This window comes from Arctopsyche grandis, chromosome 6 (genome assembly GCF_051622035.1).
Source record: "Arctopsyche grandis isolate Sample6627 chromosome 6, ASM5162203v2, whole genome shotgun sequence".
In the NCBI taxonomy this organism is placed as follows: Eukaryota; Metazoa; Arthropoda; class Insecta; order Trichoptera; family Hydropsychidae; genus Arctopsyche; species Arctopsyche grandis.
Genome location: NC_135360.1, coordinates 4,406,602 through 4,467,244, shown reverse-complemented (window position 1 = coordinate 4,467,244; position 60,643 = coordinate 4,406,602). Strand labels below are relative to the sequence as shown.

At 36.8% G+C, this 60,643-nt stretch overlaps 4 protein-coding genes across 4 annotated transcripts; 2 read left to right on the top strand and 2 right to left on the bottom strand.

The window, feature by feature from the left end:
• Window positions 1-909: 909 nt before the first annotated feature.
• Window positions 910-19,181, bottom strand: Vmat (Vesicular monoamine transporter). The gene is made up of 13 exons (XM_077432462.1): window positions 19,106-19,181; window positions 16,935-17,049; window positions 9,344-9,496; window positions 8,643-8,778; window positions 8,344-8,402; window positions 7,487-7,608; window positions 7,277-7,421; window positions 7,102-7,203; window positions 6,896-7,030; window positions 6,725-6,816; window positions 4,721-4,904; window positions 2,785-2,918; window positions 910-986 (listed from the first exon to the last, which is right to left on the bottom strand). Exons 2-13 carry the CDS (start codon window positions 17,038-17,040, stop codon window positions 921-923), a joined length of 1,434 nt encoding a protein of 477 aa, XP_077288588.1. The 5' UTR covers window positions 17,041-17,049; window positions 19,106-19,181; the 3' UTR covers window positions 910-920.
• An 11,372-nt stretch (window positions 19,182-30,553) lies between these two features.
• Window positions 30,554-40,273, top strand: LOC143912528 (uncharacterized). The gene is made up of 12 exons (XM_077431813.1): window positions 30,554-30,581; window positions 32,421-32,582; window positions 34,662-34,666; window positions 35,265-35,396; window positions 35,463-35,520; window positions 35,592-35,746; window positions 36,957-37,211; window positions 37,280-37,414; window positions 38,022-38,126; window positions 38,696-38,772; window positions 39,909-39,984; window positions 40,097-40,273. Exons 1-12 carry the CDS (start codon window positions 30,554-30,556, stop codon window positions 40,271-40,273), a joined length of 1,365 nt encoding a protein of 454 aa, XP_077287939.1.
• A 2,661-nt stretch (window positions 40,274-42,934) lies between these two features.
• Window positions 42,935-44,452, bottom strand: LOC143912527 (uncharacterized). Its single transcript, XM_077431812.1, has 2 exons — window positions 44,385-44,452; window positions 42,935-43,210 (listed from the first exon to the last, which is right to left on the bottom strand). Exons 1-2 carry the CDS (start codon window positions 44,448-44,450, stop codon window positions 42,935-42,937), a joined length of 342 nt encoding a protein of 113 aa, XP_077287938.1. The 5' UTR covers window positions 44,451-44,452.
• A 4,782-nt stretch (window positions 44,453-49,234) lies between these two features.
• On the top strand, window positions 49,235-58,572 carry LOC143913219 (cytochrome P450 4C1-like). Its single transcript, XM_077432886.1, has 10 exons — window positions 49,235-49,427; window positions 50,281-50,390; window positions 50,473-50,563; window positions 53,559-53,756; window positions 53,826-54,022; window positions 55,938-56,162; window positions 57,414-57,482; window positions 57,609-57,780; window positions 57,855-58,034; window positions 58,119-58,572. The coding sequence occupies exons 1-10, from the start codon at window positions 49,268-49,270 to the stop codon at window positions 58,286-58,288; spliced, it is 1,572 nt and encodes a 523-aa protein (XP_077289012.1). The 5' UTR covers window positions 49,235-49,267; the 3' UTR covers window positions 58,289-58,572.
• Window positions 58,573-60,643: the final 2,071 nt, after the last annotated feature.

Below are 60,643 nucleotides of genomic sequence, written 5' to 3'. Positions count from 1 at the left end.
AATAGGTTTACAATCTTCTTGTAAAGTTCTTTTTTATACAATATATGTATGTATGTAGCTTCGAACGATTGAAAAATAGTTTCTATTGAATTATAGGCAATAATCTTACGAAACACCTGTATATAAATATAATATATATATTATGCATATAGAACACATGTTTTTAAAAAATAATATGCATATATAAATATTTGATTACTTTTTCATGTTAATTTAAAGAAAATTAAATAAATTTTAAATTTAAACGCAAAATTAAATCTAAAAAATAAATGAACGCATTCATTTTTTCAAATTTTATAATAATATAAATCTATTTCGTTGAAAATTCACTTGTTTCAATTTTTTGCACAAAATATTTCCACATGTTTCCAAAAATAGAGCAATCAATAATTTTTCAGTTATATATGTATTATAAAAGCATTTAAAAGTGAAACAAATGTAATAAACATCAACTGAATTAACTTAAAACAGAAAACATCTTAAAAATAATGAGCCATATTGATATTTATGACTCTTGCTTCTTCATTATACATACATATATCTAATGTTGAAACAAACCATTTCACATGTTCGATTAAAATTCCATCAAGTATCATTTATTGTTTGAAATGAAACGTAAAATCAAGAATTTAACATCAACAGATCAACGAGGGCAATTTGACATCGATCTGTTGAAATTTAAAAACAATATAAAATCTTATATGAATCGATAAGATGGTGTAAGACTCAACCTGAAACAGACATGCATACATATGTATGTACTTCAAATTCAAATGAACCAAAATTATTCAACAAAATGTACATTTTAAATATTGGGATACTTGATATGTTGAAAATTTCACAATGAATCATTCAATATTACGGGTAAATTGTCGCGAAGCTCAAGAGTTTCAATAGATCAATATGGCCGGTGGTTTTTGTTATTCTTCTTCTTCGTTTTGGTAGCTGACATAGCGGACCGAAGATTTTTCGCCGACGATCAATGACTGAAAAATAATCCATAGCACCCGTTAAATAAATAATACAAATAAATTGTCTTAACTACAAAAACAATATATGTATATAATATCGCTATTCTGTGTGTCTGTGTATCTGCGATAACGCTTGCCGTACTATAATAGTCGTTTCGATTCGACATACATATGTACGTCACTGCCAACAAAATGTACGAATATAATATCGAAAGAAAAAAACTTCTATATATACTGTTTGCTATCAATGTTTCTAGGCAAATAGCATTTAGCGCCATCTATTGAAAATTTATTTAATTAATTAATTAATTTTTCTATTGGTGTTTTATATTGTTCATATATAGGTAGGTGGGGTAGTTTTTATTACATACCTCCTTTACGTTTCACTTACGATTACAATTCAGGAAAAAGTTTGCCTCTTATCCGATCGTTTTCATACTTTGCCATATTGCTCATTTTGGTCATCAATATAAGTAAATGGATCCTCCGCCACTACGATGGTGCAAAAATATCGTGTAAGACGCGTTTGATATCTGCCCGGCGAGATAGTCTTTGACGTTTATCCATCGTTTGTTTATTAGTTTTAAACATAGATGGCGGTAGTAAAATAAAATTATTGTTTTTATTCAAAATAATAATTTTATATACAAATTATAGAAGAGGTATGTTTTTAAAAAACTTTTTTTTTACCATTTTTTTTCATATTAAACAATTAAATATAAATATTAAATTAAATATATTAAAAAGGCATTTGAAAAAAATTCGACCGCGTGCAAATCACATGACCGACACATTTCTTTTAATTTTTTTTTATTTAATAACAATATGCCAACACCCATGTGATAATGTTTTATCGGGTACAACACTAGTATGTTTATAATGACACACATACATATGTAGTATGTGCAACAGAAATAGACACTGAAATTATTGTATAGTTATGTGAATATTTGTAGTGAAAATGAAATTCACACCAGAATTTATTTGAAACCAATAATTGTGTTAACCACACATTTCAAACACTTGAGGTTCAGATTTATCTCCATTGGGATCATTGACTACGATATTGTAATATGTGTGAGGTCACGCGCTGTAGAAGTGAAACTTCCGAACTGAAAATGAGGGAAGAGGTGGGTGATTTGACAGTGTTAGTTGACAAGAACACAGTATGTATGTACATATGCATACGATCTTTTATACACAACGAGAGCGCACATTGTTACGTGGCTGAGAATTTTGAAAAGATGGCCAGTGTAAGCATACGGAAAATTAAATATCCCTCGTTGACCAAACCGCGCAAAATGGCAAAGTTTCAAAACGATTTGAAGACTGTAGGAATTTTAGCTCCATCTTTTACGAAAGCAAACTTATAAGAGGCTTGTAAAAACCTGGAACACTAAGAAGACGTTGGATGAATACACTAAAGGCAAAAACACATTGAGTGGGACGTTTTTTTTTTTAAGATACTTTTAAAGATGCGAAAAAACGCAGACCCATATACATGGTACACAGTTCCAAAAATCACCCCCCTGGAGTGTTTTCGGTGATATTTTATCCGTGCTTGACAGTAATCGATAACGGTGAATCCCATATTTAAAGAAATGTGGGAGAAACTGTGAATACTGTGACAATTCCGAAGTACTGGGTAAAACCATCGACTCGACCAGCGCTTCGTGGGAAGCAATCACTTCCTTCTCAGCCGTCGAAATAAATAGTTGTGCATTACCAACACAGTCGTCTCACTCGCCCTACCGGCTACCCCCATAGTACATAGTGAAAAGAAAGGAGTTGCATATAATGAATGTCTACAAACCTTTTTCTCTTCTTTGGTCGGAGGGGCTCGCAGAAAACACAGTAGAGGCGCATATAAAAAGTTTAGAATCGCAATTCCGAACAGCATCCATTCAAAGCCGATAGTGTTGACGAGAGTTCCAGACATCGCCGGACCTGAAACACCACACCCGAACTTTCAACAAATGGAACAAATCCCAAATTATGCACATAACCAAACGGCGCCCAGAATGCTCACAAAAGCATGCGATATTCATTTCTTAACTTACTGCCAGTGGCGGACTGGGACTGAAATCAGTGCATGCCAGGAGTCAAAGGGGGCCCCCACCCAGGATTAAAAAAATTTGTCCCCCCCCCCCCATATAACAAAATTTTTTTCTTTCCATCACGCTAAAAATCAAGGACAAAAAATAAATAAAATTTTCAAAAATGGGAATAAACAAATTTAGGCACAAGAAAAATGGCAAAAGCAAAATAGATCCATAAATTACATTGTATATTTCTTTTTAACCCTTTAACTAGGTTAATAGAATGCATAATAAAAGAATGAGGCATAAAAGCGGCTTTTACTTTCGGTAGAAAACAATCAGGGACGTCATTTCAGCTTTTTCTTGGGGGGGCAGGCAAAGACTAGTCAAATTGAATTTTTTTTCAAAAAATCTTTTTTATATCGGAATAAAAATGGAAAATATAAAATATGAAAAAATTAATCTTATTTTTGAAAAAATAATTATAAAAAAATATTATGCAAAAAGCCAAAAAAGCGCCGCAGGCGAAAATTTTTTTCCAAAAATCTTCACATGGTTAACAAAAATCGACCATCAAAATGTATCACTATATCAAAAAATATACGAACATTCGGAAAAATAAACAATACACATCTGTTTTTGAGACAAAATAAAGTAAAGGGGACCTTTCTAACGATTCGCTCCATGGGATGAACAATTTCTAAGAATGTTACTAATGGCATACCACTTAAAAACCAAAATATACTTGCTTCAAAATAATAAAATCTTTTTTTTTCAAAGCACATAGCAGCGATTATTTTATTAGTTACCCAAAAGTAGCATATGTACATAAGAAATAAACGCAGTATTCATAGATCCATAGTATCTCATTAATCATTAAATCCATAATATTTTCTAAATTCACACTATTCCTTAATTTAGGGGGGCGAGTGCCCCCCAAATTACGTCCCTGAAAACAAAAAATGCATAATATTTTCAATTAATGTTAATCGAAAATCAGGATTTTGGGGAGGGGGCCCCTATCCTATGTTTCTATATACATGGATTTGTCTAGATTAGGAATAGATTTAATATTCGGAAACTGTTTCAAATTGTGTATTTAAATCTTACTATATCGTCGAAGTATAATCAAATGTTATTTTGAAAGTATGTATGAAGTAAATTTAAATCGCTGGTTGATGATGAATCGTCCTATCAAAATTGTTTTAAGCAATTCAGTTTATATTATTCAGGGAAATTTGTTTATTCCCATTTTTATTTCAGTAGGTAGTTGTTACATAGGTATTGGTATATGCATAATATTGAGGTTGGAAATGGCGAAATAAAAAAAAAAAAAGAAATCGAGCCTAATAAAAAAAGTTAACCGATCCTTGGGCTGTTAAAGCAGGCATTAGTTGTTTGCGTATATCGTAAGAAATTTGTTTTGTTGAAATACCCAAACTCTAGGTCCCAAAGTGCAATATCCTATAAATTTTTACACACGTGAAATAGTTAAATTAAAAAGTTATTTAATTTTACTGAGGGCCCATATTTTCTAACGGATAGTGGGGCCCACATGCCATCGGGCATGTACGCTTGTATGGCCAGTCCGCCACTGCTTACTGCGCAGTGTTACATTGTAAATGTCGGTTTAGAAGCGAGATGCACAGCTAGGGTCAGCGTCAAGCACACACTATCATAACATATATGCCAAACAGTCAAAATACTAACCGACTGCAAATCCCAAGCAAAAAGCAATGTCACCGATGGCGTAAACCGATCCGTAAACGGCACTGTGTCGAATGTCCACCAAATATCCTAGTTCGGGCATCATTGACGAGTCTACCATGCCGATGGCGAAGCCGAGACCGGCGTTCGGCACGATCAAGTGATTAATAGATGTCGCCATTGGGATCTGTGTAAAGTTTGTGGTTTATGTTATGTCTTATAATGTCACACTAATGGAAAAATTAAAGTTCGGAGATTGACTCGTTGTTGTGTAGAAGGTGGAATAACGCAGCATGAGACAATTTGTTATTGGACAGTATAGGCATTGCAATACCGATTTACCGGTAAATGATTAAATTTTCTACATCAGTAAATACCGGTAAATTTTAAAATTTACCGGAAACTATTTATTGTGAATTAAGTAAATATGCGAATCGATGCAAATGGCGTATTGTGGATTGGGTTGTCTGGAATATGTTTATTTTCAGTAATTTTCAAATTTCAAGTTTCAAATTTCAAAAAATTTCAGTAATTTCAGTGGCAATTTTAAATCGATAAATTCAATGGCAACACAGATCAACCAAATCGTAATAAGATTGATCAGATGATTTTTCTTAGTTCGGCATCGATTTTTTCAATAATATGATCGAAACTTTCAAATGTTCCAAACTTTAAATAAATAAATATGATTGGCAAAAATATTATAAAAAAATTATTTACTGCTACGAATTTACATCAATGCATTTATATGACATAATTTAACCGAGACTTATTTTTAATTATTTACTATTCAATTTAATTTGATGTTTTTAGGAAAAGTAACCACATACAGTTATTTAATCCACGAAATTTACCGGTAAATACTGATATATGTACAGGTAGTAGGAAAAATCATTAACCATTTAATGGTTTATGAAATTTGACGGTAAATTGCAATCCCTGCATGCAACTAAGCCATTGTGTCTCATATCCGTGTTTATTTATATAATGAATCTCAGGCACATGAACACCGTTTTGTCTCGTTGTTGCGAGACATTAAGGTCCAGAGCTGTATATATGAACGGCACTCCACTTTACATATGTATAGCCCCGGAACTTAATGTCTCGCGACAATGACAATCACTCGGGTGAAAGTTTTCGGGGTTTGTCAGTTTTTCGAACATGTTATCGAAGCTTTCCTTTTAAAATTCTCTCACAATATAATAAATGTAGTATTTTTTCTGATATGAGCTAAGACAGAAAAGTCTCGCGACAAAATGTCGCGCTAGCAGCCTGTCGGGTGCAGACACACAGAGGCACGTGGCACGTGTTTTTACAAGGTTTATATTAGTTTCATTTTAGATAGTTTTGCACATGTAAAAAAAGCGCTAGCACGCATAATCTATGCTATGACACCCAGACAGAAATCCTTGTATTGACATAGGTTTTAAGGTGATCGATAACGGTTTTAAAGTGATTCCCATATTTGAAGAAATGTAGGAGAAACTTGTCGAAAAAAAAGCCCCTGCGAATTTTCTCACCACGGGAGTCCAAGAACGTTCCCGAGCCTTTCGATTCAGTGTGTTTTCGCCCTAAAGCTTGCGACAGAACTGTTGAACGACAAATTGTCGTCCGTGTTCCCTAGTTCATATTCCGCGTTGTAATCAACTACATATGTATGTACATACATATTTACATATTGTATAGGCAGTCTTCAATCTGTGCTCGATAGAGTACTTGGGTTCTTCTGACTATTTATTAAGTACCTTTATTCTGAAGGGTTTATGTCATTATTTTATTATAAATGATATAATACCTATATTTAAAAAACATATGCTAATTTCAATATAAATAATAATAAAATCCAGATTGATTTTAATGTCTGTGCATGAATTTAGAAATTTTATTTGCCACAGAGACGCTTTGCATGTAATTATGATAAAAATTATAATAAAAAATTGACGCTAGTCCTTCTCGATACGAGTTCAATCCCCAAACCTTTAAAAAATTACACTTTATAGTCCTTACACATATCAAGCAGACTCCTATAATCAAAAGACCTATGCAGGCGGCCAGCCAACGTCCCATTCGATGACCGAGTGGACCGAAAAGATTCGTACCTGTATTTTATCATAACATTTTAAGACAAACAAATTCAAGAACACAATCGACATAAATCATAAAAAAAACTCGTTTGACCTATCAGATAACTTATGCTCGCCGGTAAAAACGTCACCCCTTGTTTCCAACGTCCTGCTCCCATCGTGTCCATCATCCAGATAGGCAGAGATGGCTCGAGCATTGCGATTCCCATGTTTGCAAAAGTTATAGCACCTAAAGTTTAACATTTACTTTATAATACTCGTAATCAAATCGAATACGAGCTTCATTTCAGTATATACTACCGGCGGCGATCAGAATATACGGGTCCATAACCAAGGCTTTCAGTGAAGGCGGGTCACTCTCTTGACGGACGACAGTTGGTTGAAGCATCAACAGTTGGAGTACTGAAAGTATCATCAGTTCAGCTACAGACACTCCAAAAGTAACAGATTTAAATTTGTAACGTGACAGACTCACATCCATCACCCAGAGCAAGAGCTGATAGAATAAGAAATGGAGCAGATTTTCCGACGAATTCATACATGACTCCGCCGAATGGAGGACCGATGAGTACTCCAAGAGCCAAACCACCAAGTGCTATTCCCATGGCGTTTCCTCGTTCCTGAAAAATCCAAAGTTATATTTTTCTGCACATATGTGTGTGCACACAATGTGCTATTCCTATACCTTATCATCTGGATATCTTTCAGCGAGCATTCCCATTCCTGAAACTGAAGAGCAGGAAGAACCTATGCCTTGCAGAGCTCTAGCCATAAACAAAACTCCATAGGATCGACCGAAGGCAAATACTATAAAAAAATTGTATACAAATGATGTACATAGATGTGTTTAAAATATAATTTAAGTACTATTGGCATGCGGTTCATACATGCAGTGGATGGTAGTACTTGCCTTAAATTTTGATAAAGGATCTATTTTTATATTATTTATTTGATAGAAATATATAAAGCAATGATATCTAAGACAGGAAAATTGAACTAAAATCGCTATACAACTATCACAAATTCTCGAACAACTTTGGCCGTTCTAAATGTCCATGCAATTGCAATATTGAATCTCTAAAATGAATTTGTTCAGACAATATTGTGTGGACGTGAAGAATGGTTTCCAGATCGAAGTGAATGACAGTGGTAGAAGAAGATAATTGCTCATATCCCAGACAACCAGCTTCGAATGACCAAGTAGAGCAATCCGCTGGCCTTTCATACTCAACGCAATGAGAGCTATTAGTCAATTATGTAGTCATAAGACCTCGTTGGCTGTTGAGCACTGTTCGCTCATAAGCCGTTGAGTCCTGATCACTGATTGGACGATGAGTGCTGATCACCCACTGGCTGACGAGCGCAGATCATTCAAACTCCACATTACAATACGGTTGGCGATTTATTGGTGGAACCGTACAGAGTGTAAAGACGTGAAAATTACATTATTGATGAATTATCTAAGATAAAGTACGTAATGAAATGTGGTTTTTTATGTTTTCCCTCAAACCACACACCAAATCATAATAAAATAAAGCTTACTTAAAGTTGACAAGAACATGATGATGAATCCGGTAAACATGGGAACGCTATATCCGATCCTGAAAAATAAAAACGTTTTTATTTTATTTTCAAGAACCTTTTCTTTAACATTTGAGGCTCAAGTCTAGCAGTACCGAATTTGAAAATCATTTTTTCAAACGTTGTTTGAGTCGCATTATCTTATGATTGATCCAATGAGACTCAAAAATTGTATGCATTCAAATTAGAAGCTCTACGAGCGGGCCTCCATTGACTGTACCAAAATACATATAATATTTATTTTTAAAAAGATCATTTACTTGTGTGTCAAAGGCCCTACGATGGGATTGGCCAAAAGTTGGACGAAAGCCTTGGACGCGAACATCATTCCTACTTCGACGGTTTCCTCGACCAGCTCCTTGTGCCTCATTTGCTCCAGCGCTGTCACGTTGACTGCTGAGGGAAAATTTTCAAAGAAAAGTCTTTCAAAAGGAAGCCTAATAGTAACCAACACCAACATTTTATATAATATTACATCATTTTTAGCTGGAAGACGAATCGTTTTCTTTTCATAAAACTTTGTCTTTGTGCTTGACATTAAATTCTACGCCCCAAAAATTTTTTGTCTCACAAAGTTCCCGAGCTATCCCGTTAGCTTCCCTCGTTTTATTGCGAAAATAATACAAGACAATTCTAATGAGTTTTAATAATTAAAAACTGAAATAAAATGTGGAAGAATTACACCAATTGTCTGATGTATGGATTGTTTATGGCTTAATATATTAATTTCCGAATAATAGCACAATCGTGGACTCACACGGTAATTTTATTTTTTACTATTGTGTAATTAATGGGTAAAATCCTTTGGATTTAGATGAAGATACAGGACAGCCAATTAATTTATATGTACGTAGATAGAAGATACATACATATATAATACAATTTTAGGAACAAAACATAGGAGGTTAGATCCTTCAATAGGAAAATTATTGATGTCTTCAAAAATCAATATCAAACTTACCAGTATTAGTTTCATTGGTGTTGGTAGTTATGTTAAGCGTTCCAGGACATACGCATGGTGGTGTAAGGGTCGTGGTGACTTCTTGCATCACCGGTCCACTGAGAGGAGCATCAGGATGACGGATGTCGTACAGAAACTCAGGAATTATGGGTACTGCGACAGAAAACAGAAATATATCTCGTTATTTATTTATTTATGATCAGTCGTAGCATCTCTCGCTACAACTAATTTCGTAACCAGAGATTATTTTTGTTAAATCTTGGGTCCAGACTTATCTCTGCGATTGAAAAATTGTTTCGACTCACGGAGTCCATCTAAGACTAGACTTTGGATGGTCATTATGGCAATAGCAAATAACAATACACTGTTCCCACAATGTCCAAAGGAAGTGTTCGAAGTTAACAATAGCAAAACCCTCTTGCCTTCATTAATGAAAGCACATTCAAAAGTATAAAATTTTGCTTAATTTCTGGTACTTCTATTAATTAATTATATAAGAATTTCAATATATATGTATATCTGAACGAATTTCTAATTAAATATATAATTGCTATATCTTTGAGAATCCCCAACGAATTAGAACTGGCAACCGTGTTTGAACTGGCAATCGTGATACGGGTCGCCATTCAATTTCCTACCGCTTTCACCATATTTTCAGCTCATCTCTTGCACACATCGAATATAATTATTAAACACAAATAAACACCCAAACCATACTAAGGATCGGGCTTTGAAGACCCCTGCACCATACTTTCCTCTCGAGCGCCATGTATTTTACCCGTTGCATCGCGAGATATAAATATGAATAGTATGCACATTGGCCAGAAAAAGATAAAAGACTCTTTCCCCGTCAGATGAAACGTATAATATTTTGCACCGCAGTTCACGCTGACCTAGATTCCCGCCAAAAAAGCCGAGCGGGGCGGGGAACAGGGGGAAGAAGACTTTCATCTCATTAGGGAGATCGTTACCGCGAAAGGGACGCTACCAGAGGTGTGGCGACTCGAATAAAGTTAGAAATGTGACCGATAAATGTAAATGCGGACACACGGTCGGCTAATTAGAGACGGGAATGGGAAATCGGGGTGGTTCCTAGTTTTCCAACCAGCACTCCATGTCCCTCTGAACCTCCATACCCAACCCCATGGGTTGGTTTGCGAGTGACAGGCCCCCTTGAAGAGGGTAACGCGGACTCAACGAAGCGTAGGCACTCTGATATCATCGTGTGTGCGAGCGATATGGAAATCTACATATGTATGTATGTACATACATATATGCATATGTATATCTCTTCACATGAACAGTAAAAATGCTAAAAAGTCATATTTAAACGCAAAATGGCTAAAATTTTGTCATGTACGCAAGCATTGAGATGATAATTATTTTCTCTTTTCTTTGGTGCTATCTTATCAATTTCCGATAAATCATTACCAATGACTCTGCTGGTGAGTTGTGCCCAGCAACTGCAAAGCTACTAGGTGACGGTGTAGTCTCACCTCGTGCCTCCCGGCGCATCCTCGGATAATCTCTCCTACAATTTGGATTTTGAAGTCCTAGTGGATTTTTTCGTTTGTAAAAAAGCGATATGCATCAGTGATGATCCTCAGAAACTGATTTTGACATCTTTGCACATATTGGATATTGAATGGACTGCAGCATCCTCACAGTTGTATGCCATACGGCCATATTGGCTTCAAAATGTCCTGGTATATTCTTATTTTCTCTAATTTAGAGTGTCTTTTTATTAACCAGTACATCTATCTCTGTTTGATTCGAATATGGTCTATTTTTTTCTTGATATGATGCCTCCGTGTAGCGTGTAGCATTGAGTCGAGATGCAGTCCTAAATATTTTTCTGAATTAGCCTTTGGAATTTGTACCCCGCTGATGAAAGTCTGAAAGTTCATATCATTTCGTCGCAGTGTAAATGTGACTTGGATTGATTTAAGCTCGTATAGTTCTATCTCCCAATCCTTGGTCAATTTGTTGATTTTGTTTAATGCATGCTGCAAGCGTTCAACTGCCTCCACTTGAGACTCGCTCGATGACATAATGACCATGTCATCGGCAAATGTTTCAATGAATGTCTCGTTGCTTGTTGGGATGTCAGCAGTGTATATCAGGTACAGGATAGGTTCTATCACGTTTCCCTGCGGTACTCCTGCAGTGGCTGTGTATGCCTCCTCATGAGTGACTCTGAATTTGCGTCCACATAAGTATTACTCAAGTAATAAGCAATAATTTCCAGGTTGGTTATAATAATTGATATTGCCGATAAATAAAATAACTCTATGACAAAAGGGTATCTTAGACTGTGTTCGTTGGGGGGGGGGGGGGGTGGCCTCATGTTGAGGGCTTTAAGGGTCAAGTTTTTTAGGGCGTGTAAAACAATAAAGTACAGCTGCGATTTAAATTTCAGTGAAGCTTGCAGGCGTAAGATATGAATGTGTTTGTCGTGTCTATGCCATAGTGCCATGACAAGTCACATTATGGCCAACTAAATTCGGTTTATGAACCCATTCCCGAATAATATTTGTCAACGACAACAAATACTCACGGTTTTTACTTTTTAGGTTTGGTGCTTGCGTATTTATCTACTAAAATTTGCACGGTATATAACGAGCTCGTTATGTAGCTGAAAACGCTTCCAAATCGGAAACATAAAAAACACAATCACCGAATACGCACATTCACCAACGGGCAACATGAAATCGTCAAACGAACTTTATTTTAGATAAATCCAGATAGCAGAATTGCTTTCGAATTGTATTGGATTTTCGAGAGCTGTTTTATATTCCGACCTGCCCATAAAAGATATTGTTTCGGCCCGATCTCTTGCGCCGTATAAATTCAGTAGCGTTCGCGCACTACTTTTTATTTACTCTATTTTAAATAATTTTGCATTTTTATTTTCACGATACGTACTAACTTTACCCTCCTATCTTTCCACATGGGCAGGGATGCTCAATCAATACACCCGTATAATACATCTATGTATGTATGTGTTTAAATAGCATACGAGCGAATTGATTTTTATTGATGCGGCTGAAGGACTTCTGTCATCGTCCTCCATTGAAACAGGGGCGGCTCGCGATTTAATTAATCTCGGCAGCCGCTCGCCTAATTACTCACGCCACTGACAGCTTACAATTTAAAAGCTTCTCGATTAATTCCGAATCTCCACTGCTATTCGTACACACACATATATATTGTATAATACATATATCAATTAAAAATGGATTCAACTCAGGATTAGATATAGTCTAAAATATAAAAATTTAATTTATTCCTTAATCTCGGTAAAGAAAGAATGGAAATAACTAGACAAACAGATGCTCCAATAATATGGAGAATTCCAAAGAAGTCGTAAAACTATTAGGTATTGGAAACAGTCACATATATAGTTTGGCAAAAAGGACAAATAATCAAAGATCGGTGCGCGAAAAGAATCTAAATGATACCAGTATTTTTTAGGAGGGGGGGGGGCTGAAACGCAGATTAACCCCCCCCCCCATCCAAGCGTTTTTTTTTTCAAAAGAAAAAAATAAACTTGCTATGAGCTGTTTTTTGTTCCTAGAATTTGGGAAGAACTAGAGTAGAACATTATTACATACATACATATTAGTTGCATGATCTTCGGCACATTTAAAATGAATATAAATACAGTAAATTCTCAAATTATCAAATTTATTAATCATGTTATTTTTTCCAAAAAAAAAAAATACTACTGCGGTTCTTTTATACGGATTTATACAAAGCGTTTATGATTTATATTGCGAATTATCAAAAACAAGTTTACGTTTTCATACTTCTTTAAGTGTCTATTTATTGAAAAGAATTTCACCCGAGGTAAATTTGATTTTATGTTATATTTCTAAATATGCAATATTTTTTAATATAGTCCCCATAGCCCCCCTGCCTACACCCGTGATTTATATTGTTTGGTTTTATTTATCTAGAAAAAATACATACAAATATGTGACAGTCCAAGTTCATTTTGATTCGTTTGTAAACATAGTTCATATACGAATCAACCTGGCCAGTCATAGTGTACAAAAAATAATAAAATTGACAAGCGAACTAGCTTTTGTTTATGATGAACTATTATTAGTTTAAGTATCAATCGTTTTTTCCATCCTCAATGTATGTATGGGCTGCAGTATTTTTAATATTAGTGGAAATGGGAATTATAGCAACGTTATAATGCGGTTTCCGTAAGATTTCCCATTAAAAACTCAAAGGTTTTGACAGCGAAAAGTTATATGTGACGCCAGGTCAGATAGCTTTTGACTGTTAGCACCTGCAATAAAACCAATAGTTCATGTATGAACAAACTAGTATGCTCATGGACGAACAGAAGTAAGCACTTTGATTAAACATATACATTTAATTAACATACAAACTATATAAATTTAAATTTAAGTGTCCATCTTCGAGATCATAATCGTTTAATTTTTTCGATCCCAGCTTATATTAGATCTACTGTAATGATAATTTTAATTGAGAATTTAATGCAATTATGAAATGATTTTATTATTTTACGAAATGCACAGGAGAGCTACACGGGCGACGAAAACTCGCCATTTTGTGCGATATTGAATTTAACTTAATTTGCCTCCGCCAAATTCGATTAGTTGCCGTCGCCAATTATGATTTCCAATCAAAAGTTTCCATCTACGAGAAGATTACACCAAGTCCATCAAGAAATTGCAATTTATTACAACGTTTAATGAATTCAGAGTAGCTCGATGGCTTTAAACTTTTACACGGTGACTTTTTTTCATGAAGGAATGTTCGAAAAACATATATATGTATTTCCTTTTAAATAATCGAAACATGTTTTTTGCGGTAGAAATATCTAACGAATTGGTTTATTTCCACCTAATGTATTAATTTACGGCAAATACACACAGAGTGGCACGTGTTTTTATTTTCATATAGTTTTGCACGTGTAAAAAAAACGCTAACACGCTAACACCCCTGCGGTGTGAGATGATTTTTCACCACAGGAGGTCAACAATGCGGCCATGCCGTTCAATTCAGTGTGTTTGCAGCCGTAAGGGCGCAGACACACAGATTGGTACGCGGCACGTGTTTTTTTTTTAGATAATTTTGCACATACGCGGCAAATAACAAATCCTGGAATGTTTTCGGTGATATATTTTCCTTTTATTGACATAGATTTGACAGTGATTCCCATATTTGAAGTGTACTTTTAAAGTAATTCACACTTTATTGAAACTTGAATAACAAGAATAGATATAAAAATAATTATATGTCCTAAGTTTAAAGTAATATCGAAAGATCAGCAAAAATTGTGTTCATTGCTGTGTTCAATTGGATTTTTCTTATACATTTAGACCTATTTTTAATATTTCTATTACTTGTTTTTGTATTTATTTACTTGCTTATATTGGTTTAAATATGCGTTGCGCGATTTTGTCGATGCACTTTTTTGTCCAAGCAATTTTGTCTCGACAATTTTGTCCCGGGCGGTTTTGTCGAGACACCCGGCATTGGTACCTTTCAATTTTTTTAATTTTATTAAAAGCTTTTATTTGGTTTGGCATATACTCTGCTGTGTATCTTTTTACAAGCCTTTTCTGTTAGTTCAGTGACATTCCCGCCCGTCAAAAAATCGTTATGTGATTTTTTTTCAATTAACTCATTGTCAAATAATAAGACAGCCGGTGTTTTTGCTATTATATTTAGCGATTGCATACATACCATTATTTCTAAGATTCTGCACCTGAAAAAATAAACTTTTCGTGGTTTATAGTCGAGCATCTTAAGATAATACTTTTACTAATTGTCTCTCAGAGTTATCCTCCTCTGTTGATTATGTAGAAAGTGGTTCCTTTCCCTTGTAGAAAGAATGGGTCAAAGTGTAATGGCCGTGAGTAAAACTTTTGCCACTATATAGTTGGTTGGCTTCTGGAGTGGATTTTTTCCGTCGAAACCTTTTGTACAACTCTGAACGAGACCGTACAATTGGTTCACTACTTTACTTCCACATCGCTCGTTCATTCTTACAGAGAAAATCGCATTGGCGTCCCGTTGGGATGCTTCTTTAGTGGTTTTCCATCGTCCGTTTTACGACCAGCCATAATAATGTAGGGTGGTAATGTTCCCTGGTGTACATATAAAGACCATTTCAAACGATTAACAGAATGCATGGAACAATCTAGAACACAGTTGCTCGGCTTAATCAATTCAGTAAGTGTGAGTGTTTCAGAGCAGACCTTTTTTTAACTATGTATGATAAAAAAACCCAATCGTTTCATTTCCAGAGTTTGCCAATTTATCTGATTTCATTGTTGAAGCGGTTCCAAAATCAAAATTACAAAAACCACTATGTCACCACTATTTGAATATGATTTCAAAATGTATTATCTATAACATACATAGACGTCTCGCTTATTTTCTTATATATAGTATTTGTATTATGCTTATATGTCTGGTCACAGTGACGCGTATATGACAAATATACCAGGATGGCCTAACAGGTAAATCCCAATGCGCCTTCCTTCAAGTACAAACAATGCAGAATTTTTATTACATAAGTCGCTGACTTACCAGACACTGACAACTCGATATTAACGAGACATCTATGAATTTCTACATATTTTTTTATTGTACATTAATCATAGTGTATATAATCATATAGTGGTGACCAGTCTCCCTCACGGGACCGAAAGTGAAACACCCGAAAACGCAAATATCGGAAGGCAAAGATCGAAAATCGAAAGATCTTAAGTCGAAAGATAAAAAAAAGGGTGGATGGTAAACGGTACTATGTATATATAATATGCGGTGAAATTATCTCTCTTTTTGTCAAACAGCCTTGTTTAATGTGCGCGCGCAGAATACGGGAGGAAAAGCCTGTTCCTCTTGTTCCTGTTGTATCCTACTCGCGCAAATTAAGTGAGTATGTACGACGGGGGGAGAGACCCTTTTTTATCTTTTGACTTAAGATCTTTTGATTTTCGATCTTTGCCTTCCGATATTTGCGTTTTCGGGCGTTTCACTTTCAGTCCCGTGAGGTAGACCCAGTGGTGACATAGTAGGTAGGAAGGTTTTTAGCCAATGTAATCCGGAACCGTTTCAACAATGAAATCAGATAAATTCGAAAACTCTAATAGGAAACGGTCGACCTGGAGTCACAAATATCCAAGTCTGACCAGCAGCATTATAGAAAATACTCGGAATAAATTATTTTCAATCGTTAGCCGGTTTTTGAGGAACGGTTTCAAAAGTTGAATCGGATAAATTGACAAACTCTGATAGGAGACAATCGACTTGGTGTCACGATTATTCAAATCTGACCAGCAGCATCGCCGAAGTACTTCAAATCATACAATGAATGATTTTTTTCAATCGAGGCTCCACCGGGACTCCAATCCGGGACCTCTCAGTCGTTAGTTTAAATTGCGATTGGAATATTATATTCATGTCAAATCTTTGCAATTAGTTGGACAATTTATCGTCGTGGTAAAGTAGTAGGTAGTAGGTATTTCAAGAACTTGAATTCAAGACTGATTGGCAGCTATTTTTGTTAGTCTTGTTTATGTGAGAAGTGTACAAAACTTACCGACGGTGGTGAGCAGCATGTTGTCGAGCAGCAGGGCCACGGCGACGATGGCCAGCACCAGGCGGCGGCTTTCGCGCCAGGCCTGCAGCCTGCCGCCCCCGGCCATGACGCCCGCCTATAAATATATAAAATTTAATAATTTCAACATAAAAAAAATACAGTAATATTTGTATTTAGTGTTTTTTTTTTAATTGTCTGTCGTATCTACAGTGTAGAGAATACACCATGAACATTTTCACTATGAATCATGTACATACACATAGGTACATAGTTAGGATGGGAATGACTTTTCTTCGTTGGTGGTTTCCCGCTACCTTCAAAACTTTTAGATATAATCATTGTTATAATTAGAGATAGGCGCGGAATCATGTTTTTTGAACAAAAATTCGGAGTTTTGGGGCTTTTATCCAGGAAATAGGTCAAACTACAAAACTAAAGAGCAAAAAAAAAGGTTTACCATAAAAATGAACAATGGTGCGGAGGGATTTTGCCGAAGCTTAGTTATAATTATAATCAGTGAGCGGCCCTAGGATGTGCCAGCTCGAAATAAATGGGTTTCATTTGTCAATTTATATTTTTAATATAAATTTGCTCTCTAGAGAGCAAAAAAAGGTTAACAATAGAAATTAGCAATAGGATCCCGTTTCAGCGCATTTCGCGCCTATCTCTGGTTATAAATTAAAAAAAGTTTTTTTTTAATTTCTCAACTCTCAAATTTTCAGCCCAGTCAAAATGGCGGCAATTGATCTAAATATCGATGATATGCACGTTTAATGAAGAATAATTTTTAAATATCGAATTTTTAAAATTCATTTTAGAATCTTTTTTTTAAATCTAAAATATCGAATAATATTTTGGCATGCCAACAATCAAAACTGTAGCTTTTTTAATTAGTAGTAAATTATTTAATTTACTAGAAGTTCTCATTTTTCAACGAAAATTACATTTTTTGAATTTAATTCAGGCCATTCTCCTCCAGATATAGCAATAAATATATTGAATAGATAGTAAGACGGAACCGATTTATATCCGTATTATTATGTGATACGAGAGGACGATTTTTGAATATTGATAAAATCTATCATTCTTTAGAATGAACAACGTTTGAAGTTAACATTAATTTCATGCATGAGTTTTAATGGATTGCGTAACTATTAACAATTAATTTTAGCAATCGAAATATGTTAAATAGATTAAGTTCAAAAAATCATTGAATCGTGAATAAACGGTTGATTTCACCATTGATTTCAAATCATACAATTTTCGGAACAATAAAATTCGGAACCAAAGCTACATAATACAACAATTCTGTAAAAAGGCTCTACCATGTTTTAAAAGGCTCAAGTATAAAAAAATTGTGAAATTATCATAATTCGTGTACTACTTATTTTGAAATATATATGAATTTGAATAGATTGAAACGCGAAAATTGCGCTAATAAACACGTGTTGTATTAAATATACCGATATATGGTTACAGCGCATTTGAACAATAAGGGCGACGGCTAGATATCATAAAATGATCCTAAATAATACTGTACAAATGTATAATATTGGCAATTGATAGTACATATGCTAACATGCATTGCGAAATCGTATCAAATCGCAAAAATTACATTATAAAACAATACTTAAGTATGTGTGTATGTAGATCAGAACAATTTTCATGTGTAACAAAATATCAGTGTAAAAAAAACAATTAAATTTAATTATTATTTAATCTGACCAATCAGTGAAGGCCTCACGCGTTAAGACCAATCAGCGCGTTGCTTGCGATTTTTCAATTTAGCGTATAAGTTTCTCCTACGCGCTTCATACGTTTCATTCGCCTAGTCGACGCGCAAAATTTATAATACGGACCGATAAAACATTGCAGGCGTGCAACAGGTATTTCGCGGCAACTCATGGCGCCTTTTCAAAACGTTCCCGTTACGACTCTGCGTAACTGCGTAATATTCACATGCAACAGAAACCACGCAAACTGCGTAAGATACGATGGCGAGTAAGACGATGGTCGAGAATCATTTTTGAAAACGGAACGTGCAAAGCGGCCACATTCGAAACGGCCGCCATTTGTAAACACAAATTTGTACGTGGGCATTGTCTGAGTTGGAGCAGGTCGTAAGTGGCGCTTGTGCGAGCATATCCTCGTATGGTGTTGGGTGATGTTACCTTGGCGCGACGGCGAGCTGGATGTGGCCGTCGTCCTGGCCGTGTCGCTCTCCACCGTGGACTGAAGACCGGGATCGCTCTCGCCCAGCTTCTGGACCTGCGCGCCTATCTAGGGGGCGACACGCACTACCCCCGACCCTCGATCCCTACCCATCCTCCGATCCCTCCCCTCGAAATCCACCCTCATATTCTCAACCCTCGAAAATCATCAGTCAACTGGGATATATATTACCCGGACTGATAAGCGTAATTAAATCCCTAACGAGCTTTCTTTCTACCTTCCTCCCCTTTTATCAGATATTTTCATAAATGAAAATCATATTTACATTGGTTCATTTATCAAGTATACCCTTTAAAAATAATCGAAAGACGTCTTTTAGAGTGCACAAATCAAAAAATTTAACAACGATTCTGTAATTTATGTGAAGTTTTGAAGAATCTTAACCAAACAATATAAAACACTATAGACATGTTTTTGGATTGAAAAGATTAAAAAATAATAAAAACAGTAGAAATATATCTAAAACTGAATATTTCACTATTTTATGTAATTGATGATATTGAAATGTAGAAATAAAATTTGCTGCATTTACACAAAGTAAATTGTTAAAACATTCCACTAAGCCAAGCCAATCATTGTTTCGTGTAAATAGGCGTTCCGAGACATTACTCGGAACCAATATTGGCTTGGCTTAGTGGAATGTCTTAACAATTGGCTCCGTACAAATGCAACATAAGCGCTTTTAAAATAAAAAAATACTAGCATTCATTTGAGATGAAATTTGGAAATTGTAGATTGTAAAACTGACAAAATAAATGGCTGTCGTTTAACCTAATAAAACTTGGCCAGATAATTTTTTTTTGACATCCTCTACTTTATCAATCATTTTTGTACAATATAAATGCTGAACTCTACGAAAACGTTGTAATTAATCCTTCTAATAACGCGCTAGATCAAAAAAGAAAAAAAAATGAAAAACATGAAATTGTAAAAAACACATATTTTGATTTTGATTTTTAAATGCTTTTATTATTACGAAATTATGTTCACAATACATCTTATATCTATTTTAATAGCTACTGATCTACTGGTCATTTTCTCTTTTACAATTTAATTTAATTTGGTTAGTAATCATAGTATTATATTATTCTAATGTTAATCTACAGCATAATAGGAAAAAGAGCTCAAAAACCTATTTAAAATCACATATGTATATTACAACACTCTTATAGTATCAGTTTTGGATTTTTTATTTTCTTTCCTTCTTTTACACTTTTTACGCTTTTTCCCGAACCAATCCTCCGCGCTATAAAAGGGTGGACAGTAATTGAACGTATGTACATACATGTATTGCATGTACAAATACATATATTCGCATTTCAATCTACACATGATATTATATGTAGTAGATCGGTCTCCATCACGGGCCCGAATGTGAAACGCCTGAAAACGCAAATATCGGAAGGCAAAAAAAAAAAAAAAAGGTGCATGGTAAACGGTACATACTCACTTAATTTGCGCGAGCAAGATACAACAGGAACAAGAGGAACAGGCTATTCCTCCCGTATTAATGTGCGCGCGCAGAATACGGGAGGAAAAGCCTGTTCCTCTTGTTCCTGTTGTATCCTGCTCGCGCAAATTAAGTGAGTATATTATTATCGAAAAAGAGTAAAAAGCATTTCTTCGTTTTCTATATAAGAAATAGTATGGGAACTACCCATATATCTATCCTACTGCTTTCCCTTTGGGCATGCTTGGGTATAATTCCCTTGAACTTCGGAGAAACTTCTCATTAATTCGTTTCGTTCTCCAGATACTACGTGGTAATACGTCATGCCCGTTGTTGCTGGAACAGTTGGGACTTTATGTCCCTAATAACCATGTGCGTGGTAGACATCATCATTTGATGGTAGTACCTCCTGCTCGCACAGTTCTTTTTCGAATGGCTCCAATACCAAGAGCTATTCGACTTCTCAGTGAAATCGTTGCTGCTGTGCCTGAATGCGATATTTTCCACCTAGGTGAGTAAGTAAAAGTCTGGTAAGCTGCGCTCATCATTATTTTCAATTTGAATGTGATGTATGAGTGGAATCTTAATCTACTCTCTTCCATTCGGGCCTCGCTGTGATTTATTTTTTATTTATATTTTGTTTTATTTTATTTTAATTTCTCCTTTTATTTTGTTCAATGTGAAACTTAGAATGGGATTTATGGATTTTATTTTTGATTTTTACACTTTTGTTAATTTTTTTTTCTGATGGATTACTTTTCTTTTGTTACTTTTTTATTTTATATTATCATATTTTTCTGCTTTTGCTTTTTTCTTTTTATTTTATTTTTTTACTTGTTTTATTTTATTTAATCTTTGTTTATTCATCAAATGAAGGCCATTGTGGCGTATTAGGTTCTTCCTGAAATGCCACAAAGGTCCAAAACTATAAATAAAAAATAAAAAATAAAATAATAGGGATATTTTCCCATTCGCACAAGTTTCCAGAATAGTCCTCCTGGAATGACAAAAAATATACACATACATTTGAGAAACTGGCGAATCATTTATTCCATTACCATTGTTCCACACGATGACGTAAAAAGTGTACTAATTCGTGGGTGGCAGTTGTAACGGTATTACCGTTGCCGTAAAATTAAATTCTCCGCAATTTGTATGTGCATACGCGAGACACTTGTTGAATCCACTTTTTATATAGATACGAGCCAAGGTTGAAATGTAGAACCCACCATCACCACCACCCTTGCCACCACCACCCTTAACCGACTCCACCCTCCTACACCTCCTGTCGCCTCCCCACTTGTGGATAGCTGAGATGGAGGGGTAAAACACCCAGACCTAAGCCTCCCGCCCACATCTCCATTTTCAAACTCTCACCACCCTCTCACATTTCAGTTTCATTCTTCTTGCGCCACCCAATACGTTACACACACATTCACAAATATCCTTAGATACGTTAAAAAATATAGATGATGAGTTGAAAACTCGAGCACATATGAGAGATATATACAGTCACAAACGGCTCTGTAATTTTTTTTCATTGATTGTCTACTAGTAACGGGGTGAACGCATTCGTGCGCTTAATAAAAAATGAGCACCGTCTAAAAATCTGCCCACTATCGCTGACTCTACATAGGATATACATACATACATTACGACAATCTCAAATAACAATACAAGCAAAAAAATGTTTTTATACTATGTAAGTTAACAATAACAAAATCCAGCAGCGTGGCTCGATGGTTACGTTGATACTAAGCACCGACTAGTCACCGGGTTCGGTACCATAAGCTGACCTCGATTGAAAATAATTTATTCCCCGTATAATCTTTAATGCTGCTGGTCAGACTTGGATATTTGTGACTCCAAGTCGATCGTTTCCTATCGGAGTTTGCCAATTTATATGATTTCATTGTTGAAGCGGTTTCTTCATCAATTTGGCAAAAACCATCCTATCCGCTATGTCACAACTATTTGAATATGATTTCAAAATTTATTATATATAACATACATACGTATGAGCTACGTGACGAGCCAGAATGTTAAATTACAGAAAACACAAATATCGGAAGGCAAAGATTGAAAATCGAAAGATCTTAAGTCGAAAGATCAAAAAAAAGGGTGCATGGTAAACGGTACATACTCATTTAATTTGCGCGAGCAGGGTACAACAGGAACAAGAGGAACAGGCTTTTCCTCCCGTATTCTGCGCGCGCACATTAATTCGTGTTTTTTAAATCGCGAGATTTTTCTATATCTTGGTGTTGTTCGGTTGATCTATCAAAATCTATTTCAATTTCCTGTTCAAAATGAATATTGAAATCTATAATCGGGTATTTTATCTTTCATTTGTAGAACTTTTCAGCTTTCAAATCTCTCTAAGTAGTCGTCCAGTTTAAATCAAAAATCAAAAGTACGTATTTTCACTTGGGATTTTTTCCCACTGTTAATACTCTTTTTTTCCCACTGTTAAGAGTATTTTCTATTGAAACATGTTTATTGGGATAGTGTTCTGGACACACTATTTTTTGTTTTCGTTTAAAAGGGTTAATTAGAAGTGTGCTAAATTTTAAATCGGTAAAATTGCGAGCTAAAATCTCGTACTATTATTTACTCGTATTTACACGAATCTGAATTGAATTAATAGGCATAATATATTAAATTGTCTTTATATGAGAATTAAATAAAATTCCAATTAGAAAAATCATATTTCGACTATTCTTCAAAAATTCTATGGATAACTGGCTTACCTCGATAAAATAAACGAATTTTTGTTATTAATCCACAAAAAAAAAATCATTGTCAAATTCGAATCCAGTGGATTAATTTCCGCCCCGGTATTTTTTTTTTGCTGCTCAGTGTTATCTACTTTGCTTTCTTTTGCTTCTGACCATCAAAACGCGTTGATAAAAAGCATTTTTTTTTTAATTTGAAATTTGGACTTGGAATATTCATTATTCCATCCACACAAGACACAAGTAAGCAAATACCAAAAATGGAATAAAGACATTCGACACTTCTAAGTAAGAAGCGATAAATAAATATGTACATAAACAACCTCTAATAGAGGGGAGGGTGTGACTATAGACACCTTTGCTGGCTTGTACTATGGTTGAATGGGGGGTTCCACTACCTCTACTACTCACCATAGCTGCTACGAAGGGTAGGGGAGGTGTAGGGGAGGTCGAGTGTTGCCACGTTAACCCTTAAAAATAAGACTTTCGCAAAGAGTGCTTCAGATGCTCGAGTGCTACAAAAGTAGTACCATAATAGGCCAAAAATCCCTTAGCCCATTATTAACCTTTTATCGTCCTATAAACGAAACCATTATATTTGCGCAATATTTTTCAATATTGACACTTATTGGACCCGAATTATGTAGACGCTCGTCCATTACCGAAACTGGGATTAAAATGAGCCGACCACAATTTACGAGTCATACCTATGTACATAAGTACAATGAACAACACATGCAGCATCCCTCATATAACATGTTTCCTACAACAAGGGTATTAAGGTATTACTTGATCTCATTCGTATCATTTTTATTCGATTTTTTTTTAAATAATATATTGAATGAAATTCATAGTTTATTATTCCGGGTGGAAGGAAGGCTATGGTTAGTGGGAGGTAAGGAAGGAAAAATGGTATTTAAGAATTTGGTGAAGGGAAAATCTCAGATACTAAAAAAATAATGGAATTGATTTAGTAATACTTGTTGAAATAAATCGATAGATTGGAGGCACAGTACATTCTTTAAAATCGATGAAACTTTCTATTGAAACTTCCCTTGATATTAAGTTCATCGTAGGAAATCGAAAATTTTGCATTTTTCCCTCAGCCTAATGTAAATACATACCCCTTTACACACTACACGATTTATTAATATATGCCGTGTTATATGACATGGAAATATATGCCGTGTTATAGAGAGGGGAATTGCTTATATTAGTACTAGCTGTATTACCCGGCTTCGCTCAGTGTTTATAATATAAACCGCTTAAACATGACTAAGCTAATTTAATTAAAAAAAAAAAAAAATTAAAAAAAAATTTAAAAATTAAAAAAAAAAATAAAAAAAAAATAAAAAAAAAATCAAAAAAAAAAATTAAAAAAAAAATTAAAAAAAATAATAAAAAAATTAAAAAAAAATTTTTTAAAAAATCAAAAAAAAAAAATCAAAATTTTTTTTTGCCTTCTAGGGCTTCGCCCTCGGCGCCCCCCTGAGCCTTTGCCTTCTAGGGCTTCGCCCCTCCACGCCCCATGAGCAATTGCCGTTTAGGGCTTCGCCCCCCTTAGTTAATGCCTTTTAGGGCTTCGCCCCTCCGCACCCCCATGATTAAATGCCGTCTAGGGCTTCGCCCCCCTTAGTTAATGCCTTTTAGGGCTTCGCCCCCCGCGCCCCCAAGATTAATTGCCGTTTAGGGCTTCGCCCCCCTTAGTTAATGCCTTTTAGGGCTTCGCCCCTCCGCGCCCCCATGATTAAATGCCGTCTAAGGCTTCGCCCCCATGATCAGTTGCCTTTTAGGGCTTCGCCCCCCGCGCCCCCAAGATTAATTGCCGTTTAGGGCTTCGCCCCCCTTAGTTAATGCCTTTTAGGGCTTCGCCCCTCCGCGCCCCCATGATTAAATGCCGTCTAAGGCTTCGCCCCCATGATCAGTTGCCTTTTAGGGCTTCGCCCCCCGCGCCCCCAAGATTAATTGCCGTTTAGGGCTTCGCCCCCCTTAGTTAATGCCTTTTAGGGCTTCGCCCCTCCGCGCCCCCATGATTAAATGCCGTCTAAGGCTTCGCCCCCATGATCAGTTGCCTTTTAGGGCTTCGCCCCCCGCGCCCCCAAGATTAATTGCCGTTTAGGGCTTCGCCCCCCTTAGTTAATGCCTTTTAGGGCTTCGCCCCTCCGCGCCCCCATGATTAAATGCCGTCTAAGGCTTCGCCCCCATGATCAGTTGCCTTTTAGGGCTTCGCCCCTCCGCGCCCCCATGATTAATTGCCGTCTAGGGCTTCGCCCCCCTTAGTTAATGCCTATTAGGGCTTGCGCCCCATGAGGCTGGGCCCCACGGGGCTGCGCCCCTTGTGGCGCCCCCTTTTGAGCCCCATGGGGCTGCGCCCCATGAGGCTGGGCCCCCCGGGCCCCCTTCGGGGCTCCACGGGGCTGCGCCCCTTGTGGCGCCCCCTTTTGAGCCCCATGGGGCTGCGCCCCATGAGGCTGGGCCCCCCGGGCCCCCTTCGGGGCCCCACGGGGCTGGGCCCCTTGTGGCGCCCCCTTTTGAGCCCCATGGGGCTGCGCCCCATGAGGCTGGGCCCCCCGGGCCCCCTTCGGGGCCCCACGGGGCTGCACCCCCTTTTGAGCCCCATGGGGCTGCGCCCCATGAGGCTGAGCCCCCCGGGCCCCCTTCGGGGCCCCACGGGGCTGCGCCCCTTGTGGCGCCCCTTTTTGAGCCCCATGGGGCTGCGCCCCATGAGGCTGGGCCCCCCGCGCCCCCTTCGGGGCCTCACGGGGCTGCGCCCCTTGTGGCACCCCCTTTTGAGCCCCATGGGGCTGCGCCCCATGAGGCTGAGCCCCCCGGGCCCCCTTCGGGGCCCCACGGGGCTGCGCCCCTTGTGGCGCCCCCTTTTGAGCCCCATGGGGCTGCGCCCCATGAGGCTGGGCCCCCCGGGCCCCCTTCGGGGCCCCACGGGGCTGCGCCCCTTGTGGCGCCCCCTTTTGAGCCTCATGGGGCTGCGCCCCATGAGGCTGGGCCCCCCGGGCCCCCTTCGGGGCCCCACGGGGCCCCACGGGGCTGCGCCCCTTGTGGCGCCCCCTTTTGAGCCCCATGGGGCTGCGCCCCATGAGGCTGGGCCCCCCGCGCCCCCTTCGGGGCTTCACGGGGCTGCGCCCCTTGTGGCACCCCCTTTTGAGCCCCATGGGGCTGCGCCCCATGAGGCTGGGCCCCACGGGGCTGCGCCCCTTGTGGCGCCCCCTTTTGATCCCCATGGGGCTGCGCCCCATGAGGCTGGGGCCCCACGGGGCTGCGCCCCTTGTGGCGCCCCTGGCGGGGCCCCATGAAGCTACTCGCCTTGCGCCCCCGCGGGGGTGAATCCATTGAAACGAAAAAAAAAATCGGCGCCCATGGATCGAAAAAAAAAAAAAATCGAATCACGTGTTCGATGACGTCACCGATCTACGGACGAAGACGACGAAGACGACGAAGACGACGACGACGACGACCAAGGATATTTACATACAAAGTCTCTTTCCAAATTATAGATTAGATAGCGATATTATTATTACTTTGGTCCTTTACATTGCAGCGAAGGTGTGATGTTCTTTGACGAGGTCACCAATTTAGGACGCGAGAAAGTATATAACCAGTATCCCGGTCTTTGGAAATTCGATTGGGTTTTTTAAAAGGATCATATATTTATATTCAGTATACAAGTTTATAACAAGTATAGTATATACTAGCTGTATTACCCGGCTTCGCTCAGTGTTTATAATATAAACCGCTTAAACATGACTAAGCTAATTTAATTAAAAAAAAAAAAAAATTAAAAAAAAATTAAAAAATTTAAAAAAAAAAATAAAAAAAAAATAAAAAAAAATCAAAAAAAAAAATAAAAAAAAAATAAAAAAAAAATCAAAAAAAAAAAAATAAAAAAAAAAATAAAAAAAAAAATCAAAAAAAATTTTTTAAAAAATCAAAAAAAAAAAATCAAAATTTTTTTTTGCCTTCTAGGGCTTCGCCCTCGGCGCCCCCCTGAGCCTTTGCCTTCTAGGGCTTCGCCCCTCCACGCCCCATGAGCAATTGCCGTTTAGGGCTTCGCCCCCCTTAGTTAATGCCTTTTAGGGCTTCGCCCCTCCGCACCCCCATGATTAAATGCCGTCTAGGGCTTCGCCCCCCCTAGTTAATGCCTTTTAGGGCTTCGCCCCCCGCGCCCCCAAGATTAATTGCCGTTTAGGGCTTCGCCCCCCTTAGTTAATGCCTTTTAGGGCTTCGCCCCTCCGCGCCCCCATGATTAAATGCCGTCTAAGGCTTCGCTCCCATGATCAGTTGCCTTTTAGGGCTTCGCCCCCCACGCCCCCAAGATTAATTGCCGTTTAGGGCTTCGCCCCCCTTAGTTAATGCCTTTTAGGGCTTCGCCCCTCCGCGCCCCCATGATTAAATGCCGTCTAAGGCTTCGCCCCCATGATCAGTTGCCTTTTAGGGCTTCGCCCCCCGCGCCCCCAAGATTAATTGCCGTTTAGGGCTTCGCCCCCCTTAGTTAATGCCTTTTAGGGCTTCGCCCCTCCGCGCCCCCATGATTAAATGCCGTCTAAGGCTTCGCCCCCATGATCAGTTGCCTTTTAGGGCTTCGCCCCCCGCGCCCCCAAGATTAATTGCCGTTTAGGGCTTCGCCCCCCTTAGTTAATGCCTTTTAGGGCTTCGCCCCTCCGCGCCCCCATGATTAAATGCCGTCTAAGGCTTCGCCCCCATGATCAGTTGCCTTTTAGGGCTTCGCCCCTCCGCGCCCCCATGATTAATTGCCGTCTAGGGCTTCGCCCCCCTTAGTTAATGCCTATTAGGGCTTGCGCCCCATGAGGCTGGGCCCCCCGGGCCCCCTACGGGGCCCCACGGGGCTGCGCCCCTTGTGGCGCCCCCTTTTGAGCCCCATGGGGCTACGCCCCATGAGGCTGGGCCCCCCGCGCCCCCTTCGGGGCTTCACGGGGCTGCGCCCCTTGTGGCACCCCCTTTTGAGCCCCATGGGGCTGCGCCCCATGAGGCTAGGCCCCCCGGGCCCCCACGGGGCTGCGCCCCTTGTGGCGCCCCCTTTTGAGCCCCATGGGGCTGCGCCCCATGAGGCTGGGCCCCCCGGGCCCCCTTCGGGGCCCCACGGGGCTGCGCCCCTTGTGGCGCCCCCTTTTGAGCCCCATGGGGCTGCGCCCCATGAGGCTGGGCCCCCCCGGGGCCCCACGGGGCTGCGCCCCTCGTGGCGCCCCCTTTTGAGCCCCATGGGGCTGCGCCCCATGAGGCTGGGCCCCCCGGGCCCCCTTCGGGGCCCCACGGGGCTGCGCCCCTTGTGGCGCCCCCTTTTGAGCCCCATGGGGCTGCGCCCCATGAGGCTGGGCCCCCCGGGCCCCCTTCGGGGCCCCACGGGGCTGCGCCCCTTGTGGCGCCCCCTTTTGAGCCTCATGAGGCTGCGCCCCATGAGGCTGGGCCCCCCGGGCCCCCTTCGGGGCCCCACGGGGCTGTGCCCCTTGTGGCGCCCCCTTTTGAGCCCCATGGGGCTGCGCCCCATGAGGCTGGGCCCCACGGGGCTGCGCCCCTTGTGGCGCCCCCTTTTGAGCCCCATGGGGCTGCGCCCCATGAGGCTGGGCCCCCCGGGCCCCCTTCGGGGCCCCACTGGGCTGCGCCCCTTGTGGCGCCCCCTTTTGAGCCCCACGGGGCTGCGCCCCTTGTGGCGCCCCTGGCGGGGCCCCATGAAACTACTCGCTTTGCGCCCCCGCGGGGGTGAATCCATTGAATCGAAAAAAACAAATCGGCGCCCATGGATCGAAAAAAAAAAAAAATCGAATCACGTGTTCGATGACGTCACCGATCTACGGACGACGACGACGACGACGAAGACGACGACGACGACGACCAAGGATATTTACATACAAAGTCTCTTTCCAAATTATAGATTAGATATTCGCGGGGAAGTGAGCTAGTTGCCCACTTCAGCGGAAGGGTGGGATGAACTGGCATCTGAGTCTGCTACTCTGGATTATACCTATATACTGGTTGAGTGATGTCATCCTGATTTCGGCGCTCGAGGTAATCCCTTGTCTCCGGGTGACGAGCAGGGTTGTAGAATAGCCGGTACGCACCGGTACGGCATCCCGCCACCTTTTATCGGCACCGGTACGCAACCCGCCATAAAAATTTCAAAAATCAAAATAGTATAAAATTTTTATTTTTTCGAAAAGTTTTACCACTTTTGCAATATTTTTCACCCAAACTCGATGACAAAATGCTGTCAGGATCAAGGATACCACCAGGCTTTATGTGAGGCACCAGATGTGTCTTTAGCACATTTAAATATTGGCAAAATCGAGCGTACTGGCACCTCAAAATTTAGCACTACACCACTGGTGACGAGATCATATGAAGTATCCACGGCCATGGAGGTCAGGTCAGTGTGCAGGTGTGCCTCAAGGTTGATCGGTGTACGATCGAGTGATGAAATCATCTTCTGGAAGAGTTGAATTGAGTCGAGGTTATATGGCTTTGCATGTTGTACAGGAGCGTGATGATGCCATCGTACGACTTGTGTATTATTGTGAAATAGAAGAGATCACTAATCTTGATTCGGGATAGCACAAGTTGAGCTATAATCCTACAGTCCTCACAATATTTCAAGTAATAATAATCCCTAAAAATTTGAGAGTACGCCACTAAGATTTCAATTAATTTGTTTTTTTTATGCTTAAATTCAAAATAAGTTCAATAAACTAAAAAAGGTTAAGAATATCTGTAAGATTCATAATCTTTTATAAGCTCTAATTAACTTCGGAGTACATTTTGATCCCCAGTCCATGGAACAAATCAAGATTTGATGTAAAAAATGTAATATATGTACCTAATTAATTTTCAAATGATATTATTTTTTTGTTGAACCAATCGGCGAAATGCGTCTACAGTTTCCATGCTTATGATTGGTGCATTTATTTATTGAATAATCGAATTGAACGTATCGCAAAATTTTCAATCGCGTGTAGTTCATTCAAACGATAGCGGACGGAAATAAAAAAAATGAATATATTTTAAAAGATCCCTTATGAATCGAAGTGATGAATTGGGCGTCCATTTTAAGAGTGAAGCAAATTAAGCGGCAATAAAATTTGATTAGACGTGGCAATACCACTCAAATTATCGTCTCTTCGCGAATGGGGTGAGGACAATGGATGCTCAAAGAGGGGTGGGGGAGGGATGTGAACATGGGATGGGGCAGCAAGAAGGCAGACTGTCAGCGCATGCTTACAGCAAGACAGATGGCAATCTCTGCGCAGAACCTCTTCTGAAAATTCGTAATAGTTATTTACGGTTCATCACGCCGTTTGATTTACAGCATTTGAGGCTTCGTAACCAAGCAATTAAACATGTTTGGCAAATGAAACTATGTTGAAAAACCAGTTAGTCCTATATGGTATTTCAAATATTAATAATAATCCTAACTGATTTTTTTTTATTTTTTTTTTATTTTACATACATATATACCAGGAAGGCTTGACAGGAAGACTTGCCTTGTGGACCATTAATTACATACAATGCAGCTGTGTTTCGAGAAGCTGAAGAACATGAAAATTAACAATTAATTAATTAATTAATTAAAGAATTAATCCATTGAGACATCTATGGATTTTACAAATTGTACATACATAATACAGAAGATTTGTGATGCAGCAGGTAGGATGATTTTTTTTTGCCAATTTTAAGGAACCGTTTCAACAATGATCAGATAAAATTGGCAAAATCTGATATTTGTGACTCCAAGTCGATCGTTTTTTATCAGAGTTTGCCAATTTATCTGATATCATTGTTAAAACGGTTCCTCCATTAAATTAGCAAAATTCATCCCACCCACTATGTCACAAATATCTGAATCTGGTTTATGTACAATATGTAAAAAACTGTGTATAAATCCATAGATGTCTCTATGGATTAATTAATTGTTAATTTCGTGTTCTTCAGGCTCTCGAAATACAGCGATTTATGTAATAAAAATGCTGCAATGTTTTTAATAAATTGTCTAGGAAGGTGCATTGGAGTTATCTATATATATAAAATTGAATGTCTGTGTGTGTGTGTCTCGTATAGGCTCCTAAACAACTGAACCGATTACGATGGAACTTTCAGGATTTGTTGTATGCATGTCCGGGAAGATTACTGTGAAAAAAAAAACGGGAAAAAATCTCTTAATAATAATATTCGTAATTACGATTTTACTGGCGCGAAAGTAAAGCTATCCCGCCTTCAACGCATCACGCCGTGAGTGTGACAATAATCGCGCCACGCCTACCTTGCACTCGAATGTACTGACAATTCAGGGCTGTACCACAAGCACACAGCGGATGGCCCACGTCAACAAATATATCTCTACCTATATATAAAATTGAATGGAATGAGGAACGGGAACGAGAACGGGAACGGGAAAGGGAACGAGAACAGGAACGGGAATTGTACGCGTTATTGTGGCATTGCATTGCATGCCGGGTTCAGCTAGTTTAAAATAAAATATGTACATATTTTGACGTACCTATATTTTGGATTCGAAATTAAATTACGTATAAGTGATTCAAGTTGGCACGCTTGGTTGAGTTGGCATGTTTAAGTTGGTGTGCTGCGTAGCGTCGCGACCAAGCGATATTTCGTTACGGCACATCGAGTAATAAACATATGTACATATGTAGTTTAAAGCGTCAAACGAATCTCATTGATTTGTACCACGTGTCCCTTCATACATCATTTTAGTCATTTTTGTACGTTCATACTATATGAAAAGATATTTTTATGGCTTAGAGAGTAAATAAAGAAAAATAAAAAAGCGGCGCACAAGTCAATTCTATTTCCTTCGCATACTTAACTCCATTTATCTCGTATAAAGGGAGAAAGTAGGATAGACGTATCTCGACGATAGCGAGTGCGAGCGAAAAAGAAATTCGCAGGCACGTACATAGAGAAAGGCCATATAAAATTCAATCATCGTCCACAAGTGTGATTCTCAAATTTTGAATTATATCTCAAAAACGTAAAAAAACCCTACCGAAAATTATGTTGACTTAATGCCTTGAGCAACCCATTTAGCTGTTCCAGAAACTTCATACAAGAACAGAAACGAGAACATTCGATTGCGGAAATTGACCAATAGGAAAACGCCCAGAACACACTTAGCACTCAAGCCAACTTATAATACTGCAACTCCGATATTATATAAAACGAACACTTATACGAAATTTAAGCCTTTTAGTATCTAATTCACCTTTTACAATATCATATGTATGTGTACTCACATATGCACGCGGTATACACCGCCATAAAAATATTTTTGTGGTCTGAGGATCGGAGTTTGGGGTACCCATTTAGGCGTCTTCCGATCTTCATCGTCACGTTCAGAGTCCTATCGGAATGCGGCCGCATTCCTCGCCACTTCAATATAATGGACTGCCATAGAATGTGGAATGTAGAACGAAGCATGGGAAAATTCCGTGGAATTCATAAATTTGCTGGCTCCGCTGTGTGTTTGAATGAATAAGAGGGGCTTGGGGGAGGGATTCGCACGATTTTACATCGGCAAATATTATATACGAATTTTTTTTTATTAAAAAGCAAAAAACTCAAAATGAAAGGCATTCATTACATTATATAATAAATAATATAAATATATGTATTATAATATTATTATAAATTTTAATGAGTCTACAAAACGGCAAGTTTGCTTTTTGGCAGTTCAAATTGTTTTGTAATTTTATGGCGATAAGTAAGGAAAGGCGGTCAGGATGTTTTTGCCCTAAATAAAGGGTGTACTATTGTCAATTTCTATTGTCAACCTTTTTTTTGCTCTCTAGCTTTGTAGGATAATAGTAATTGAAAAAAGTTAACACTTTTTCTTGGGAAATGGGAACGTTGCAAACAATGCAGCATTTTTATTACATAAGTCACTAAAAACTCGAAATTAACGAGGCATCTATGAATTTTGTACATAAATCATACCCAAATAGTGGTGACATAGTGGATAGGATGAGGTTTTAACCAATTTTGAATGGAGGAACCGTTTCAACAAAGAAATCAGAAAAATTGACAATCTCTGATAGGTAACGATCGACTTGGAGTCACAAATATCCAAGTCTGACCAGCAGCATTATAGATAACTCAGAATAAATTCTTTTCAATCGAGGGTCAACTCACGGGATCGAACCCGGCGACCTCTCCACGCTAGACTAAAGTCCAACCACATAATACATCTACTATACCCGTTCATAGGTGATTTGGTACATTTCAGCTACCAAATTTGTAGCGCATTCAGCAATGGTAGAAAACATATAATACATAATATATGTATATATAAAGCAAGGGCTTTAGATCATAGACTTTAGAGAGTCTTTAATTAATATTATGTATTGCATGTATTATGAGCATTTATAAGAATTGTAAATAGGTTTTTGAGTTATTTTTCCTATTATGCTGTACATTAAAATTATAATAATATAATAATGTGATTAATAAAAAAAATAAATTAAAATTGTAAAATAGAAAATGATCAGTAGATCAGTAGCTATTAAAATAGATATAAGATGTATTGTGAATATAATTTAGTAATAATAAAAAGCACTTAAAAATCAAAAAAATATATATGTATCTCCATATTGTATGTAGACTCGGGACAAGAGTATGAAGAGCGCAGTGATTTTTCTACTGTGTGACAAAAATTTTATATCTTACGAAGACTATTTTACTCAATCTATTGGGCAGATTATATGTAAAATGAATAGAAAAAAGTAGTTGTATGTATGTACATTGAATCTACATATATAAGCGACCAATTATTGCAAAAACTTTATATTTTTAAATCATTGGAAAAGACTTTTTAATCAACAACTGTAAAATAGTTGTATGTATGTTCATTGAATCTACATAAATAAGCAACCAATAATTGTAAAAACTTTATATTTTGAAATCATTGAAAAATACTATTTAATAAACCCCCTTTAACAACTGTATATTGAGATAAAATAAACCATCGCGAAATAAAAATAAAAAAAACATCTTCCTGTCCCTTTTTGGGAACTTTTAATACATCGATTTTTTCACATGTCAACTTTTTAAATAGTATTTTTAAAAAATTCCTTTATTTATTTTTTTAAATTTTCTTTTCATTGTAATTTATTTTTAGCCATTTTATGCTAGAAGACATTGAAAATTTTAACTGAAGTTTGGACTTCGACTTTTATTATATGTACATAGTATATTTATTGAATCCTTCCATCCTATGTATGTATATACATATTATATTAGCTTAGATCAATAATTGTAATATTGTATTTATAGTCAAAGTAATTTTAAAAAATCCCATAAAACTGTACTATTTCAACCATTTTTTTGTGCAATTCTCTAGGGAACTCAATTCAATGTATAATAAAAAGTCAAGCAAGTCGTGTTGTTCACGTCCTATCATTTTCATACACAATGAATGATATAATAAGCGGGCATAGACGACGATTATAAAAAGTCACTCGGTCTTGACTAGACTATGCAAGACCGAAAAGTCGTGTCATAACGACCATATATCGTTCAATGGTGTGTTAAGTTTGGCAGACATGTTAAACTATTAAATTAAGAATATTCCATTTAATTATTAATCATAAATTATCGAGGCAATTTACAATTCCGCAATAAAATCCGAATGACTTGATTAATCACACAAAAATGATTTTTTTGTCAATTGATTATTTATTGAGGCCCGATGATGAATATCCCTGAATTACGCAATTACACCTAACGAACCGTTGCCACCGAGCAATACTTGGTGGGGTTCACTAGTTTACACATATAAAAGTTTTATATAAAAGCATTCTACCCACACTTTCCTCAATTTCACATCTGACAACGGTTCAAATTTGACAATATTGTATTATAGTATTTGATTTAAAGAAAATGCTGCCAACACTTTTCATTCTGAGCATAGTTTCGGGAGCGCTCTGCGTCAGAGATGATGGATATTACGGACCACAGACATTTCAAAATCAAAACGATAATAGACAATCAACACAATACAGCGAGCCTGTAAGTCAAGATTTTGTACACTATTTAACACTTTTGGATAGGTATGACCTTTGTAATATTTTATAGGATGCACCTAGGGCTCCTCCTTCGGCTATATTGACCCACAAACAAGGCCTGAGCAATGGTAAATGAGAAAACATAAATAATCATTGTTTTTGATATTGCAAATTTAATACTTGTTTTCATTTGTGATAGATGGAGTTTTCAACTATATATTCGCAGCGGATAACGGTCTGAAACAAGGCGAATCAATAGCTCCTGATGGTACTAGGACAGGAGCTTACCAATACATAGATCCCAACGGAAAAACTATATTCGTCAAGTACATGGCAGGGAAAGACGGATTCAAGGTATGTACAATGCGGATTAGGGTTCGGTAACCTTCGCGAAAATATCAAAGGCACTTCAAATGTAAAATATACTCAATATACAATTCAATATCAATTATAAATGAAAAAGGGTCAATTTGAAATGAAAAGGGTTTAATTTGAAATGAAAAAAGCTCAATTTGAAATGAATAATGGTCAATTTTAAATGAAAAAGGGTCAATTTGGAATGAAAAACCTATATCATTGAGTGATAGAAATGGATAATCTTGAATAATTCAAATTAATAAACAAGAATCGTCGAGAGTTAATCTAAAAGTGGACGAATTAAAACAAATTCAAAAACAATAAGAACTTATTTAAATTAAGTTTTAATTGTTGTAAAAAATGTATGTTTTTATTGTAATGACTGTACGTAAAAAATAATATGTGCGTATTAGAACTCATCGCTTCCTTGATGCAATGCTAATACAACTTAAAAAATTAAATAAGTAAATATTTCTTAATAGTATTGCAAATTTTGTATGTTTAATTTATCAAAATTTATATTTGCATTAAAATGTTTGAAAAATCTTAAATACGTACCTTATTATCATTTTAAATGTACGTTTATCAATTATTATATTCAGTTGTGACGGTACTATATCCGTAATGCGATCTAATATAAGTGAATCTTTTTGCATCTCTCTCTTTCGTATTTAATATAACGTGTTAGACAAAGACAAAGCATTTAGCTCGTACTCTGGGAGAATTTAATATATTGAATTTCTTCTTTAAAAATTGAAGTCACACGCGTCCCGTGCTAGTGGAAAATCTTACTTTCCTATTGTTACTTTTTTTCTGCATAATGCTATTTTTAACTATTGATAATTAAAACTGTCACGACTTGACGTAATAATAAATAAATAGAACGCATAACGTAATATCGAATAAAAAACAAAGCAATTAAATAGTATGATACGTTCGTGTGAGAATATCGGCGTTATATCATAATAAATTTGTAAAAACGTTTATTGGTTTCTCAACGCTTCGATGATCAGTCGGAATGTGAAACATTTTCACTTGAACCGAATCCAAGCACGCTTTTCTCGCTCGTTCCGACTGTTAGCAATATTGAAATTTCACCGAACTACAACATATTTCACTTTTGCGGAAATTCGCTCTTTTTTTATGCAATTTCGTTGCATACAAATATGAATTTCACAACCTTATCAACTGGGTCGTACACTTTCAGATTTTAGAAGGTGATCACATCCCGCGTCAACCGGAACCGGTAGAACCAATTCCAGAATACCAACCCCCAGAATACAGGAAAGATTACAAACAACCAGAGCCGAATCAAAAGAAAGGAATCTACAAAACCGACAGTGAAAACTATCAACAAGAAGACAATCGCAATCAACGTTATCAACAACCGTCTCCAAAGTATCAACAGCAGCAAGAAAATCAACGTTACACCACCCCCATCAAACAACAACCTAAGCAACAAGTAAACTATACATTTCAATATAGAATACACACATTACAACACATTTTAATGTTGCTATTTGATTTTAGAGTCAATATTTCCAACAGCAGGGAGGACAAGGAGGACAGGGAGGTCAAGGAAAACAAGGAGGACGACCCATGTTATATAATGTAGAACAGAGGCATAATGTCAACTACAGAAAATACCAAGAAGACGGAAGACCGGTTAGTATTTGTGTCTAAATTCTAAAAATCAAAATAAGAAGTGGAAATTCAAATTATACATTGATTGGAGGATGGTTTTTGACAATAAATCATGAGAGGTTATATTTAATATTCGTCCCTAGTATTCTGATAACGCATTTATAAATATCAGCCAAATCTATTTAATAACAATTCATAATATTAATTTTCTGATGGCGTTTCGTATAATCAAAAAGTTTTTTCTGGTAAAATCATACATTATAAAACCTAAATCTACATATGTTAGGTAGACTTAAAATTTGACACAAAAATGGACTCAATCAAGACTAAAATCTAAATTGATGTGTAATCTACATATATGGATTCCGATTGACGGACTATTGGCTGAATGGACACTAGACCTACTAGGACATTCGGCCAAATGAAATTTTTTATTGTTTAAATTTATCAAAAATTTAAATTTTTAATGGGGTTGAGGTGATTTCTGAATAATGTATCTGTTTTCAGTGAGTAATTTCAATACACAATTGACCAAGTATTAGTTTGGCCAAAAGTCCGTCAGCTTAATATCCGTTCGGCCAAGTGTCCATTCGGTCAAAATTTTCCTTCAGTTCTTCAAAAACACTAGGTATCCAAATTTCCAAATACTCAAATATTTTGGCGTACTGTTAAAGGTCTATTCATACCAGACCGGCACGAACCGGCAACTGCACCGAACCTCCAAGTACGGACAGTATTCTTTGGTTCATTCTATATGGACACATTCATACTCAATTCGCGCATGCGCATTCATATACATAGTCCGTACTTGTAGGTTTCGTGCAGTTGCCGGTTCGTGCTGGCCAGATATGAATAGACCTTTATGCGATTCGGTGACAGTTTCGCACATGGTGATCTCGCACACGTCACAAAAATTTCAAACACGGAATGTGTGGTACTTGAAAATTCCACCCACAGAGAGTCATCCACGCGAACTTTCACGCCAATGAGTAGAGGTTGGACCGGAAGCGTGCCGTTCATTGTTAATTGTTGGCTGTTCTTTGTTCAATTTTATGAAAAACCTTTTTTTTGCACTCTAGCTTTGTAAATAGACCCAAAACGCCCTGATTCCTGGAAAAAGCACGTTTCCGGTCCGCCCTTTAGTAATGAGTGTCAGATTCTCGATTGTCGTGTACGATTGCAAAATTGGCCGTTTACCGCTAAATGTAGTAGTATTTATGTAAATGCAACAAAGTAGATTCGAACCTTGAAGTTTTATTATGTACATTGTCATTGTGCATAATAGTTGATGTACGTGTTTAGGAAGTGCATTCGAGTCCACACAATAATTGCACGGTCGACTTCTCAGAATTTGAAAAAAGGTTGGAAATAGCTGTCACGTAATGCTACCGTTTTCCATTGAAATACAAAGAATGTAACATTTTGTACAAAGTGCACTAGAAAATTACCCTTTGAAGGAGAACCACTTGGGACATTTTACCTCATACATACGTAATATAATAAGTGGGCGATATAGGATTAAACCCATGGACCGAAGATGCATGCTTTGGTTGTTGGAGAGGCTAAGAGATTTAATATTTTAATCGATTCATTCGAGTTACGTTATATTATAATATATATAATATAGCAATTTGGCGTGTCTGTGTGTGTATCTGCGATAACGCTCGACGTATAGTCGTTGCGATTCGACATACAACACTAGTTATATATATATTTATATAATATCGCTATTCTGTGTGTCTGTCTGTCTGTCTATCTGTCCGTGTATCTGAGATAACGCTCGCCGTACTATAATAGTCGTTTCGATTCGACATACATATGTTTGAGCGTCACAGTTACAACACTGCCAACAAAATGTACGAATGTAATAACGAAAGAAAAAAACTTATATATATATATATTGTTTGCTACCAATGTTCCTCCTAGGCAAGTGAGCATTTAGCGCCATCTATTGAAAATTTATTTAATTAATTAATTTTTCTATTGGTCTTTTATATTGTTTATATGTAGGTAGATAGGTAGTTTTTACCATTTTTTTCATATTAAACAATTAAATACAAATATTAAATTAAATATATTTAAAAGGTATGTGAAAAAAATTCGACCACGTGCGGATCGAACACAGAGCCGACACATTTCTTTTATTTTTTATTTATTTATTAACTTAATATGCCAACACCCATGCGATGATATTTCATCGGGCGCAACACTAGTAATTAATAATACATATAAACAACGGGTAGGATTAGCGTTTCAGTTGTTGGCCGTCACAGAGCTATTGGCCACTAAAACACTGTAATAGTATCAATTAGTAGTAAACAGGAACATCACTATGGGCATAAAAGGTCTTCAGTATTATCGCAGAGTTCTTATTTTTCAACTTTCAAATCCAAGTGGCTTATAAATGTATGTTCACTGGCCAACAACTGCAACGTTTCGAATGCACTGCATGTCCAAAGCTCATTTGATTGTATTGTATACATATATTTACTTATTTAATAATATGAATTGACAGATCGGAGCAGAACCCAATGACGATCAAGGAAGTGCACCTCACAGTTTCGGGGGTGGATACAACTTTGAATTCAAAGGTTAAATATACTCATTATTGTATGTAAATCGTTATTCTTATTTTGTATGATATTGTATGTATGATGTGTTCAATAAAAATGAAAATGATTAAAAATAGAATAATCGCATTAGAATTCTTCCCCCTGTTATGAACACATTTATCCTACGCTGTTGGAAAATCTTCAATTCCAACCCTCTCCCGACGAGAAGAAGTTCGTCGATGGCGAAGCCCCACTGATGGGAAACCACTTCATATTTAATTTAATGGTGAATGAGGATGGAATGGTGCACCATTCAACAGCAAATTAGCTGTCAACCACCAGGCCGCCAACGCAAATAAATATATCGACTATATACAGGGTCATTACAAAAAGACCAAGTATTTTTGAACACAAATATCTTTTTCCCCACTGCGCCTGTGACAATATCACATATTAATAGTTGAACATTAAAAACAGAACTATTAATAACATATGTAGACTGTAACAGTGGCGTGCCGTCCATTGATGCTGTGGATGCGGCGCATCCCTTAAAATCTATGTCAAAAATATTTTCATACCGTTTATTTTCTGAATTCCTTTTATTGTAGTTTTGTTTCTCTTTCATATATTATTAATTACGTGAATATGATATATACGATCTTTTGTCTGATCCAAAATTGACATAAACGAGCATCCCCGTTGAAGAGCACGTAACTTTGGATGCGGACCTTTGCTCTGGATCTTTTGCGCATGCGCAATAGATTTGCGTATGCGCATGAGTGAGACGACTCTACAGTCGTCTCGCTCGCGCAACACTTGCTGAAGCTGTGCGCTAGAAGCAAAATCTCCTTTTGCTTATGTATGAACATTTCGCTTGATTCGTTGTTTGATATTTCGTGCGTTACGTCCTAAGATATTTACTTCTATTATTTTATTGTAATTTATTACGTCATAAATTATAATTTATTATCGCTCTAAATATGGCTAGCCAAAGTAACAATGCAAGTGGATTTGTCGTCGTTATTAATAATAATTGCAACTGTTTAATTAAAAATGTACTAAAAAGGACATTTGCTTCTCTACCATACATACATACATACAATGAAAAAGAGATTATTGTTAAGAGCCCAATACTCACACCAATTCATTCAAAAACGAAAACATATCATTTTAATATATATGACATCGGTTTTTTTGATCGTTTTTTGGACAGCATCCCCCGGTTGAAAAGTCACCGTACGCCACTGGTAGATACATATGTGATATTATGTGGAAACTCATACATTTTTGATTTTTAATAAAACAGAAGTTCTAATTTTTTAATCTTAATATCACTAAAATGATTATAATAATAATAAATTATGTCTTCATAACAACATTTTAAAAAAAGTCAAAAATATATATTACGAGATTGTAAGTGAGAAAACTACCACAAGGGTTTTGCAATTTTCCGTCAAATCTCATAAACCGGTAAACGGTACATGACTTTTCCTACTATCGGTATACTGGTAATTACCGGTAAATTAAAAAAAAGTTCGTTACTTCTTCTAAAATATTTAACCTACATATGTAGATTGAATAGTTATAATCTATATATTATATGTATGTATATAAAATTGAATATCTGTTTGTTTGTCTGTCTTCATATAGGCTACTAAACCACTCAACCGATTACGATGAAACTTTCAGGATTTGTTGTATGCATGTCCGGGAAGCTTACTGTGAAAAAAAACGGGAAAAAACCTCTTAATAAGTACATATATTCGTAATTACGATTTTACCGACGCGAAAGTTTGGAACGCCATTGTGTAGTCAAGGAAATGTGTTTGTTGGTAACCACGATACTAGTTGGTTTGAAGAGACTTTCACCCTTGAAGAGACGTTATTTGAGCTCCAACCATCACTTGAAACGGGAATTACATGCCTTATTCTGACATTGCAACGCATGCCGAGTTCAGCTAGTTCATATACTGCCAGTTGTATATTATATTATAAGCCACCCACCATTCAGCAGTGGATGAAGATGATGATGATACACACATACTACATATGTATATAAAGAATAATAATATTTTCATTTTAAAACGCCGCAACTTTTTGTTATGACCTGTATACAAAGAGAAAAATATATTATAAAAATTATATTCGAAAAAATATTAATAATCTTAACACCGATCGGTATTAAGATTATTAATATCTGGCTTTTGATATTTATTTTTTCCAGTGGACTTTGTTCACTCTTGGTCTAAACCGGTACAGACGAGCTATATTGGTTTTATTATAGGAAAACACGTCGTTCCAATATTCTTGGCAATGCGCATTACATATACATATAATATAATATACAACTGGCAGATACCAAGCGTCGCCCAGGCCGAAGTGACTGGATATTGTATGTTATTATAAGGAACTAATTTTGGTTAAGGCGATACCGAACCTACTTGCTAGTTGCTAAAACTGAGCTTTTTCTATTTAAATTAATATATAATTTTTTGCAAAAGGGAAAATATGATTTAAGATGATTTATATATGAACTAGCTGAACCCGGCATGCGTTTCAATGCCAGAATAAGGCATGCAATTCCCGTTCCCGTTTCAAGGGATGGTTGGATCTCAAATAACGTCTCTTCAAAGCTGTGTCGTCATAAACCAACTGGTAACGTGGTTACCAACGAACACATTTCCTTGACTACACAATGGCGATTCAAACTTTCACATCGGTAAAATTGTAATTATGAATATTATTATTAAGAGGTTTCTTTTTATCACAGTACGCTTCCCGGACATGCATAAAACAAATCCTAAAAGTTCCATCGTAATCGGTTCAGTGGTCTAGGAGCCTAAACTAGACAGACAGACATTCAATTTTATATATATATATATATATATATATACATATATATGTATATTGTAATTAAAATAAATTTCAAAATTTAAAATAATTTAATGAAGAGAAACATTTATTCGTATTATAATATTATTACGCAACATTAGGAAGGCGTGCCATTAACATAATCAACATTAGGACCGCTAACATTATCTCCAAGTCCAACAATATCAACTATCCTCCTAATAGCATCCACCAAATCATCCAAAAGATTCCATTGCTTCCTCTGACCAATGTTGGCATCCCTTTTGAATCTTCGAACTTCCTCGAAATTACCTCTTTCAATTAAATTCTGGATATGTTTTCTGTTTAACTTTGCTTCTGGGCTATTGTTCTTCAATAAATCAGATGACTTTGTACCATTGTTTGTACCATTCACCTGTTCAAATAGATACATATAATTAGTAAATAAAAGTGTAAAAACTTTTGAGTTACACAGTTTTACAAAGTTTCATATAGAGTCTTTGATTAATATTATGGATTAGATGTATTATGAGCATTTATAAGAATTGTAAACACAGGTTTTTAAGCTCTTCTTCCTATTATGCTGTACATTAAGAGGGCTGTACACCCGAAACCTTAATTATGTTGCCGTTCCTTTCTTCGATATATATGTATATTGAGTGAATGTATATATTGAGTGAATACGATAGTTGCGCTTCGACCAGCTAATACGTATTTTAAATCGACAAAATCGAGGTTTCGTATTCTCCAATTTTCTCCTCCGAAACTGGACCAATTTAAAAAAAAATTTCATCATCGATATGAGAAAGATATTTTCTATGCACCTGTGCGCGTATTTTTTTTTAAATCGACCGTTAAATAAGCACGCTGGATTATTTTCGTGGGTGTAAAAAAGAGGCGATTTTATAGATGTTTGGCGGCTTCTAGCTCCTATAAAAAATAACTAATCAAAAAAATAAAAGCACAGATGCATGCCAATGGTAGATATCCATAGCATAGTAAAAAATAATTTCTCTAGTGCCATAATTGAGGAAGGGAGAAGTGTAATACGTTTGTATGGACAAGGCGCTGGTGTCCAGCCCTCTTAACATTAGAATAATATAATATGTACTATGATTACTAACAAAATTAAATTAAAATTGAAAAATAGAATATGATCAGTAGATCAGTAGCTATTAAAATAAATATAATATGTATTGTGAACATAATTTAATAGTAATAAAAAACATTTAAAAATCAAAATCAATACAGTTTCATTTTCGTTCCTTTGAACAGTGGAAAACAAGTAAAAAATGTGAGTACTGTATTTTGATCAATTGAATTGGTAGCCAAGTAAACAGATATGTGCTATTTATCCAACATGGCTTTCGTTGAATGTCTTTAATGATTCGAAGACTATGTAAATAACTTAATAGGCAAGAAAAGGAGTGAAGTGGACTCAAATTTCGATAAAATATTATATTGTCATCGGAAGCTGTGCATAAAATCAATCCAATAAAAGTGGGTCAAAGATTTGTGCCGTTCGAACAGAAATGTTAATGTCAATGTATGTATCGAATAAAATGTATCGAATAAAATATTAACCAAACCGTTAAATAATCGAAAGCAATCGCAAGATGAATGCAAACGAAGCATATTAGAAGTATGCGGGACATTTTTAAACTTCGCTAGACTAACCTTTCATTGTTCCATAATCGCTTTATATACCCATTCAAAATATTGGACAGGTGCAAAGGTGACATGTGTCATGTGTCACTTTTTACGATCGACGATAACGCGACACAATTGTGTCTTGCGAAGACGATAGCAAATTCTACGTTGATTTTCCACTTGCTATTTGTAAAGTGCATTCATTCGTTGGGGAAATCTTCAATGGAACAAACTGGTTTCCTATACGAGATCAAGGTAATTCCGTCAACTCAACCTGACAAGGAGAACGTGGTATCGATAATAATTATACTAAGATTAAAAATAGATGATTCTAATGATGATGCTTTTTTCCAGATCTCAAGGAATATGGGGGTAAATGTACAAATTAATGACAAATAGGCAATAGACATTGTAGATTAACAGTATTTTTTATTAGCCTCTTCTTACTTCACTTTTTAAACAGAAAAACAATATTGTTATTATTAACCCTTTCAATGCCGATCGGCGTTTTGCCGACATGTCCATGGACCTGAAGAGCGCCGATGTGCGTTAAACATTGAATATATATAATAGCGATATTCTGTGTGTGTATGTGTGTCTGCGATAACGCACACCGTACTATAATAGTCGTTTCGATTAGACATACATATGTACGTCACAGCTAAACCACTGCCAACAATACGCACGAATATAATAACAAAATAAAAAAACTTATATATATATATATACTGTTTGCTACTGTTGCGTAGGGGTGGGTGGAGGGTCTAAGTAAAAGGCCAACAGTCGTTTCACAGCATTTATTGATGATTAAGGAGATACACGCACTGTCACTGCTCAGTCCAGAATGACATGATATCGCCTACGTACCGCCTTATAAGGGGTAGATCTCTCAGGACGTCTAATCTGTTTACCTACTGTATAGTCACGTATTCGGATATGTATTCCCACGGTATGAGAAGTGCAATCATTGTTTAACTTTCATGCACTTAGCTTGTCGCTAATCTTTAAAACCACTTACACCGGTCTTACGGTCTCTCAGGACGCTACCCGGCCTAATCCGATCGCAATTACTCGGGGGCTCTTTTTAGTATACGTAACACTACCAATGTTTCCTCTAGGCAAATAGACGCCGCTAAGTATCTGTGCATTTACGGCCATCTATTGAAAATTTATTTAATTAATTAATTTAACTATTTGTATTTTATGTATATTGCTTATATGTAGGTAGGTAGATTTTTTTACCATTTTTTAAAGGTATTTGAAAAAAAATCGACCGCGTGCGGATCAAACACGGGACCGACACATTTCTTTTAATTTTTTTTTTATTTAATAACTTAATATGCCAACACCAATGCTATTCTATTTAATCGGGCACAACACTAGTAATTGATAATACATATAGAAAACGGGTAGGATTAGCGTTACAGTTGTTGGCCGTCACACAGCTATTGGCCACTAAAACACTGTAATAGTATCAATTAGTAGTAAACAGGAACATCACTAAGGGCATATATAATTTCGAAAAAGACTTTGTATTTATATTTATGCATATATGTATGTAAAATTGGTTGGTTGGTTCGTAAACAACACATTCGATTTTTTTTCGATTCATCGGTGCCGATTCGATGTTTTTTCGGTTCAAACGATTCGAAAGCCCCGGGGGTGAAGTCCCTGGAGGCGAAGTCCCCGGGGGAGAAGGTAATGGGGGGGGGGGGGCGGATTCTGATATACATATAATTTCGAGTATATATGTTTGTTTGTTCGTGATAGTCAATTTAATAAAAAAAACATCATTCAAATTAATTTATATAAAATAAAACTATTCAAATAAATTTAATAAAATGTTTACTATAAGATTAAGCGGTTTATATTACAAATACTGAGTAAAGCCGGGTAAAACCACTAGTTTGTTATATATTTTTTTATACATATATAACAAACAGGAATACTACCTGCTAAGCCTTTTCAGCTAGCATTGAAAAAAAATTCACTGAACATGAGTAGTGTAATCCGTGCAATTGCTTAAGTCTCGTTTACACCGGAATTTCTAACCATAGCAGAACCATAGTCGAGTATTTTAGATTGTGGCTTGTTCTTCGTGGTCTTCTTGCACATGGGAACTGAATAGGTGATTATTAGAAGAAGCATCACTTATTATAATGCACCAGTATTTTCCCAATACATGTCACGCGATCGATTTTTATTAATTTTAAGAGCATTACATTTGAACAACAATGAAGATGTAAGATGAATAGTTTTGGGAAAATACATTATTACATTATACAGATATATTAGATAGTCTACACACCTTTACAAAACTCGAAATCCCTGGTGGTAGTTATCTTGGGTAGTAATTTATGTATAGTTTGTTTGGATTAATTATAATTTTTATACCTGATATTGGATGTCAAAATAATTCTAATTGAAAATGTGAGCGAATTTTTTTACATATGCACAGCTTGTTACTTATGTAAATACATACATACATATGTATGTACATGCCCTTAATATATTCAATTCAATATGTATTTGTATATTTGTCCCCGATATAATTTTTCATACCTCATTCTACAACAATGGTTTTCAGGTACGGCCATGGGACATTTTGATTAGTCCACTGATGTCAATTATGTGACCACATTAAAATTTCAAATGAGAACCACTGTTATACATACAATACATATGTAAACAGGGCCGCCGAGTGGAATCTCATGTATATGAAAATACATCTATTTTTATGTAGAATAATATAAAATATCAAAATCGGTCAGTCGGGTCCCGAAACGGGGGCCCCTTGAGTGGTATGGGTCCTGTATGGATGTATCCTGCCCCTTATTATTATTTTTAAATACATATGTATATTGCTGTCGGTTCCCTCATCACTGAGGATCGTGACTATGATGTCCGGTCAACCAGCTGCCTCCATTCAGTTCTAAATTCGGCCAGGCGAAGACTTGCTACCGTGGAAGCGCCCGTCGCTGCAGATACTTGGTCAGTCCAGCGTGCGGGGGATCTGCCTCTGGCTCTTCTGCCTTCGACGCTACCAATCACAACCAACCGCTCCAGGCTCTCCTCACCTCTTCGTGCAATGTGGCCGAAGAACTGCAATATATGTTTCAGGCATATTGTTGACAGTCTATCCTTGATTTTTAATTCTTCAAGAATAGACACATTCGTGCGTTTGTCGGTCCAAGGCACGCGCAATAGCCGTCTCCAGGACCACATCTCGAAGGCATCGATTCTCCGTCTATCCGCCGCCTTCATGGTCCACGTCTCGACACCATAAAGGCAGACAGAAAAAACGAGACTCTTCACGAGATGGATTTTGACAGCAGTTGTAATGGCTCTATTCTTCCAAATCTTCGTTAGTTGTGACATTGCCGATTTTGCTAATGTAATCCGGCGCCGTATTTCCAATTCGCTGCCGCCGTTGTTAGATATGAGTGACCCCAGATAGACAAAATTATCGACCACCTCTATACCGTTTAAAGCTGAGTTGTTGTTTTGCAGCTGTTGGTGACGGTCAATTATCATAATTTTTGTTTTGGGGCGGTTTATCTGGAGGCCAAGCACATTACTCTCTGTCTCAACACGACACCGAGCTCGCTCAACCAGCGAAGTATGTATATGGACATACAATTAAAATTATTTTGAATATAATGTATGAAATTAAAAAAAGGTAAAAATACTTTTTAATTTAAAAATATATATAAAATACTTATTTTGATTACATTTAGCCAGTAGTATGGCTCGGTGGCTGTGTTTATGTTTAGCGCAGAGATGTTACCGGGTTTGATCCCGTGCTTATCTTTAATACTGCTGGTCAGACTTGGATATTTGTGACTCCAAGTCGATCGTTTCTTATCAGAGTTTGCTAATTTATGTGATTTCATTGTTGAAACGGTTCCTCAATTAAATTGGTAAAAATCATCCTATCCGCTGTCACAAATATCTGGATTTGGTTTATGTACAATATGTAAAAATGTATGTACAAGTCTTAAACCCTTTGAATGCTGACTAACGCCGATCGGCGTTTTGCCAACAAGTCCATTAGCCTGAAATACGCCGATAGGCGTTGTTTTTTGAGTAGGTAAAAATATACTAATCGCTGAGCCTTTCCAGGTAGCATTGAAAAAATATACATTGAACATGGGTCGTGTAATCCGTGTCAATGTTTATAAATACTGGTTTACATCAGAATTGCTGAATTTATAACCATAGCAGAATTTCTCGATGGAAATCCCCAACTGCTGAGTATTTAAGATTGTGGCTTGGCATTTAGATTGTGAGCGTTACATTTTAACAACAATGAAGAAGATGGAACTAGTTTTGGAAAAATACATTCATTAATAGACTTTGATTTTATTTATTTTATATTTTTGCAAGATATATTAGAGAGTCTAAACACCCCTTTACAAAACTCTAAATCCTCGGCGGTAGTTATCTAAGGTTTGTTTGGATTAGCTACAATATTTATACCTGCTCTCTATTGGATTTCTAAATAATTCTAGTTGGAAATGTTGGCGAAATTTTCAGCTTGACAGACTTTCAACAGAAAAGACGTCAGCACTCGATGGGTTAAAACAATAAAAATTCAACTTGCTTCGTTCTTAATGCACCCAAATCAATAACATCACACAATGTAATTAATAAGTAAAATAAGCAATTGAACAATAATCCATGGTATTTTAAGTGTTGAAGGTTGTAGATGTCGAGGCGAAGCATATTATAATAGTTAATTCAGTTAATTGCATTGCGATTGACTGTGTGCAGTCTTGAGCTAGATTTAGTGTCACTTTGACGCTACTTTTGCACTTTCAATATGATACTGCAAATACTGGCAATTTGCGCAGTTCTGGGATATCTACTTGTAAAATATGGCGCTCAAACTGTGAAACTAAATTTGTGGGCATCCCAGTTGCCCGGACCTTTCAACGTTTTTCCCCTGGGATGCACCTATCGATTCATATGTCGTAGAGAAGGTCAGTCAGCATTTCATTTAATTGCAAAAGTTCAATATTTATATGAAACTAGTGATTTTACCCGGCTCCACCCGGTATTTGTAATATAAACAGCTTAAACATGGCGAAATCTAATAGTAAACAGTCATTTGTTTTTTTATTAAATTTATTTGAATCGAATAAAAAATAATATTCAACGATGTCGATATCGTCGTCATAGAAAATTTGGTACCACTGTAGTATGCGGTCTACTTTCACATATGTACATACATATATACTTTAGTATGCGATCTACCTTCACGTTTTTACTTTAATATGCGGTCTCACTGTCTCAGTTCTCACGTGTGACAGCGAGACTGAATAATACCGTCCCTAACAACGTAATCTTAAATGAATAGGGCCAACCCTTACCTAACCTAACCTAACCTGACCCTTAAATAAATAGGTGTTGGCTGCTAAGATGTTTTTTTTTTTGTGAAAATGTTGATGAAATAAAACTTAAAAAAAAAGATATCTTAGCAGCCAACACCTATTTATTAAAGGGTCAGGTTAGGTAAGGTTAAGTTAGGGTTGTTGATGAAATAAAACTTAAAAAAAAAAGATATCTTAACAGCCTATTTATTTAAGGTTCAGGTTAGGTTAGTTTAAATTGGGGTTGGCCCTATAAAAAACATAAAATATAATAAACAGGTCGTTGCTAAGATACAAATAAAAAAAAATAGTCGACTGCGATTCAAATGTAGATCGCATGCTAAGGTAGACCGCTTACTAAAGTGGCACCGAAAATTTGATATGTTTTCGATGCTCCCAACCAAACCTTATATATTAAGTCTCTTTCGTAAATATATATTAGATGTATTTAACGATATTACAGAAATATTCAGCAGGCTGAGGAAGATGCTGAAAGATTTTCCACAGCCGGTGATAAAAATGTGGTTGGGACCAAAGTTGATCGTCCTCATCAGGGAGCCTCAGCATCTTGAAGTATAAATCAATGAATATTATCTTTACAAATCATACAAATTTACTTATCCATATCATACAGGATACGTAACTCTTTTCGCAGAGAATTTTACAATCGACGAAGATGATCGAAAAAGACTCGCTTATGGATTTTGCTAAGCCATTCATTGGTGAGGGTTTAATAACAGGATCAGGTATGTTATGTTTATTTAAATACTAGTGTGTTTTAACCGGCTTCACTCAGTATTTTTAATATAAAACGCTTAAACATGGCCAATATAATAGTAAACATTCTATTACATTTATTTGAATAGTTTTATTTTATTTAAATTTATTTGAATATTTATTTGTTCGATGACGTCACGGATTTTACGAAACATACAAAGTCTCTTTCGAAATTATTTATTAGACTAGTTGTTTTACCCGGCTTCACTCAGTATTTGTAATATAAACAGCTTAAACATGGCGAATCTAATAGTAAATATTCATTTGTTTTTTTTATTAAATTTATTTGAATCGAAAAAAAAAGTCGGGTGTGACCAACCCATGACTTTATCTGTGTATTTGAGGAATATAAGAAAGTCACAAAAAAAATTCGATATTGAACCGTACAGACACATTCACACATACCGGCAGCATTATGAAATACTAATAGCTATGACTTTTTGATACAAATTGAGCGCAAATGTATGGAAACTTGCACAAGACAAAAGTTCCACTTCCGGTTGTCGGATTTTAAGCAATTTTTTTTTATTACTTAAAAACACTATCAGTATTATAAATAATGAACATCAAGAAGTCATAGAAACTGATTTGTTTTCGATTTCCAACCAACAAACTTACAAAGTCTCTTTCGAAATTATATACTAGATTTATTTATTTTTTTACATATATACCAGGAAGGCCTTACAGGTAACCCCAATGAACCTTCCTGGCCAGTTACAAACATTGCAGCATTTTTTTTATTATACAAGTCGCTGAATTACGAGACACTGAAAAACTCGCAAATTAACGAGACATCTATGAATTGTACAGAAATATTATTGTACATTAATCAATCTCAAATAGTGGTGACATAGTAGATGGGAAGGATATTTAGCCAATTTTACTGGGAACCGTTTCAACAATTAAATCAGAGAAAATTGGCAAACTCTGATAGGAAACGATCGACCTGGAGTCACAAATATCCAGGTCTGACCAGCAGCACTACAGATATACTCAGAAAATTTATTTTCAATCGAGGTCAGCTCATGGGATTGAACCCGGATTGAATAGATGTATTATGTATATATTATACCAGAATCCGGCGGCTCCCCCGGTGCCCTTCGCCCCCAGCGCCCCTCGTCCCCCGTCCCCAGTGCCGGCCTTATACCCGATGGCGCCCTCGGGCAATTTTTTCTAAACACCCTTAGAAAGAACTTTCGCCTTTGGCGCTCTAATCTAAAATTTTGAATGGCTTTTGGTTCTCTAATTTTTAATTTTAAAGCGCCTTTGGCACATCGTTCGGCGCCCTAACTTATTTGGCGCCCTCGGGTGCCGCCCGACCCAGCCGCCCCCCCTAAAACCGGCATTGCCCGTCCCCATGTCGTCATGGAAATTTTGCCTTGTTTTTGAAGTTCCCAAACACTTTCCAACCAACAATATTTACTTACATACAAAGTCCCTTTCGAAATTACATATACATATGTATATTAGACTAGATGTCAAATATATAATTTCAGTTTTGAAGTTATGTACATATGTATCATCGGCAAGAATATTTAATACTAGTGTTATGGTTAAATATCATCGCATGTGTTATGGTTAATGTGACCATACGTCCCGTTTTAAACGGGACCGTCCCATTTTTAGGTAACGTATCCCGGACGTCGAAATGACCCGTTTTCCAAAAGAAAGCAACCCACGGTAACAATTCAATGCTAGTTACCAAAGTAAATTTTAAGAAATCCTGCCAATGGGTTTGGTGCAAACGATCGACAAGCGCCAGACAGACTGAACCACAGATTAACTGGATGGCTGCTTTAAACGCAATTCTCGACTTCACGAATGATAGATTGCACATCAGATGACGAGTAACCTTTCGATCGGTGCACAGATGCAATTATTAAAATGGTAATTATTAAAATTGAGTAGGATCTTTCTGGCGAGTTTAATAAGGCAAAATTCGGAACTAAAGTATCAGAAGCACAGAACGTATACAGGGTAGGTGTGTCGGGACTTCGGGTAGATTTCGCTTAGTGTAAGTGCGAGCAGTGCGCACGCATAAGGTACACGTGTCGTTAATCTGTGCTTCAGTCTGTCTGGCGCTTGTCGATCGTTTGCACCCCATCGGTAAATAATTACATATATCTGATTTACTAGTAGGTATATGCAAACTAAACGTACGAATTCTTTCCAAATATAATGCAACGAGTGCTTTCAATGTAAGATGACTATGTTTTAATGATATTATACTTTCACTAATGTGTTACAGTCCGAGTGTTCACTCCGGTTCGTTCACGAACTTACTAGTTTGTTCATACACAAATTATTTCATGCGACAACAGGTGTTGTATGAAACTTTTAGCTGTCAAAAAGTATTTAAAAAAGGAAATCCTATGGAAGCCTCATTACAACATTGCTATAATTCCTGTTTATTAACACATTCAACCCGGCGTGTACCACCAGTGGCTACGCGGATAGTGCTATAGCAGACTACAATTTTACGTTACGATCGTTTGCACCGCATCCCTCAACGATGACATGAATTTCGATCCATTTATGTTCTGGGAAACAGTACTCCATATTGTTTTCAGCTATTTTTGAACAAAATTATTTACATAACAATAAAGAAGTCAACATATCGAATGTGCTATTCCATCTAGTAATACGGTCTATTACAGGTCTTTTAGTATCATTTTCGTTAAATTTCACAATAAGAAAAGGGATTCTTAAATTTTTAACCAACTCGCGAGCTTCACATATAATTACATTTAAATCGGAATCGTTAATCTTTGATTGCTAATTGTAAAGTGTGTACAATTAGCAATCGAAGTTCGTTTAGTTGGCAGTGTTTTTAAATATGTCGAATTGAAACGACTATTATAGTACGACGAGCGTTATCTCACACTGAAACACACACAGAATAGCGCTATTATATTTAATATACTCGTATATTCCGGGTTTAATTCTGGATTTTTAATTGATTAGGACCAACATGGAAGGCGCATCGTAAGCTCATCATGCCGACGTTAGCCACCAAAGCCGTGGAAAGCTATTGTAATATTTTTCATCAACAAGCGAACATATTGGTAGAAAAAATGATGGCTTCTATGAAAGTCAGTGAAGTATGCAATGAAATTATACTGGAAGAATATTTACATCCCTGCTGTATTGATATAGTGTGTGGTGAGTAATTTTGAATTAGATAAATATATAAAAAAAAATCATTTCCTTTATTGTGTAATAACTTCTTAGAAACTGTCATGGATATTAAGTTGAACGCTCAAGCATCTCTAAATCATGAATTTATGGAGGCGGCGTACATGATGTACTTCATTATCATTGAAAGAATGGCTAAACCATGGCTGCAAATAGATTTTCTGTTTCGTTTCTCCAATTTGTCAAAAGTTCAAACTAAAACTCTGAAAATTCTACGATCCTTCATATCTGACGTAAGCATATATTTACCTGTTCAACACATTTACGTATGTACAGTGGCGGCTCGCCCCACACACATTTCTCCTAACTTAGCTGAATTTTTTAATATTGTTCGTCAAAAGTCAACAAGTTTTTGTTTATCCCGGTCCCCACGCGGTGAGTGGAACATGTTCGTAATTCATTTCGGTGCAGTCGATTGTCTGCGTGGTCCCGTGGTTGCAAGCTTCAGTTTGCCTGCTACTCTGGTACTGTGTGACAGTTGAAGCAGAGAAAAACGATCCGTATTGCCGTATATAGACGGTCGCTTTTAGTTGGCTGTGTAAAGGTCTCTTTCGGACAGAATACGACGACAGACCCGGGCGTCTACATATGTATATTCTCTACACCAGGGTTTACCAAACTATTTCTGCAATGCAACACTTGGCAAACCCGGAAATTTTAACGGAACACTTAGCTTATTTTTTAGGTTGGGTAATTCCCAGAGCTGCCGAGAGGAAACTCGGGCCCTGGAAAATAGCTTTGGGCCCTATGATAAACTAAAAATAGATACAGGTATTTTTAATATGCGAAAAATATATCAAAACTATTATAAAAATACTTATAAATAACAATAATATAAAATAAACGTAAAAATGTGAAAAAATAAAGCACTTAATGACTTTGATGATTTAAGTCCTTGAATTGCATATCTTCTTGATGGGTGACCGTAAAAAAGTCGACAGTGAAAAAGTCGAAAATATTCGTTTATCATGCATACATATGAAAAACGGTTAGTATATATGTATATCAGTGGCGTGCGGTAAAAGTCTTTCTCCCCCTGTCGTACATCCTCACTTAATTTGCGGGAGCAGGATACAACAGGAACATGAGAAACAGGATTTCCCGTCCGTATCCTGCGCGCGCACATTAAACAAGGCTGTATGACAAAAAGAGAGATAATTTCACCGCATGCCGCAGATATATATTATACCGTTTACCATGCACCCTTTTTTTTTTTTTGATTTTTCGACTTAAGATCTTTCGATTTTCGATCTTTGCCTTTCGACTTTTTCACTTTACTTTCGGTGCCGTGAGTTAGACCCACTTCCGTTTAAGCCTACTGGTTTAGCTGTCACAGAAAATGGATTTCGAACCCAGGAATCGTCCCAACTAGTTTTCGGAAAATATTGCAGGACTTGTTTTCAAGTTATATAGGTGTTCTAAAAATACTATGGAAACTTATTGATTTATTTTAAAATTTAATTCATTCAAGCATTCATGTCAGGCAGGAAAACTTACAAAATTTTTAGATTCAACTACATAGATGAAATCCAATATTATATTTTGTTATCAAGAAATTTTATCTCTTGTATTAAAAATTGTAATACTTTTGCCTTGTAATCATTATAAGTTAACTTCATTGCACTTTTATCAACCATGAAAGATGTTAAAACTTCAACAAAATTTTGCCTGAATTACTTTGTTTTGTTGAATTATCCAATAAGAAGTGTTGCTGTGTATAAAATCTTTCCAAATTGTCGCGGAACACCTATTCAGGTTCAACGGAACACTGGTGTTCCTCGGAACATAGGGACATTTGGGAAACCCTGCTGTACACGATTCGAAAAATACATGATACCGTCAACTTTTTTCGCCATTTCAACTATATTTTATAAGGTATGCTTAAATTTTCAATCACGATAAGACAATTTAATCATTAAATACTTTTCATTTATCACATTTTTGCTTTTTAAGAACAGTCATCTTCCTTGCATAAAATATAACTAAAAATATATTAAGTAAATTTTTTTTGGAAATAAATAAATATATAGAGGGGGGGGGGGGCTTTAGCCTCCTCGTGCCCCACCTGTTTCTAAAATCAAGAGCCGCCCCTGTGTATGCATTTATATATGGAATTTCAATAAAATCTATCAGTTTTATTTGTTTTAGGTTATACACAAGAAAAAGGATGAAAAGCAAGTTGAAATAATGAACAGGATAATAGATTCGAATTACAGCGATAAAAATGGCGGTAAGGCAGACGTTGAATACGAAGACGGACATGATAAAAAAATTGGCACTGCAATTGAACAATTAGTAAATGCCCAATATGATAACACCTTAAAAATCACTGATGAAGAAATGGTAGATGAAATGTTAACTATGTTCATGGCTGTAAGTTTTTGCCTTTTATTCAAATTAGTGATAGTAAAGCCATCTTAACCACTTAAGAGGGCTGGACACCAGCGCCTTGTCCATACAAACGTATTACACTTCTCCCTTCCTCAATTATGGCACTAGATAAATTATTTTTTGATATGCTATGGATATCCACCATTGGCATGTTTCTGTGGTTTTATTTTTTTTTATTAGTTATTTTTTGTAGGAGCTAGGAGCCGCCAAACATCTATAAAATCGCCTCTTTATTACACACACGAATAGTCTATTTAACGGTTGATTTTTAAAAAAATACAACCTCACAAACAAAAAATATCTTTCTCATAACGATGATGAATTTTTTTTTTAAATTGGTCCAGTTTCGGAGGAGAAAACTGGAGAATACGAAACCTCGATTTTGTCGATTTAAAATAGGTATTATCTGGTCGAGGCGCAACTGTCGCATTCACTCAATAAATATATTGATGATATATATTGTCGCATTCACTCAATATATATATATATATATATATATATATATATATATATATATATATATATCTAAGAAAGGAACGGCAACAAAATTAAGATTTCGGGTATACATACAGCCCTATTAATCGCCACGCGTTTGTAGAAAGCGCGCGCCCCAACGCCACGTATTTTCAATTTATAAAAAAACGTTATTTGACTAATCAATAAATTATTTTAATATTTTTAACTGACATAATTGGTGAGCCGCAATCGATCCAACGAAAAATTTCACTAGGGTTGCCATACTTTTTTTTTCACTAGGGCTGCCACACAATAGATCAATAAAAAATGTATACAACAAGTCACGAAGAAAGCTCGAGACAAACTATTAGATATTCCCGGAATTAACGTCGTTTTTGTAATATGCAATCTTTCGGTTCGTTGACAAGTGAAGACGTGTCTTGTGTGTTTACATATTACATACCTCCTTTACGTTTCACTTACGATTACAATTCAGGAAAAAGTTTGCCTCTTATCCGATCGTTTTCATACTTTGCCATACTGCTCATTTTGGTCATCAATATAAGTAAATGGATCCTCCGCCATTACGATTGAGATAAAATATCGTTTAAGAAGCTTTTCAAGTCCGAACATTTTTAATCTCGGTGACAGTTGGTAGTCATTAATTTTATACATAGATGGCGGTAGTAAAAAAAAAATTTGTGTTTTTATTCAAAATAATAACTAAAACTTAATTTGAACATTACTATTTACATCATACCTTTAATGTACTTACAGAGTTCCGACACCATAGCTTCGATAACGTGCTTTTGTCTGAAAATGCTGGCGATGCACCCACACTACCAGGTAACGTTGGCCAAAATCAGCACTCAATAAAAGGCATCGATCAAATCAAACACGACCTTTATTCTCAACCGATAACATTACAGAACAATACATTCAACATAAACAATAATACAATAAGTGTTTCAGGAACAAGTGGTGAAGGAATTCAACGAGACACTCGGACCAAATGGCGGACCCTTAGATTCGTCCGCGTGCTCCGAACTAACATTTTTGGAACGGTGCATAAAAGAAACCATCAGACTCTTCCCGATAGCTCCGTTCATCGTCAGAATCAACAAAGAAGAATTCAAACTAGACGGTGAGTATTCAAACTACACATACTAGAAGCCGTCCGACGACGAACCAAAAAGTCACAAAGGGATTCATTTTCAGACGATTTGAAGATACCGGAAGGTGTGTCTGTGATGATGGCACTGTTTGACGTGCACAGAAATCCTAAATATTGGAAGCGACCCGAAGAATTCTATCCGGATCACTTCCTGGCCGAGGAGGTCGCGTCCAGGCCGCAATACGCCTACGTGCCGTTCAGCTCGGGCCTCCGAGTTTGCATCGGTGAGTGTATTTTGTAACTATTACTTTATAAACTTTTATATATACATATATATTAATATACAATATTACTTTTATATATAATAGGTAAGCTGTACGCGATGATCTCCGTGAAGATAATGACCGTTGCAGTGCTGCAAAAGTTCAAATTGAGCTGCAGAGCCGATCAGCCGTCGGTCAGAGACCTACGCTTGTCGACTGATATATCAGTACGAGCACGCGACGGCAACAACATTATACTTTCGCATAGAAAATAGTGATTTGCCAACACTTAACCAGCGTTCTTCAGAACCCGGCTAAACCCTCGTGCAATTCTAAACAAGACGAAGATGTTTCAGGCATCGCACTACAATTTTTCGTGCACGTGCAGTTCTGATGAAATATTCAGATACGCATTTCATACTAATCAATGGTTTATTGTACTAAATATTATTTATACACTAAAATACATAACGTAAAAGCTTCCATAACAATACCGATTATAATCATCGTTCACACGTACATATGCATGTGTTACAATAAATGCAGTAAATGTATACACTTACTTGACAATTTAGTAATATAAATGCATTCAAAAGCAATGAAATGTAAACTTTGACTAGTAAATAATTGGGTTTGGTGCAAACGATCGACAAGCGCCAGACAGACTGAACCACAGATTAACTGGATGGCTACTTTAAACGCAATTCTCCACTTCACGAATGATAGATTGCACATCAGATGACGAGTAGCCTTTCGATGTGCACAGATGCAATTATTAAAATTGAGTTGGATCTTTCTAGCGAGTTTAATAAGGCAAAATTCGGAACTAAAGTATCAGAAGCACAGAACGTATACAGGGGTAGGTGTGTCGGGACTTCGGGTAGATTTCGCTTAGTGTAAGTGCGAGCAGTGCGCACGCATAAGGTACACGTGTCGTTAATCTGTGGTTCAGTCTGTCGATCGTTTGCACCGCATCGGTAAATAATTACATATATCTGATTTTCTAGTAGGTACACATATGCAAACTAAACGTACGAATTATTTCCAAATATAATGAAACGAGTGCTTTCAATGTAAGATGACTATGTTTTCATGATATTATACTTTCACTAATGTGTTACAGTCCGAGTGTTCACTCCGGTTCGTTCACGAACGTACTAGTTTGTTCATACACGAATTATTTCATGCGACAACAGGTGTTGTATGAAACTTTTAACTGTCAAAAAGTATTTAAAAAGGAAATCCTATGGAAGCCTTATTACAACATTGCTATAATTCCTGTTTATTAACACGTTCAACCCGGCGTGTACCACCGGTGGCCACGCGGATAGTGCTATAGCAGACTATAATTTTACGGTTCCACTTCATTGAGCACCCCAACACTAAAATTTCTATAAAGCTCTAAAGATTTAGGGACAACTCATTATATAAAGTGATTTAATGCTGTCACGCGTAATTGGGTGCCGATACGCGTGACAGTGCCGCCACACGGGCAAATGTATGAAATCACGCGCTGGGCTGAATGTGTTAAAAATATTGCAATCCGGAAAAATCCGGAAAACGGAAATCCTATGGAAGCCTCATTACAACATTGCTATAATTCCCGTTTATTAAAAATATTGCAATCCGGGGTAAGCATACATACACACATAGTAGTTGGGACAAACGATTGAACTAATGCATGAACAAACTACATAGTTTGTTTTTCAATTTGTTCTTTTGTGTACACTGTCACTGTCCAGATTGGTTCGTGTTTACGGACGAACGAAATGTACCCTTGGATTGTCTAGTTTATGAACACATTTATTAGGAATAGTAAACAATTTAATATTTAGCATATACTTAAATACTAAAATGTCACACAAACATATGCATCGACCAGTAAGTGTGTACATTTACGAAATTTTTCGCTTTTACTGTGACACACATATATTTAATAAATTTATTCATAAATCATCATCGATATAACACCAACGTCGCACAATTATATATGTACATACATTTCATGTGAATTTAATTTTAATATAATATTGTCAAAGTTATTTTTATAACGTATAAATTATTATGAAGTCTTTAAATATAGTATTTTTTTTTTTTTTAATAAACGAACATCAAAGCTTTGAAGTCGTTGTCAATTTTTGTTCGATTCAATGAGATAAGCGCAAAAAATGCTGACGGTGTTTAAAGTTCGACTTTGAATATATATGTAAGTTTGTTTTCACCGTCTATAGAACAAAGCAGGGCAGTGGTAGTGTGGAAGACCCCCTATTGCGGGTTGTCGACGGTGATAATAATAATAAGCAATTTTAAATGTAATTTACTTTTCACGTTATTAAGGACGAAAACACACTGAGTGGTACGTGTTTTTTTTTTTATATACTTTGAAACATGTGAAAAAAACGCAGCACCCCTAGCTAAAAATCACCCCCTGGAGTGTTTTCGGTGATATTGTATCCTTGCTTGACAGTGATCGCTAACAGTGAATCCCATATTTGAAGAAATGTAGGAGAAACTTGTCGGTTGCATGTGGATATGCATACACGTGCTACCTCCCAAACATATGCATTCTGCACGTGCAACTACACCAATGGCGGCTCGTCCGTATGGGCTGCGGGGCTGCAGTCCTCCCA

Excerpts from the sequence above, each read along its gene's own strand:
- LOC143912527 (XM_077431812.1), bottom strand. The coding sequence starts at position 44,450 with ATGTCCCGCATACTTCTAATATGCTTCGTTTGCATTCATCTTGCGATT. Across the intron at positions 43,211-44,384 it reads TTGCTTTCGATTATTTAACG|GTGAATGGTACAAACAATGG; the intron begins GTTTGGTTAATA and ends CTATTTGAACAG.
- LOC143913219 (XM_077432886.1), top strand. The coding sequence starts at position 49,268 with ATGATACTGCAAATACTGGCAATTTGCGCAGTTCTGGGATATCTACTT. Across the intron at positions 49,428-50,280 it reads ATTCATATGTCGTAGAGAAG|AAATATTCAGCAGGCTGAGG; the intron begins GTCAGTCAGCAT and ends ACGATATTACAG. Across the intron at positions 57,483-57,608 it reads CGATGCACCCACACTACCAG|GAACAAGTGGTGAAGGAATT; the intron begins GTAACGTTGGCC and ends TAAGTGTTTCAG.
- LOC143912528 (XM_077431813.1), top strand. The coding sequence starts at position 30,554 with ATGGGATGGGGCAGCAAGAAGGCAGACT. Across the intron at positions 30,582-32,420 it reads GGGCAGCAAGAAGGCAGACT|CTGTTCCAGAAACTTCATAC; the intron begins GTCAGCGCATGC and ends CAACCCATTTAG. Across the intron at positions 37,415-38,021 it reads ACCAAGAAGACGGAAGACCG|GTATCCAAATTTCCAAATAC; the intron begins GTTAGTATTTGT and ends CAAAAACACTAG.
- Vmat (XM_077432462.1), bottom strand. The coding sequence starts at position 17,040 with ATGGCCGGGGGCGGCAGGCTGCAGGCCTGGCGCGAAAGCCGCCGCCTG. Across the intron at positions 8,779-9,343 it reads CACCAATGAAACTAATACTG|CAGTCAACGTGACAGCGCTG; the intron begins GTAAGTTTGATA and ends ATTTTCCCTCAG. Across the intron at positions 7,609-8,343 it reads CATGTTCTTGTCAACTTTAA|TATTTGCCTTCGGTCGATCC; the intron begins GTAAGCTTTATT and ends ATTTTTTTATAG.